A 51,543-nucleotide genomic window follows, 5' to 3' on the forward strand; every position below is an offset into this window, starting at 1 on the left:
TAGGTAGGGGAGATTCTACAACAACTCTCATCGCTCGCTCGGGGATTGGCTACGAGCTACATCATGCGTGAGACTTCCCTGAGAAAGCACATATTGGGGGGTATTAGGGGTGTTGATTTCGGATGAGGAAATTTGAAGCCTCACTGGACTACAATCTATCTGACGCCAACATCTACGCGTGAGATTTTCCATGAGAAAGCACATATTGGGGGGATTAGAAAAAATGTTTATAATATAAAAACTATATAGAAAATAAAATATGCCAAATGAAAAAAATCAGGAAGAAAGAAAAAAGAAGGAAAACCAAAGCCAAAATACGACACAGGAAAAAGAGGAAAAAACTCATCAGCAGCCAACGACCGAGAACAACACAGCGAACCCACGCGTACATATCCTAAAAAAAGACGCCGATAAGTGCCACACGTGTGGGCGTTAGGGGGGCTGCCCACACATTTTGTGTGGTGTATAAGAGGAACAGCCCACACACCCACGTGTGGGCAAAAAAAGTAATGCCCACACACCTCTTTTTTCCCTCCCGACCCCTCTCACACGCGTGCGTGTGGGCGAAATAGATAACGCCCACACGCCCCGTACGTCAGGCCTCGTACCTCGTGGTCCCGCATGCCCGCGTGACAGTCACCGCGCGTCCTGCAGTTGCCATGGTCCAGACCCTCGTCCATGTTCGTTTAACTGCAGTTGCCATGTCGCTGAACTTCGGTTGCCATGTCAGACAACTACAGTTGCCATGGTGCTCAACTGCAGTTGTCATGTATGATCTGATCTACTATAGTTGCCATGATTTCAAAACTTTAGGAGTTGCCACCCACTAAACACTAGCAGTTGCCATGTAGCACTACAAGAAGGCATGGCAAAAAAACATGTTCGGGTAAAAAAGAGAGTTGCCATGTGCTCACAAGCACGCTAGGGCAGTTGCCATGTAAAAGAAAGAGTTGCCATCTGCTTACGTGCACGCTACGGCAGTTGCCATGTACCATGCAAAAACACATGGCAACTCGGGTAAAAAAGAGTTGCCATCTGCTTACAAGCAAAGCTAGGGCAGTTGTCATATACCTGCAGAAACACATGGCAACTACCAGCTTTGGGTGTGGGCTAGGAGACGGGCGTGTGGGTGAAGTGATAAACGCCCACACACCAGCCCCCGTGTGGTGAAAAAAGGACGTGTGGGCGACCGGATGAATGCCCACACACCAGCTTAGTCCTACGTGGCACACAAAAACTGCTAAAACGCGCCAAGATTCGTGCAGAATTGGTTGGACGAGGATCCATGCGTGTGGGCGAGTTGCCAGACGCCCACACGTGTGGGCGTTAACATTTTCGTAAAAAAAAAAGAAGAACCCACGTGTACATGACCGGCCCACCTTCCTCCGCTGCGAGCGATGAGAGTTGTTGGGGCATAGACGCGACTGCTTGACGCCCGCCAATGCCCCCAACAACCCCAGCCGCAACCACGATTCCGCCGCCGCCGCCGAGCTCTTCACTTCGGGCACCGCTGCTGCTGCGAGGCGACACTATGAGGATTTTGACGATGTTGCCATGCCAGATGCCGCAAGCATGGTGCCGTGCAGTCGATGAGAGCGAGAGGGAGGCACGGCCGCACGGGTAGTGATGCGCGATGCGTGCGTGAGCATTGCCCAAGGTTGATAGAGGGTCACGCCTCACGCGGCTACTGATTATTTCATATCTACAGCCGGCTGGCGCCTAGCGCCGGCCAACGCGGCCGAACACCGAACGTCCGCGTTCTCCCACCTGCTCCCTTGTTTCTGCCAAGTCTCTTTCTCCTACCAAACTCCCACCATAGGTTGAGTCATAGCAGAGAGGAAAAGAAAGCAGACACAAATTCGCAGCGCGGCGCGGCTCCGGCTTCCTGTAAACGTAGCCAGGTGTCGCCGGCGCCGGTCCTTACCGCCGCCGCGCCAGGAGATGATGCTGCCCGGGCATGCCTTGTGCCGCGCTGAACAAGGTAAGCCAGACTCCCCTTATCTGAGCTCACTCCAAGGTTGCGTTGCAACACCGGGACCCGTGCTTGATGTCTTGTTTGCTTTGCTTCGTTAGAGAATCTCCAACAGATGCGCTAGATTAGCCGCGCGCTGAAAAAAACGACTATATTGCGTGATCGAAACTGGCGCTCGAGCAGACAAACCTGTTGGAAAGTCGGACTTTGCTTAGCGTTTCTGTGGGGGTGTGAGGTGACGGCAATTCAGTGTTCGCCGTGGTGGCTGTTCTAGGATCTTCGTTGCCCCGCTTGTTCACTGTCCAAATCGTTTGGAGCTCGGTTGGGAGTCGTGGGAATGGTGGAGGTGAGTAGCTCCTGCGCTGCCCTTGCTTTGCTGTGTAGCGGGAGCCTAATCAGGGAATGCTTCAAGAGCTTAGAATTGTCTCATGCCATGAACCCGTGTCTTTGATGGAACATTTGCACTATATTTTCTTGCCCGTTCTTATTAAATAGCCCTGCTTCAGTACTCCCGCCGTTAAAAAATACTTGTCGTGGTTTTAGTTAGCTCAAAAGATCCGTTGCTCATTGGTGGAACACTTCACTGTATTTTTTTAACCGTTCTTATCAAATAGTGCTGCTTCAGTAGGTAGATCTGTTTCTAGAGAGAACTAGTTAATTATTGGCTTAATAAGGAATGCTTTGGAGGCAATCGAGACGATAAGTATTCTGAGTGTCCTTAATTCACCATCGCTTTGAGATAAACATAAGTGTGTCTGTTCTGTACTAAAAAAAAAGTCTGTACTCTAGCCTCATTTCGCATCAACTCAGTTAAATTAAAAGTATGTACTCTAGCCTCATTTCGCATCAACTCAGTTAAATTGCATTAGTGGTAGATGGTCTTGAAAACATTTCGACCTGACTAGTTAGAAAGGCAGGTTGTGTATTACTCCCTCCGTCCCATAATATAAGAGCGCTTTTGACACTAATGGGCCATGCGGACCATGGGCTGTTCACACTAATTCTGTAGATATGTGAGTTCATATCAATTAGTTGCACTTCTCAGCATACCCCTATCTTAATTAAGATGATGCTGATTGGTTGGTTGTACTGTTTCTTGGCAGGACTGTTTGAAGATGCTCCAAGGAAACTTTTATTTAATTTCTTGGTCGTTATATTGGCTCTGGAATTTATCAATAAGGCTGATTTGATTGCCAAAACATCGGCTCTAAAGGCTGACACTCACACTCCTATTATGTCTGCTTCACAAGAATGGAGTTCAGTTCGGCCCATGGTATCCCAAACCAAAGTTGTCACAAGTATTGCAATGAGTCAGCATAGACAAAAGAAGCCATATTCATCACCATCAGCTCTATCATCTGTGCACTCTCCTATCTCTGCGCCGAGCTATAGCTCCATCTCGGGTGCTTCTGAACTCTCTTTTGATTCACTGGACCTGTTCGATCCTTCGATGCAGCACAACAGGCGCTCAGCAGAAGAGGTTCCTGCTCATGTGGATGCTGACCTCCCTGATGCAGCTTCGAATACTAGTACAGCTCCTTCTGGAGTGGTGCAGCCCCCACTATCTCCATACGATGGTAACTTTTCAAGTTTTCCTAGATCCTGAAATAATTTAATTCCAAATGATTTCATCATGTCAAACATGACTACAAATTACATAAAAGGTGATACTTGTGTATTTTAATCTAATCTGCATCTTCCTCATTTGGGAAAGTAGCACCATGTGACTGATCGTAATATCAATTGTCTTACCCATAGTTTTAAATAGCACGCTATGCCTCTTAGCGGCGGACCTTTTCTAAACGCTATAGCGCGCTATTTAAAATGTGTGTTCATGTATTTGGACCAAAGTGCCTTAGCACAGTACCTCTTCTAAACGCTATAGCGTGTTATAACAGAGCTATATCGCGCTATTTAAAACCACTCTTACCTGGCTGTAAATTATATAAGCTTGTTAGCTTTTATTAGTTCAAGCATAATGTTTTGATCCATCATTTTGGAATGGTGACTGATGAAATGGTTGGTAGCAGTTTCATAAATAATCAATGGTGATGGATAACATTTGACATCAATCATAGATACTTATGTATGTTAGTACACCCTGATATTTGCTCTAGATGCGCTGTCGTACAGTCAAATATGTTATATAATTCACTCTCTGTTTCACTAGGCTGTTGTGCTCCGAACATGGTACAGAGACGAGGTAGCGAGAACTGCCATTGTGTTTACCCGGTAAGAGTTGTGCTCTTTCTTCACAATGTTTCCTTGAATTCAAATTGGAGCAACGAATTTCTTGAGGAGCTTGCGTCACATCTCAACTTGCGGGTTACTCAGTTTGAGATTGTAAATTTCTATGTTGTTGGAACTTCTGGGCTAAATATGACAATGGACATAGCTCCCCACACTGGAAATAGCTTCTCATCCGAACAAGTTACTGCGATGAATTATTCTCTTAGCCTGCATACAATTCGGATCAATCCAGTACTGATTGGGGACTACAATCTTCTTGATCTAGTATGGTTCAGGCCATTGGCTCCAGCTCCTGGTAATCCTTTGACACCTTGACATTCTTCTATGTGTTACAAAGCTGTAGATCTTTTAGTGTCTAATTAAGGTAGAGAAACTGGAATTCCACTTCATTTAGTTCTCTTTTAATTATGTCCGATTGTCGACTGCTTGAACCTTGAACCACCAACTTGTCCATTCTATCTGTCAGATGCAAACTCAAACAATCCTCGATGACACATCTTACTACTCATCCGGTTTGAAGATCTTGCTACTCATTCGAGCATTTCTGATCGCTGTAAATCAAGCCTGTCAGATCTAACTATGAATCGTCAGTTCCCTCACGTTTCTTCAGGTGTGGCAATGCCTGTAATTTGAATAAAGTTGTTCAGGTTAGTGGTTAAACTGAAACCCATCTTGAACCAGGAACCTTGCCTCGGACTACTTGTTCTCGACTTAGTTGGCACTGGAAACTTGAACCAATTTATTTCTGGCGAACACCCACATAGATGGATTTAACTGATTTATTCACGGGACTGCTCGACAGGAACCACCTTATGGTTGTGGGCAAGACATATCCATATGAATGATGTGTGTTGAACTGCTTAGCATATTGACAGCAAACAAATCCATCCGTGGCTGATAATATCATCTGTTTAGCACCGTGACCTATTCAGAAGTAGATCATCAACATCTTCTCCTGTGAACACTAGTTAAGTTGTGTTCGTCACTTGACAGTATTCGCTTACACATTGGCATTGACTATTCTGACCTGAAATTGCCGATGACACCTGAACAATCACACCAATCTGATCTCAAAACGAATTCATCACCACTAATCCTAAAACTGACAAGAGGCTTCCCTATTGGTCACTATAAGATCAACTTCAAGTGATGATCTTTTCTTGAGAAAATAAGAACTGGCCCTTATTTTTCATGTATAAACTTATCTCTCTCAGAGGTTAATGGTTATGCATAGAAAACAACGGCCTTTCTTATTCTAGAGAAAACAACAGTGGTTGTTCCTGTAACAGAAATTACTAATGTGCTAGACTAGTAGATGAATAGCAAGTTAATTCTGTTCAAATGTGTACGATAAACAAAAGGAATATATTTGTCCGTCCTTTAACAAGCTCTGCTTCAATTGTATGTATTTAGTAGTTGTGTCCAGTTTATTTGAAAAGTGCACGAGTTCTTGACACACTGGTTAATTCTGGAGTTTATGACGCATATACAAATAGGTTTGCCAAAAGGGTCTTTAACTAGAATATTTCCACACATTTTGCAAGATGCAATCACTAACTAGAAGATTGTAGAAGTTACTTCCCCGTTTGATGCCTTTTCCCCTCCAAAATTTTGATGCAGATGCAATAGCAGGCAGCTCGAGCGTACTTATGCTTCTTTTTGCATTTTGGTTGGGCTACAGGAAGTACGGATCCAAAAGGAAATCAAAGGAGAGAGCAAAGATTGAGTCCATCCTACAAAAGAATGGAACTGTCCATTTGAAACGGTACACTTATGCCCAAGTGAAAAGAATAACGAGATCTTTTGCTGAAAAGCTAGGTCAAGGTGGATTTGGTGCTGTTTACAGAGGCGACCTCTTTGATGGTCGTCAGATAGCAGTCAAAATACTCAAGGACTACAAGACTGATGGGGAGGATTTCATCAATGAGGTAGCTAGCATTAGTAGAACTTCTCACGTTAACGTTCTTAATCTCTTAGGATTTTGCTTGGAAGGATCTAAAAGGGCATTAATTTATGACTATATGCCTAATGGTTCACTTGAAAAGTATGCCTTCAAGGATGGCTCTAAAGGTGGAAATACTTTAGGTTGGGAAAAATTATTTGATATAGCAGTGGGCATTGCTCGAGGACTTGAATATCTCCACAGAGGATGCAATACCCGCATGGTGCATTTTGATATCAAGCCCCACAACATTCTATTGGATCAAAATTTCTGTCCAAAGATTTCTGATTTTGGACTAGCCAAGCAGTGCCTCAATAAAGAAAGTGTTATTTCCATTGGTGGTGCAAGAGGAACAATAGGCTATATAGCCCCCGAGGTTTATTCGAAGCAATTTGGAACAGTAAGTACTAAGTCTGATGTTTACAGTTATGGAATGATGGTTCTTGAGATGGTTGGGGCAAGGGACAAGAATATCAGCCAAAATAGTGAATCTACCAGCCAATATTTCCCACAATGGATTTATGAACATTTAGATGAATATTGTCTTAGTGCTTCCGAGATAAATGGAGGGACCTCAGAGATTGTAAGGAAGATGATAGTGGTAGGGAGGTGCATACAGTTGAGTCCTACAGATCGTCCAACAATGACTAGAGTTGTCGAGATGCTTGAAGGGAGCACAACTAACATCGAATTGCCACCAACGGTGCTCTTGAGTTGATAGGTTTGTATTGTTCTCCGGCACTTGCTCAAGTATTGCATAATTTGTGAGAAAGATTGGAAATTTTTAATTCTTAAATGATGGACTGAAAATTTAAAGACTTCCGAGTGCCATTTGTGTGTATGCAGTGGGGATTCCACCAAATTATTGACCGAGTGTGACCATATTTGTGGAGACATATTCTAATTGGGCCTAGCAATTGGCAGCTCATGACGGGCGTGAGGGCGTGTGCACGCTTTTTTTCTTCTTTTTTCTCCTGGTTTTGTTGTTTTTCTATTTTTATTATAAATTTTCCTCTCGGTAGTGTTTTTTAGAAAATTTGATTACTTTTAAATACACAACTTTTTTAATTTATCATATATTTCTAATTCGTGAAAATTTCTTAAAATTTTGTGATTTTTAAAATTCGTAAACACTTTTGCAAATTCCTGAGTATTTTATTTTTTTGAACATTATTCCAAATCTGTCATAATTTTGAAAATTTATGAATCTTTTAAATCCGTGAATTTTTTATTTCACCAACTTTTTCAAAACTGAAAATGATAAAAGATAGCATTCTTTTCCAAGCCAGCAGGAGTGAACCAGAGGATTGTGGGCCGTGGCCCGTGCCCATTTTTGTGGCAACCTGGCCCTTAAAGCGCAAAATAGGAGCATTTTCTATTTACCGCGCATTGCGACTTAATATCGAGTCTTACATAGAGCCTACGAGCGAGTGGCTGGACTGGGCCATCTCAGTTTTGGTTTTTTTTAGAAAGCATGCTTGTATTCAAATCATCAAATCTCTACTTCTAATGGACGAGTTGGTTGAATAGTCCCCCCACTTTCGTCTGGTTTTTTTTCGACTGGTTTTTTTTCGTCCCACCTTCGTCTGGTTTTTTTTCGTCGTTTTTTTTTGGTCTGGTTTTTCTTTCGTATCTCACCCCGCACGTAAAACTAACCTCAATCTCGATCTGTTTCATCTCAGCCTCCAGCCCCGAGAGGAGCCGCCGCCGCCGCCGAGAGGAGACGCCCCAGCCCCGAGAGGAGCCACCGCCGCCGAGAGGAGACGCCCCAACCCCGAGAGGATCCGCCGCCGCCGGGGAACGAGGTCGCCGCCGCCTCCCTCGCCCGCGGCCATGATGACCGATCTGGCGTGGGCGCCGCAGATCACCCTCTGGTCCATGGCCTCGACCAGGTACGAATCCCTCCTCCACTTCTTCTGGTTTGGTTATTTCCGCATCTTGATCTGATTCGGGCGTGTGTGCAGTTTGCTATGATCTGGCGACGGGATGCAAGGAGAAGCTGCTGCGGTTTCAAGGGGCCGTGAGGATGCCCACCATGAAGGCGTGTCTGGGATGATGGAGGTGATATCCAGGCCCTGCTGATATCGGCCAGGTCCCCGATGCCGTCGACTGGCGGCGGCCACCGTGTCCTCTTCCATGGCGTCGGCGGGGCCTTCCCCTGCCAAGCGCAGCGGCTCCTTGGCTGGATCACCGTCGCACACCTCGCCGGCGTGGTCGGCAAGATCTGCATCTCGATCCTCGCCACTCTCCATCCTCTTGCAGGTAATAGGCTTTCCGCCCCCTCTTTTATCTCCCGCGTTCTCGTGTGCACGGATTGTGAGCGTGAAGGAATATTTCTCTTCTATTTCATGGTGCTGCTGTGCTCCTTCTGCCTTCACACTGCACATATATAGATTCTTCAAAGGAATTGGATGCTGATAATATCAACTTAGTTCCCTGAATGTGATATATATATATATTCTTCCCTCGCTTTGAATTGATTGCCCCAAACAATATATCTCTGGTTGACAGTCATGGCCTATTATTATTGTTGTTAATTTACAACACTCTGCGCTGTATTGTCCAATCATGGTCCAAACTTAAACCTTGGCTGTGGATTCATTGTATGTACCATATGCTGTTCATAGCTACAAAATTGCAATCTCTTGAAAATGTTCTTGAATACAGTAATTTTTTTGTCACATAACCCATATGCTGATGATAAAGTTTGTTGTATGAGCTTGTGGCATACTGATCCGACAGGTGGCAGGTATGCGTTCAGATGTTGCAGCTCTAAGGAAGGGTAGTATATGGCACATGGCTTTGTGGGTTGTTCGACAAGAAGTGTTTTGGGCATATTCGAAAGGCAATCTTGTCAAAATTGTACATCGATTTTCTTATTCCGCCATCAGCTTCTATTGATATGAGCGATACAAAAAGTTCAGCAATGAATTTTAGTATGTTAACTTGCAAGATTTCTCGTGACTATTTTTTTTGTTATAGGTTTATAAATTTCGAAATATAGTTGCAGCTTCACGGAATGGACGGCCCAAATTATGTTAGTGTCTATATGTTTACTTGGTGGTGGTCTAGCGTGAGTGACACCTGCATCTGTAACTTACCAATTGGATGTTGTTCGAAATCACCTGACAACACAGGTGATGCTTTTCTTCCTTTTGTGATTTGTGAATAACACTAAGCCAATCAATCAATCAATATAACTTCCAGTTAGAACTTAGAGCATCTTTACCTAACGCTTTCATGCAATGCAGCTTTACAGACCAAAGGAACAGGTTTTAGTAAGCTAAACTTTCATGTCTATAAAATTCTGCAGAAAACCACTAGGTATTACAAGGGCATCTTTCACACGTTGTCTACAATTTGTAGAGAAGAGAGTGGTAGAGGATTGTATAAAGGCCTTTGGTCCACCTTATTGGTAAGCCGTCTGCTTCTACTGAGAATTGTTTTTTAGTTGACTTCCCAGTAACTTTTATGAGTTACAGGGAGTTGGACCTGATATATCAATCAACGTTTATGTATATGAATCCCTGAGGTCTCATTGGCAAATGGAAAGTTGAATGTCAAACTGTGCGACCAATGATTTGCTATGGTACCTCCCTCTTCTCTCTTCTATGAACCCTATAACACACGTCTCAAATCTTAATTTCTTTTATCCTATTGCAGGTTAATTCCAGTTGGCTATGTTAACCTACAGTAATCAATCAAGTCAACAAATATAACAATGATACTTTGTCTTCTGTTTTTTGGTGGTGATTTTTTTTGTGACTGAACTAACAGGAGCTGAAGCATGTGTTCTTATTTTTTTATATGACTAGATGCATATGAACTGAAGCTCCATAATTTTCTTTTCAAGTCGACATTGGTGGCAACCAATACAATTAGCGTTATTTACAACCAATGAAGTCTTATAATTTTCTTTCTTAGAAATATACAGTGACACTGACTATCATTTAGTAGCTCTACCGGCACTAGCCAAAAACAATAATATTTATTTATTTAACCACCAAATAGAACAATAGGTTATTCTGCATTATGGGTACACAAATCACAACACTATATTTCAGCTGTAGAAATCTGTGTGGATGCCTGCTGATATTTTAAGCCTACATATTGCCGATTTGGTTTGAGGAATGCTTGAAGCATAATTTACTCCCTAATGTGCAAATAGCAGTATCATTTTTTGTCAAGAAACTGAGAAGACGGAAGAGAGTTGGTGTTGTCAGTGTGGTGAGCCTATGCGGCAACCACAAGGCTGAAGTCTGCTTTGATCGTTGTTCAAGATTTGAGCTTTGGCTCCGGTTTTGATAGCTCTATATCAGTGAGTTTAGTACAGTAACTATTTTAAGTATCTTTACTGTGCATAGTTGCATACATTTTATTCATGGATTAGTCTTGGTAATATTAACATTTGAAAAGCAATTTTTGTGTGACCATTTTTTCATCTTAGTATCTCCATCTACCAGCAAAAGGCAACGTGCACAAACCTGTATTTAGCATGCAACATGAGATAGTGTGCATCGAAACTATGCTTATGTTTGTGACATTCATGTGGCATCTCATGCAGATAGATTTTATTATCCATTTCTGTAGCATGCAATGTTTATTTTCTTCTTTTGGTCCATAATCCCTCCTCAAAGAAATATAAGAGTGTTTAGATCACTAAAGAAGTGATCTAAACGCTCTTATATTTCTTTACATAGGGAGTACATGTCATGATTGTTGGATACACATGCAGACTTTCAGCGAGTTTTTGTTCTCGGACTTGGGATCCACAGTCCAAAGTTGATTGGTGGATCAAGTGAACTTGGTGCATCTCCATTCAAGCTGGTGTACAATTACCAGCCTGCTTGTTTAGCGCAGTCTCCACAATCATACAAGCAAATGAGCATCTGTGGTGGCTTTGGGCGCGTGTTTGAGGCTGGTCCGGTATTTAGATCAGAAAAATCAAACACTCACAGGCATCTGTGTGAGTTTATTGGGTTGGATGCAGAAATGGAGATTAAGAAGCACTACTTTGAGGCAAGGAAGATTTGGAGGAAATAATTCTTTAGTTTGTCTATTGAAGCGATGCTGACCAAGTACTGATTTTTGTTTTCAGGTTTGTGATATCATAGATTGCTAATTGTAGCAATATTCAAACACCCAAATGAAAATTGTCAGAAGGAACTCGAGACAATAAATAGGCAGTATCCATTTGAACCTCTGAAGGTAAGACATTACTCCTTACTGTTTTGTGTTGTTATATGTGTGCTTTTGCTTAATTTACTGTCTCAACTTCTTCTAATTTATATACAGTACCTAGAGAAAACGTTGAAGCTAACGTACGAGGAAGGGATTAAAATGCTCAAGGTACTAACATGTACTTTTATGTATGTCTATGATATCATTATTGTGGCGTTGTATACAATATGCTCTTTTTTGTTGTTCTCACAGTATGATCGATACTAGAACTTAATAGCCCAATTATATTGCATGAAAGGCCTTTGTTGGAAATGATAAAACAGCTAGACAGTGAAATGCCGACCAGCCCCATGTCACTCCATCCCCATGGGCGACCCTAAGCCCGGCGACCCCCACCCTCCTCCCCTCACCGTCGCCGAGCGGGCGGCGGCGGGGACGGTTCCTTTTCTCCGCGGTTGTGTCCTCCATGAGTTGGGGAGCTCATGGGGCGGGCGGCAAGCGGAGGGCGACGGCCAGCGCGGTGTCGTGCCTCTTGCGTCGGCGGATGTGGTGAGGTGGGTGGCCTAGGAGGCGTGGGCGACTCGGTTGCTGGGGCAGCTGCCCGGGAGCGGGCTCGAAGGCTCAGATCATGGCGGTCCCGATCTGTCCGCTCCGGCCATGGGGCTGGCCGTTGGATACTGTGACATGGGCATGGTTGGGCTGCGTCCAGGCCGTGCTTACTGCGTGAGCTTTGGCTTTCGTGGTGTATCTGAGGCTCGGTTGTGTTGTGTTGTGCGTTGGTGTTGACTCGCCTCCATGTTGGTCGTGCGGATCGATCGAAGGGCTCTCGGAACTGGTGGTCATGGTTTGCTGCTGCCCGTATAGCGTGGTCTTGGCTTGCTCTCGATCTGCGGTGGCTGAGTTCCTTCCTCGGGGCTGGGTTAGGTCGAGGGGCTTAGGACGAAAGTCTTGGTTTGATGGGCGTTGAAGGATACCAGCGACCATGGCGTTGTAGCTCCCTCCTCTTTGGAGTTGTCATCGATGAGTTCCTCCTCTTCACTAGACCATGGCTTGCTGGTTTTAAGGGTTGCCGTGGGGGTTGTTGGTGTGGGCGGCCATCTCCTGAGGTCTGCCAGCTGTTGTGGGTCACTCTGGGCGAAATCTTAAGTCTTCGAAGGGGGTCGATGACCGCGACTTACTTTGTCCGTGTCAACAAACAATTCGAAATACCTCGACTTTTTCAGAACAGGTCCGAGTCAAATAGCAATGATTCGAAGCACTTCTTTTTCCATTACACTATTTCAGAAACCTAATGACTCGATTGTATGGATATGGAAAATACAGGATTTCCGATCCTAGCGGGAAAAGGAGGGAAACGGCGGCGCCCTTGGGCGTCGTTATCCTTCTTGAAGGCATCTCGGAAGAGTTCATCCACTCATCTCTGGGGTGTGGGCAAGTTGGTGGTATAGTTTCGAGTTGGCTGATGTCGGAATTGTTGTTTCTTTTTTGTTTCTCTTCTTTTTTCGGGGCTTTGCACAATTTTCCCTTTTAAATCGCGTGGTTTTCGGCCTTGTTTTCCTCATAAACAGGGCCATTCTGTAATTTTATTTTCCTCTCTTAATGAATTGGGCAAAGCTCCTGCCTTTCTCCTAAAAAAGGCCTTTGTTGGGTAGACAATACATCTACATATAACAACTGTGCAGACTACAAATGTTTTCCCCATTCCTTCCCAAATTAGAAAAGGTATAATTAAGTTCAATGACATGTGGGTTTACCAAGGTAACCAATCAAGCTAAACTGGATTAGCATTTTTTTTCTACTCCCTCCATCGTAAAATATAAGAGCGTTTTTGACACTATACTAGAGTCAAAAACACTTATATTATGGGATGGAGGGAGTAACTTCTATGAATGCCACACAAATTGTAATGGTAATTTCTATACATGTGTGTGATTTTGCAGCATACCAATGAAGCCTTAAAAATAACTTGGATTGGTAAAAAGTAAAATTAGACGGTGGGAGCTGTGTGAGTACGCAAGTTGTACCTTGTCGGTTTTGATGACAAGAAGTCTCTCTATGAGGGCATCCATAGCTTGATGATTTTGCACCTCTAAGATTGCCTTTAATGATTTTCTGTTTGCCTTTATATATTGCAGGTTTCATTCTGGAATCCTCTAGGCAGGGTGCTTGCAATCCCCTACATCTCGGCTGCAACAAAAAAGACCCAACGAGGCTGTTGTTTCAAGCTCAGACCCTCTTCATTGCACGCGGTGCTAGAAGGAGAACTGGGTTGTGGTGGTGTTGCTGGTCGTTTTCCTTTTTACTTTTGCACTTTGGCCATCATAAACGACACAGGCTTGCTCCCCGGATGGATCTCTTTCTCTCCCTGGATCTTTTAAACAGGTGTTGTGATTAAAATTGTGATAAATCAGTGTTCATCACTATTCTTTTTGGACTTGAATAGATCTATGTCTAAATTACACATAATGTGTAGGAGAAAATTACTATAGCTGGACTTTCATGTCTTTCTTGAATCCATGGCAAAGCATAGTCACCTTAGTACTATGTTGCTTTGCACATGTCTTCTCATGGCCTTATTAAAGATCTTGTTTCCATGGCTTTAAACACAAGATGATATTTTTGTAGCATATTTCATATAAGTTTTCCTCCTATAAGGCTATAATTTCAAATTCAAGCCCACCCAACACACAAAGTTTCTATCTTCTTATTTTCTATACAAGTAGTAGCTTGCGCAGCGGTGGTGTTGATGAATGACACCCAATGCAGAGGCGGCAGTTACCATAGGGAAGAGGTCAAGAACATCTAGCTCTTGTGGTGTTCCTCCTCATTGTTGTCATCGCCATCAACAGCAACAATGACGACCGGCTCATGGGACGGCTACTAGAGAGGGAGCGAGGAAGGGGGAGACAGATCTTTCAGGTACAATGGTACGACAACCATGTTTTGAAATATCAATGAGATTTGGTGCTAAGTTAGCATCGTGTTTTATCCAATCTATCAAACACCATAAGTTTCATGTCGAATGTGTTGTAGAAATATGTTCTTCCATAAATATGGTTTTAGTCCTTCATATTTTAGTATCGTTGTAAATTTATCCATTCACATATTACTCTGAGAAACATTTTTAATTGGGGGAAGGAAGAATGGAAGAAAAGAAGAGTGCTTTGACGTAAAAAAAAGAAGTCGTCAATATAGCCCGTTGCAACGCACGGGCGTTCTACTAGGAGATGCAAGTGAAGTGGAATAATGAAAATACATTGCATCAAGTACATTTTCCGATTGTTACTGTAATTTTTTTCTATACATGTGAAAATGGAAGTGCATTATGCTTATGTATGCAATCAAAAAAAAATTAAAAGGCCCGTGGCAACGCATGGGCATTGTACTAGGGAAATAAGACGAATAGACATGCAGACTAAGCTCCATATCCAAGGGATTTTGGTAGTACATGCCATGTTTATGCTCACTGTTGAATAGTCTGTATATAACTATTTATGCAATACTTGGACCATAGGAGCAATTCATTCTGTATATTTTGCTGGGGATTGTGCCTTGCAGTCAATTTATAGAAGGGTAAGATGTATCGCAATATCTTTGACTTGCATTCTCTGTGATGTCAAGTAAGAAAATAGAATATATACTCTTTGAATTATCTTTTCTTTTTTTCGATGTCTCTATCTTACTTCTATAATCCAATTGGCATTCGCTAGAGTTTCTGTTGATGAAACATTTGTTTTGTGATGTGAGGAGGTTCTGTTTGTGACTTTGCAATCAATATTCGTAGATACGGTTCGTAGATCATGATATCTGCACAATCTCAATCTACTCCTGTGACCATATATTGTATTAATGGGTTGTGTCAGGGTTATTTTATCAACTGCTGGGTTGTTGATCTACATTACGGTTTAATTCTTACACGAATTAATGTTGACTCGATTCTCTGTAGTAGGTTGAGAGGCTTCTCCTCTCATGATTTACTCTGATTAGTTTGCCTGGCTCCATGCTCCTCATGATTTCTTTGAATTTTTCTGTAGGAGCTCGGTCAAAAATCACCTAAGGAAAATCTGTCGTTCTTCTCTACAAGGGTTGCATGTGGAATTTGAGGAGAATCTGTGCACCAGCATCCGACTCCTTGATGTTGCTCTGATCATATTGTGTAAATATATTTCTAATAAAGCAATCGCCCGATGGTGTACATGTTGTAAATAACAAGATGTAATCATCAAGTGTGAGAGATGGCAACATCATGATGGGATGGTATGTACTGTTGTGCTCATCAATAGAGTTAGATCACTTTTCTGTCTGAGAGTCGATTTTTTTGTGTTAGATGGATTGACAAGTACCAAAGATTGATGCCAAGCAGAACTAAAACCTGTCCATGGATTACCTTCGGTCCCGCATTCCAATCAACAGCATTGGGCCGAGCGAGCGCGCGGGTGGCGCAAGAGGCAATGGGCAGCCGGTGGAGACTGAGTGGTGAGCGGCGGTGGCGAGGTCGAGCAATTGGCACCAGCGGCGAGTAGGCAATTACCGTGACGGGCGAGCGGACGAGGCGTGTAGGTGTCACGATTGCATCACAATTGGAATAAAGTAAACAATGCATACGTGTGGCTATTGACTGATTTTGTGTGTTGTGTGCTTGTGTTAACAGCCAGCCAAATCAATCAGCCAAGGGCCATTATGTACATGAGTGTGTTAACAGTGGGTATATCTGAAGATTATTTCTCAACTCGGCATGTGGGTAGAGACTAAAAAGACGATGCCATGGTAGCATGGCAGACCTGGCAAGTGCCACGAACATCATGATATTCTTCCTTTTCTTAATTCCTTGATTTGAAAATTAATTTGCTCTGCATGTATAGGAACATAGCAGTCGGGCAAACGACACTTTGGCATCTTGATCTATCAAGGGATTTTTTTTTACTTTAGAAAATGTGGGTTCGGATTGGTCTGTTGAGTTATGGCTGGCTGATCGGAATAATTTTTCTATTTAAAAAATGTAGCAAATAGCATTTCATTAGAGATTGGTCTGTTGAGTTATGGCTGGCTGATCATAATAATTTTCCTATTTAAAAATGTAGCAAATAGCATTTCATTAGAGATGGCTTTGCAGCAAATTGCAAATCACGCAAACCAAGCCATCGTCGCCTCGTTGCTCTCGCCGGGAGCGACAACAACCGCCGGTCTCTTCTTCGCCTTCTTAGCCGGCATCTCCTCCATCCGGATGCCCTGCGGCACGAGCCACTCCGCCACCGCATGGGACTCGACCTCCAGGAAGTTTAGATCCGTCTTCGGCCGTCCGGCACGCCACACCGCCACGTCGTAGGCACAAGCAGCCTCATCGGCGGTGGGATACGTGCCGAGCCACCAACGCTGCCCGGCATCGGAGAACTCCAGTCCGAAGGTCCCGGAGGGCTTCGCCCTCATGCCGAAGAAACCGGACTTTCCCTTCGGCGTCTTCTTCGGCGCCATCGGGGAGCGGGCGGCGGCCAAGCGGGGAGCGGGGCGGCGACGTGCGGCGCGGGGCGGACGCGGACGGAGCGGGGCGGCGGCGTGCGGCGCGGAGCAGAAGCGGACGGAGCGGGGCGGTGGACGGACCGGAGAGGAGGCGAACGGAGCAGGGCCGGAGAGGAGGCGGATGGAGCGGGGCCGGGAGGAGGATGGACCGGAGGCGGAGGCGGCCGGAGAGGAGGCGGGCGGGGTCGGGGCGACCGGAGCGGAGGCGAACGTGATGGGGCAGCGCAGCGGTAGGCGGCGGCCTAGGCGGGGTGGAATCAGTGGTGGGGATCTGGATCTACGACGGGGCGAGACCTTAGAATGTTAACATGTAACTCTTGCAAACTATTTCAAAAGCCCGTGGCAACGCACGGCCAGTCTACTAGTAATACATAGTCCTTGACACGTACAAGTAAGCACACCCTAACGCACACACAAAAAACTAGAAAAACAAAGAGCACTCTAACAAGTAGTAAAATACAAAGTGTTAGAGTTGTGTCGAATATTATTGTACAAAGTAGGTTATAGTTGCACTTGGTTTTTGAACTGTGTGTAGACAAGGTAGTAGTTGTGTCCTAATAGGACACTTCTATCCTAGGCCTTTCATATATATCGAGGGTTGACACACGATGTAACCTATGCCAACATAATAGCACATGCACGCAGGGGAGGCGGTGGCGCGTGTTGACGCCCGGGTGGCCGGTGTGCGGTATTGTAGCGGTGTCACGGGGAGTAGCGCCCGTAGTCAGGCCCCGGGGATGTAGTCATGATGGTGAACCTCGTTAACAAGTCTTGGTGATGTGCTTGTGTGATTGCTTGATCCTCGGTAGATCGATGGTGCGCTTCGGATTCATTCTAACCAGTAGTATCATGAGCAAGGTTTTGAAGAGGTTTTGGATCGTTGTTGATCAAGAGGAAAAGCTCCGATGGTCGGTCTTGAAGAGAGGCGTCGTGTTCTATTCCGATCTACTGACGGTACGCAGCAGATAAGGTCTGATGTGAAGGTCAGATGGTCGTGACACGGAGGCCAAAGCAGCAGGTTTGGAAGCAATCGGAAGCAACCAAGGCAGCGGCAGGTCGGATCTGAAGCAGCGGCGGCTAGGGCACGGAGCGCAGCGAGCGTCGCAGGAGGCAGTCACCAGGGCGGGCCAAGGCGTGGAATTTTCTGCGGGACGGCTGTATTTTGGTTTTCTGCGGGACGGCTGCAGGCCCAGGTGCTGGGTGGCCGAGAAGGTAGCGGTGCTGCTGATCCTGGACGTGTACGTCATGTATACGTGTGCCTTGCTTGGTGTTGTGCAGACACGTGGTTTGTTTTGAGAAAACAAAGTGTTGCTAGGTCCAACACGTGTGCACAAGAGTGGTTTGGCATGGATCGAAAGGATTTGATTCTTTTCTGCTAGGTGCGCGGAGAAGCTAATAAATCAAACACGAGCATAATAATTTGCAGACGAGGGACTTGTCAGATTCAAGTTTGCATGAAAGTTTTGCTAGGTTGGTTTGATCAGATGGCTTGGAGCGTGTGGAGAGGCAACGGAGGACGTGGACAAGCGTGTCATGTGGATCATGCATACACAGGGCGTCAAGCAATGCATGGAGAAGTGCGGGCGACACGACGCAGGGTGGAGCATGGTTGTAGTCGGATAATTTCGGCTGGGTTGGACTGGACAGTGACAGTCTGACGGATCGGCAGGGATGTTGGTCAAAGCAGAAGACGGCGGTGATTTCAGTGATGACGGCATAAGCGCGTGATGCTGATGGTGGTCGAATTCTGGGGCGTGGAAACATGTGGTGCATACCTGAGGGCTTGTGCGGCTTCGACAGACTATGTCGCGGGGTTGATTCAAGATGGTGCACACATGAGAGAGCTTGAAGTCGACGGGGCGCGGGGTAGCATGGCCAGCTACATGGAGTCATGTTGAAGGTGAAGCTGGAGTCTGATGGATGACTACACTCTGTGCTGATGGAGGGGCTATGACGTAAGAATTCGGACAGTCGAAGCCTATTTCAGCGGGATAGCGAGAGACACATGGTTCAGACTAGTTACCAGTGGTCTGATGGAGACGTGATACTCGACATCGGTTAGTGATGATCGATGGTTCTCTGCAGTGGGGGTTAAGTGGTGTGGGTTCGCGACCCTTGAGACTCGATCGGGACAGCAGAGGCTCGACGCGGTGATAGCGGCGAGGTATGCGGTAAGCACGGGACACAACGACAGGCCAAGGCACTAGTGGTCAGACATGTGGTCAGACAAAGTGTGCAGGGGTGCTGAAGCAGTGTTGGAGAGTACCGGATTCTAGTTGGTGACTGGGTCTATCGGTGCCGGTTGATGGACAGGAGTTGACCATGGAGAATCTGAGAAAGTCGCGGAAAGTCTGAAATTGTCAAAAGCTGAGAGAGTACATGGCCGTATATTCTGTGGTTTTCAGTGCACATGGCAAAGTGCGGATGACAAATACAGAAGGAGGCGGAGTGCTATAGTTGTGGGACATGCCAGAGACTATCCGGAATAAGGACGAGACAACTGTGAATTTGACTCATGATGACAAAGGGCGACGGTGAAATTTCTTCAAGTTTTAGACAAGGAATCAAGAAAGAGCAGTGACGTTGAGTTTAGGTAACTCCTATATGTAGCATCCAATATGTAAGTTGTTCACTTTCATGCAGACAGTGGTCGGTGTGTGATGGCGTTGAGTGGATACTCCAGAAATTGGGAGCCCAAAGTAGAGTAATGAAGAACTTAATTTTTGCTCGAGTGCTGACTGTGAAGAGGACGAGAAGGGACTACAGTTGCAGGTGGAGTCACATGGAGTCTAGGAGTAGCAGCAGTGCTCATGGTGTATCTCAAGTGCAATGTACATGGAAGTTCGATGCATGGATGAATTCAAGGTGCTGGAGAATATTCGCCAAGGTAGAGTTGTTAGAGTTGTGTCGAATATTATTGTAAAAGATAGGTTACAGTTGGACTTGGTTTTTTAAACTGTGTGTAGACATGGTAGGAGTTGTGTCCTAATAGGACACTTGTATCCTAGGCCTCTCATATATATCGAGAGTAGACACACGATGTAACCTATGCCAACATAATAACACAGGCACACAGGGGGAGCCGGCGGCGTCTGCCGGCGCCCGGATGGCTGGTGTGCGGTATTGTAGCGGTGTCACGGGGAGGAGCGCCCGTAGTCGGGCCCCGGGATGTAGCCATGATGGTGAACATCGTTAACAAATCTTGGTGACGTGCTTGTCTGATTGCTTGGTCCTCGGGATATCCCTCTAGTAGCAGCACAAAGAAAGAGGAAGAACGGCAACCGAAAATCATACCGACGAAAAAGGAAAAATCTTTGTCTTCACACAACCACCACCCATCCAAGGCCTAAACCGGTCAGTAGACCTCCAGACACCATAGCCCGCGACCTCAACGAAACCCGGGGATCTTCGACCCCGCTGGCTCCTAGACGAATGCAAGAGCCCCACCTAATCGCGAACGGAGCCCGAGGAAACTTATTCAGACGCGATGCCGCCGCAACAGCCTCGACATCATCTCCTTCAACACTAACCCTATTGAGAACCCATCCGATGCACAGCTCCGAGGTTCCCCCTCCCTCCCGCTATCGGAGTGGCCGGCGAAGGGAGAGGGAACCAGTGGCAGCGCCGACGGCACTCGAACGTGGTCGCCTCCTTTTGTCTGTGTACGAGTAGCAATGTGGACATGAGTCGTCCATCCTATTTTAGCTAGGTAGTGCGTCTACACGTTCCAGATTTTGGAAGCTTCTAATTCTTGGTTTTTAGTTTTCTTTTTTTTCATTTATCTGTTCATTTTCCTTGATTTTTTGAGGATTTTTTCTTTTAAAAAAAAGTTTAGAAAATTTCAGAAGTGGTCGTGCTTAAAAGAAAAAATCTTCCTTTTAGGGGAAAAATCAAGATCTCAAAAAATCAGAATTTTTAAAATTGTTCAAAAAACTTAAAAAAATTTGTTCACAAAACATTTTCTAGAAAATGCGCATGTTTTTCATAAAAATGTTGTAAAAGTGGCAAAAAATGTTTATTTTTCTTAAAATTAAATAGTTTTCGTGTTTGTTTTTGAAACCATAATAATTTTCCCGTTTTTATAGAAAAGAAAGTAAAAAAACATCCTTAAAACAAGTAAAATTAAAAAGATCTAGTTAAATCACTAAATACCAGCGGACGACAATGTCACTGCTAGCGGACGGAATGGTCCGACCCATAGCGGACGTTCTATGATTCATTCCGTCATTTTGACGCACAGAGTGTCTTATAGGAGCTCTCCTCGCGAAGAGCAGTGAATAGGGCCACTGACTCTGTACATTTTAAAACCAAGCTGATAGAAACCAAATCGAGCCTATTTTTCTTTGGTTAATACGATTTTTTATTTATGGTATGGTATAGAATCTAGATAAGGATGAAGAGGGACCTTGGGCGGCGCATGGACATCACACGAAACGTGTCACCAGGGAGTGTCAAAACCGTTGTTTGTTGGAAAAGTCCAAAATAAACCTTAATTTGTAGGCGAAAGCTAAATCGAGCCTGAACTTCTAATCCTCGAAATCAGCACACCAAACAATCTGATCCCCGTCTATTTTAAACCTAGAGCGTGTTTACAGGGATTGTCAACGTGGCATCAGATTTCAAAACATGTTCCACATTTTCTTGAAATTTTCAATCATTTTGAAATCAGAATATTCCTAAAAGCATAAGAATTCCAATTTTTTTTGCAAAAATGTGAACAACTTTTTGGAATTATGAACAGTTTTTGAAACCTGAATAAAATTTAAAGTGCAAAAAAACTTTCAAAATTTGTTCCAAGTTTTTAAAAAATTAGAAAGTGTTCGCATTTTAAAATTTTGCTCAGGTTTCAAAATTTATTCACATTTTTTAAAAAACTTTATGTTTAAAAATGTTCATGTTTTAAAAAATTGTTCTCAGTTAAATTTTTTGTTCATGTTTAAAAATTTGTTAGCGTTTAAACAATGGTTCATGTTTATAAAATGTCCGGGGATTTCAAAAATGCTTCATGTTTTCCAAATTTGTTGTTGCTTTTCAAAAAATGTTCATAATTCCAAAAGTTGTCCACAACTTTGCAAAAATGTTTCTAAATTGAAATATTGTTTTTTTGTTTCAAGAATATTTGGATTCAGTATTGTTGATAATTTTCAAGAAAATGTTTTTGAATTTCGACACTATGTTGTGTGCTTAAATATTTTCGCGCTTCTCATTTATCACCAACAGTCATCAGTTAGAGTGGTTAGCCGGAGTTGTTCAGCAGCGTTAGATCACAAGTGTGATTCCCTGTGAGTCTTACATTTTTCGGTATTTTTAAGCCGCGCACTACATAAAAGAAAAACTCAATTCGCCCTGGTGGGGCGGCCAAGTTGCCTCCTGCCGCACCCAATGATCTCTGCTGCCACCTCGACAATCCCTTCAAAAACCCACTCAGGGTTTAAACTAGGCCGGAATAAGAGTTCAGTGTGCTGATTTCAGGGATTAAAAGTTTGGGGTTCAATTTAGCAATCGTTTACAAGTTTAAGGTTTGTTTCTGATTTTTTTTCCTTAGATCTTTGCCTCAATCTAACAGCGCGCGAGCGACCTGCGGAGGGTTCGGCCGGTCGACCGGACCGAATCGTTTCCCTTATTCTTTTTTTTTGTGGTGTCTGCGACATCGTTTCCCTTAATCAAGTTGTGCGTTTTCGACGTCGACTGGTCGCTCATTTTTTGTTTCGATCCCAATCTTTCTTGGCAAGAAAAGTTGAACTCAGAAAAGGTTGAAAGTTGGCATGGTATCATAATTTCACCCACATAGCATGTGCAAAAAAGTACAGAGGGTTACCGCAAAAACTGGATGCACTTCGTGTACAAAATGGACAATCTCTTTCGAAGTATCAGGGTTTCGGACGAAAACTCATCTGTTACAAAGGCATTTCATTTTTTAAATAACCTAAGCATTAACAAATTGAATATAATGATAAAACACACTAATATTAAACATAAGAAAAAAGAATCACTGAAAAATCTATTTTCAAAGTTAAGTTATTCACAAACTAGTGATTCACACAAATTTCAAATATTTCAAAATTTAAACTATTCAAATTTGTAAACTACCGGCACTAACAGAAAGTTTGTAATTTTTTGTACCTAAAGCAAAAATATTCACAAAAAAACTCTAAATACAGCAAAAAAACAAATCAAAAATAAATAAAGCAAAAAAAATAAAGCAAAAAAAAAGAAAATTAAAAAGCCCACCTACTGGGCCAGAGCGGCCTGCATACGACTAGAAACCCAACCTGTAGTTGGGCCAGGATGCAGGCCCGCAAGCCCAGTAGGCCCACATGCAGAGTAGGAGAGGTAGGCCCAGAAGGCCTACTTTTGAGAGGAGCTCAAAGCAGTGCCCGCGCCGGGGCTTATAAACTGGTCTGGGCGCTCCTCAACTAGCGAGATGGGACTAAACTTCTGCGCCCCTCGCCTGGCAGCGCACACCCTTTAGTACCGGGTCGTGGCTCCAACCGGTACTAAAGGGGGGTCTTTAGTACCGGTTGGTGCCACCACCCGGTACTAAAGGGGGGCACTTCCCGCCGCTTGGCCTGGCCAAAACAGACCTTTAGTATCGGTTGGTGGCTTCAACCGGTACTAAAAGGTGTGTTCTATATAAGAAAACACTTCAAATTTTTTTTTCAGTTTCTCATCTCTCCCTCTGCTTCTTTCTCCTCTGCCCCGTCGCTGTCCGTGTCGCTGTCCGTCGCCGGCCCGGCCGTCCCCGTCCCCGTCGTCCTCGTCGCCGCGCCCCGCCCCGTCGTCCCGTCGTCCCCGCCCGGCCCGTCCCCGTCCCCGTCGTCGCCGCCCCGTCCCCATCCCCGTCGTCACCGCCCGTCTCCGTCCCCGTCGCTGCCCCCCGTTGCCGCGCCTCGCCGGTGAGCTCCTGCCCCGGCCGCCATGTCCACACACACATTTTATTTTTTTGACATTTCCATCATTTTCTTTTAGTTATTTTAAAACTGAAAAGGCGATCCAGGGGGTGCAAAGAAAGTTAGTAATGGCGCACCTTCATAAAGTGCGCCATTACTATGTGTATGACTTGGTCAAAGTTAGTAATGGCGCACTTTGTGTAGGTGCGCCATTACTAAGTTTGACATAGTAATGGCGCACCTATGCAAAGTGCGCCATTACTAAGTTTGACGCAGTCATACACATAGTAATGGCGCACTTTGTACATGTGCACCATTACTATGTCAATTAGTAATGGCACGCTATCATGTGGTGCGCCACTGCTAATAATTTTTTTTTTCAAAACTAGTAATGGCGCACCACACATCAGATGCGCCATTAGTAATATGTCAATAATGGCGCACCTGTATGTGGTGCGCCATTAATGTCCATATTAGCTATAGCCCTTTTCCTAGTAGTGACATGTATGACATCATAATCTCCGCACTGGTCCACCTCCTCCTTCGACATTGGCATAGTTTCAGACTCATACGTCTTTACTGTTGCCAACTTGTCGGTTTTTTATATTTATTTATTTTGTTAAATTATTCATTTGTGGTTGCGTGCATCTTAGCTATAGAGGCACATCCGACAATGCACAAGTCAGCTCAAGCTACATCTAGCAACACTATATCTCGTCAATAGATAATAGCATCTATAGCAGATTCCCTATCCTAAAATTTCAAAATGTATTCCTCATCCAAAAAAAACTATTTTCAGGGGATTATACTTTTCTTCATCTAGCAAGTTCCCTATAGCTTTATCTCTCAAAAAATTATTTTGCCAATCGATTCAAACCTTTGCTCAAATAATTGAAACAAATTCATCACATTTCAAAGCAACATAAACTATTCAATGCACCACAGCATAATTGAACTACGAGCATAGATAAAGTCCAACTGATCCATCAAACAACTAAACATAACCATAATTTGTGCTAAAAGGTACCGAATGAATGAGTTCGTTGAAAAAACCAAACACATGGTGGACAAAAAGATCATAGTTCACATACGAACATTCTTTTGTAAAAGTGAACAACTTTTGAAAATGCAAACAATCTATGAATATTTTCCGAAATCTTGAACAATTTTGAAATTAAAAACATTTTCTGAAAACATGGAGAATTGTTGATTTTTTTGGAATAGCGAATCATTTTAGAAATGTCAACCATTTTCTGAAAATCTGAACAATTTTTAAAATTATGAACATTTTTAGAAATTATGAGTATTTTTCTTAGAAAATGCAATTAAAAAAAATTAACATGTTTTGAGAATATGTGAGTTTTGGGGAAAATTATAAAAGAATAAGAAAATAAAAAAAACATAAACACAAGTAAAGTAAGCTAATGTGAAAAAAATGCTCAAGGAACCTTCTAGAAGGTTCTAAAACCGGTAAAAACCTAAGCCGGCCCATATCTTGATGTTCGCTCGGTCGCATGTACGTCTTGTCAACAGTTTGCAAGGTGGCGAATAGGGAATTCCGGCTAAGCAAGCGACGCTAAATCCTGCGCCCTCTGCACCCGCTATAGTACAATAGTGCTGCGATCCAAACGGGGGACGTCCTGCTTAATTGTACACTGCAGTAACCACCCCGCCATCCCCAACTGGACGTGCTAGCTTTCATCTTTTTATGTCTTTTCTTCGTTAATTTTTCTTTTGTTTTTATTTCGTTTTTTGTTTTTATTTTTCTTCTTCCTGGGTTTGACGAACGTTTTTTTTTCAAATTCGATGAACTTTTTCCAAATTTAAAGAACTTTTTTTCCAATCCGATGAACTTTTTTAAGATTGGTGAAATTTTTTCAAAATCGATGAACTGTTTTTCAAATCTATGGTATTTTTTAAAAAGTGATGAAGTTTTCCCAATTTCATGAACTTTTTTCCGAAATTTGATGCAAAAATCAATGAACTTCTCCAAATCGAGGAACTGTTTTTCAAATTTGATGATTTTTTTTTGAAAAGTTAACACAGTCAACTGCAAAGCGGTCAAACGTTTAATGGTCAACACAGTCAACTCAATTGAACGATCAAAGCGGTCAATTGAACTGAACGAGCGAGTTTCTTTTTGTGGAGCGATCGAAGGAAGGAGAGCTCCTCCTTGGCGCCTTCAGCGCCCGCTGGCGATTCCAGCGCCCACTGTGTCACTAGCATGGGCCTGGCCCAGCAGCGAACGCTGGCTGCTGCCGCTCGCTTGATCGCTGGCTATCGCTGCCCGCTCGATCGCTGGCTCCCGCTTGATCTTTTTTTCTTCATTCTAAAAATGCTACAGTACAGACTATTTTTCTTAGAAAAAACCGGTTTGCTACTGTATGTACACTTGTCTTAGAAAAAAGTTCATCAACTTTAAAAATAAGTTCATTGAATTTGAAAAAAAAAAATCATCGTGTTTCAAAAAAGTTCATCGAGTTTGAAAAAAGTTCATCGAGTTTCAAAAAAGTTCATCGAGTTTGAGAAAAAGTTCATCGAGCTTCAAAAAAGTTCATCGAGCTTCAAAAAAGTTCATCGAGTTTGAGAAAAAGTTCATCGAGCTCAAAAACTGTTCATCGAGTTTGAAAAAAGTTCACCGAGTTAGAAAAAAGTTCATCGAGATTTTAAAAAAGTTCATTGATTTTAAAAAAAGTTCATCGAATTTGAGAAAAAGTTCACCAAAATTTGAAATATAAATTTCATCGAATTTGAGAAAAAGTTCATAGATTTTGCATCAAACCCAGGAAGAAAGAGAAAAAAGAAAAACGGAAAATGGAAAAAGGAAAAAGGAAAAAGGAAAAAAGAAAAGACAAGGAAGAAAAGAACAAGAAAGATGCACGTAACCACATTACGCTTGCTAGCGTGGTGGTTAGTGATGTGTGCTGCTGAAGCAGGAGGTTGCTTGTTCGAATCCCGGTTCACCCGCTTTTCTTTTGCTTCGCGATTTTTGCGGGAAGCAAAACGGGCCGGCCCAAAAACGCGACGCGAGGAGAGGGGGGTATGCGCCCGATTGCGGGAACAACTAAAACGGGCGAGGCGCCAAATAGGATTTAGCTGAAGGAAGGGATCGATCCAGATAAGTGGGCCGGCCCAAGTGAGCTTGGACATAAGCGCCATGAGGCAAAAGCAGTGCATAAGGCACCAATGAAGAGGACTCGCAAGCGACACGCGTTCGGAGGCGAGAGTGGTTCATGGGCTGGCCCGACATGTTAGGCGAGCAATATTAACGCTCATCAGTACTACCTCTATATACCATTTTTTATTCAATTTGCATGGGATTCAGGTAGCACCGCGAGTGCCATCGATAAACCATCTTTTGTTCGTCGATGACAGCCTGTTGGTCTTCAAGGCAAACGATATGGGTGCTACAGAGGGAACCTAGTTCTGTACATATACTATCAAGCAACAGGGCAACGAATCAATTACTCGAGGTCTTCAATTTTCTTCAGTAAAGGGTTGTCGGATACCACACGCCAAGAAATAAAGTCTCTCCTCAACGTCCCAAATGAAACCTTGGGCGAGAACTAATTGGGCATGCCGTCCGACATTGGAAATTCCAAGAACGGGGCCTTCAAGTATCTAAAGGACCGATTATGGAGTAAGATTCAGGGCATGTCCAGTCCCAGAGGTGCAAGCCATGGAAGCAGCGTGAGGTCCAATCCTATGCCCGAGAGGTTCATATATCTCAGGCTCTCCCAAGATCACAATAAATTTGAAGGATGGCCATCACTTTGGATATCCAACAAATTCGAACAGAGATCAAGTGCTCCAGATGCTCCAAAGAAAATAGGGATAGACGCCTGTTAAATATGTTTTCCGGCCATGGTATTGCTGATCACAAATCGACTCATTATTTCCATGTTGGAGCTCCAGGACATGTCCAGTCCGGTTGCTGCACCGGACACCGCTCCACTAGCAGTAGTCGCTGCCTTTCCGCCACGAGACGCTGCTCTGGGCCATGGAGAGAACCGCTGCTACCGGACCTCTAGGTGCGTCAGATATGCATGAATGGGCAGGATCAATTGACCAATCTATTTCAATATACCCCCTTGAAACGTTTGCATCTAGCCCCTGAAAACATCATGTCTTTGCAACTTACTCTCCACGTCCAATGGATTAGCATATAGGCAGGCCAGCAAATTGACATATACCCCCTTGAAACGGTTGCATCTAGCCGCTGGAAACATCATGTCTTTGCATCGAGTAAAGTATATATAGCCAGCGTCATAGAACATTGTTCTGAATCAAAAGAGCCGGAGAGCATTTCACAGCCAATTGGCATATGTGTGAGATAAACCAAGAAAAGTAGCTTTCCTGACTGTGAAAAGATAAACAACAAACTCACTGAATACAACATGTGCGTGAATGGGTGTTGCAAAATCTCTTTTCACAAACTAGGTGCTTGACTAAAACAAACAAATATAGTCACTTTCAGTGCAATCAAGAAGCAATATTTAATTTCTCCGAAGTTCCGAAGTTCTAAATTTTAAGTTTCAAAGAAGAGCAGATTGCTTAACACTTCTTTGGAACTGAGTGGCCATTCTAGAGGAAGCTGTACACAATTGTATGAAATGTTTCAGAGAAACAAAAGTAAACTGCAAATCGATGTTTGGCCATCAACCTATTGTAAAATTGGGGATGCGTTGACAATACTGTCCATGGGTAGAAACAAAGGCAAACTGCTAACCGATGTTCGGCCTCTCCTTCTCTCTTATTCAGCATCAATATCTCTAAACCACAGTCGGCCATGTCCTAGAACCAAGTGACCGAGGTGAGAGGTAAAAACATAATCAAAATGATCAAAATGATATGCTCAGGACTATGATCAAAATATAAAACATGTCAACCCTTAAAATACCAAATCAATAGTATTAGATTTATCATGAAATATATTTTCATATGATATGTGTACTATTCCTACATGTTGTAGATATAGATAATTTTCTCTGTAGTTTCGGTTAAAATTTATGAAGTTTGATTTTTCCTGAAAGTCAATGCGCAATATATGACGGAAAAGGTAGCTTCCTCGATGGCTCCATGGTGCGATGTGATTATTGCCGTCCGATGTCATGCATGAATCGCAGAAATTTGCCAACGTGGCCTGACATGAGAGAATCATTCGCTCCCTTGTGTTTCATGCGCGACACGTTCATCACCGTCAGATTTGCTAGACTCCACCTTCTTGGATCTTCTAGTCACAAACAATTTTCAAAGAGAAACACGGATTGAAAGAAAGAATGGATGCTTGTATTTTGATAATTTGTTCAGGCTTATATACTGTCTGAACAGTCGTTTACAATGTCAGTTGTTACATGTTTCCATCCTACGGAAGAGGTAAACTGCCATACACAATGTTTGGACAAAGTAGGTCTTCCAACTGCTGGTAGTTTAGCCTAAAGATAACGCTAATTGTCTATTAGCCTAATGCTAACTACCCATGACAATTTTGACCAACAGATAGCCAACACCACGTCATCCCCTTTCCATCTCGTTCGGATTCGTCGCTATCTTGAAGCCTATGCTCTACAATATGTTTACCGTGGTAGGTAGGGGAGATTCTACAACAACTCTCATCGCTCGCTCGGGGATTGGCTACGAGCTACATCATGCGTGAGACTTCCCTGAGAAAGCACATATTGGGGGGTATTAGGGGTGTTGATTTCGGATGAGGAAATTTGAAGCCTCACTGGACTACAATCTATCTGACGCCAACATCTACGCGTGAGATTTTCCATGAGAAAGCACATATTGGGGGGATTAGAAAAAATGTTTATAATATAAAAACTATATAGAAAATAAAATATGCCAAATGAAAAAAATCAGGAAGAAAGAAAAAAGAAGGAAAACCAAAGCCAAAATACGACACAGGAAAAAGAGGAAAAAACTCATCAGCAGCCAACGACCGAGAACAACACAGCGAACCCACGCGTACATATCCTAAAAAAAGACGCCGATAAGTGCCACACGTGTGGGCGTTAGGGGGGCTGCCCACACATTTTGTGTGGTGTATAAAAGGAACAGCCCACACACCCACGTGTGGGCAAAAAAAGTAATGCCCACACACCTCTTTTTTCCCTCCCGACCCCTCTCACACGGGTGCGTGTGGGCGTATAGATAACGCCCACACGCCCCGTACGTCAGGCCTCGTACCTCGTGGTCCCGCATGCCCGCGTGACAGTCACCGCGCGTCCTGCAGTTGCCATGGTCCAGACCCTCGTCCATGTTCGTTTAACTGCAGTTGCCATGTCGCTGAACTTCGGTTGCCATGTCAGACAACTACAGTTGCCATGGTGCTCAACTGCAGTTGTCATGTATGATCTGTTCTACTGTAGTTGCCATGATTTCAAAACTTTAGGAGTTGCCACCCACTAAACACTAGCAGTTGCCATGTAGCACTACAAGAAGGCATGGCAAAAAAACATGTTCGGGTAAAAAAGAGAGTTGCCATGTGCTCACAAGCACGCTAGGGCAGTTGCCATGTAAAAGAAAGAGTTGCCATCTGCTTACGTGCACGCTACGGCAGTTGCCATGTACCATGCAAAAACACATGGCAACTCGGGTAAAAAAGAGTTGCCATCTGCTTACAAGCAAAGCTAGGGCAGTTGTCATATACCTGCAGAAACACATGGCAACTACCAGCTTTGGGTGTGGGCTAGGAGACGGGCGTGTGGGCGAAGTGATAAACGCCCACACACCAGCCCCCGTGTGGTGAAAAAAGGACGTGTGGGCGACCGGATGAATGCCCACACACCAGCTTAGTCCTACGTGGCACACAAAAACTGCTAAAACGCGCCAAGATTCGTGCAGAATTGGTTGGACGAGGATCCATGCGTGTGGGCGAGTTGCCAGACGCCCACACGTGTGGGCGTTAACATTTTCGTAAAAAAAAAGAAGAACCCACGTGTACATGACCGGCCCACCTTCCTCCGCTGCGAGCGATGAGAGTTGTTGGGGCATAGACGCGACTGCTTGACGCCCGCCAATGCCCCCAACAACCCCAGCCGCAACCACGATTCCGCCGCCGCCGCCGAGCTCTTCACTTCGGGCACCGCTGCTGCTGCGAGGCGACACTATGAGGATTTTGACGATGTTGCCATGCCAGATGCCGCAAGCATGGTGCCGTGCAGTCGATGAGAGCGAGAGGGAGGCACGGCCGCACGGGTAGTGATGCGCGATGCGTGCGTGAGCATTGCCCAAGGTTGATAGAGGGTCACGCCTCACGCGGCTACTGATTATTTCATATCTACAGCCGGCTGGCGCCTAGCGCCGGCCAACGCGGCCGAACACCGAACGTCCGCGTTCTCCCACCTGCTCCCTTGTTTCTACCAAGTCTCTTTCTCCTACCAAACTCCCACCATAGGTTGAGTCATAGCAGAGAGGAAAAGAAAGCAGACACAAATTCGCAGCGCGGCGCGGCTCCGGCTTCCTGTAAACGTAGCCAGGTGTCGCCGGCGCCGGTCCTTACCGCCGCCGCGCCAGGAGATGATGCTGCCCGGGCATGCCTTGTGCCGCGCTGAACAAGGTAAGCCAGACTCCCCTTATCTGAGCTCACTCCAAGGTTGCGTTGCAACACCGGGACCCGTGCTTGATGTCTTGTTTGCTTTGCTTCGTTAGAGAATCTCCAACAGATGCGCTAGATTAGCCGCGCGCTGAAAAAAACGACTATATTGCGTGATCGAAACTGGCGCTCGAGCAGACAAACCTGTTGGAAAGTCGGACTTTGCTTAGCGTTTCTGTGGGGGTGTGAGGTGACGGCAATTCAGTGTTCGCCGTGGTGGCTGTTCTAGGATCTTCGTTGCCCCGCTTGTTCACTGTCCAAATCGTTTGGAGCTCGGTTGGGAGTCGTGGGAATGGTGGAGGTGAGTAGCTCCTGCGCTGCCCTTGCTTTGCTGTGTAGCGGGAGCCTAATCAGGGAATGCTTCAAGAGCTTAGAATTGTCTCATGCCATGAACCCGTGTCTTTGATGGAACATTTGCACTATATTTTCTTGCCCGTTCTTATTAAATAGCCCTGCTTCAGTACTCCCGCCGTTAAAAAATACTTGTCGTGGTTTTAGTTAGCTCAAAAGATCCGTTGCTCATTGGTGGAACACTTCACTGTATTTTTTTAACCGTTCTTATCAAATAGTGCTGCTTCAGTAGGTAGATCTGTTTCTAGAGAGAACTAGTTAATTATTGGCTTAATAAGGAATGCTTTGGAGGCAATCGAGACGATAAGTATTCTGAGTGTCCTTAATTCACCATCGCTTTGAGATAAACATAAGTGTGTCTGTTCTGTACTTAAAAAAAAAGTCTGTACTCTAGCCTCATTTCGCATCAACTCAGTTAAATTAAAAGTATGTACTCTAGCCTCATTTCGCATCAACTCAGTTAAATTGCATTAGTGGTAGATGGTCTTGAAAACATTTCGACCTGACTAGTTAGAAAGGCAGGTTGTGTATTACTCCCTCCGTCCCATAATATAAGAGCGCTTTTGACACTAATGGGCCATGCGGACCATGGGCTGTTCACACTAATTCTGTAGATATGTGAGTTCATATCAATTAGTTGCACTTCTCAGCATACCCCTATCTTAATTAAGATGATGCTGATTGGTTGGTTGTACTGTTTCTTGGCAGGACTGTTTGAAGATGCTCCAAGGAAACTTTTATTTAATTTCTTGGTCGTTATATTGGCTCTGGAATTTATCAATAAGGCTGATTTGATTGCCAAAACATCGGCTCTAAAGGCTGACACTCACACTCCTATTATGTCTGCTTCACAAGAATGGAGTTCAGTTCGGCCCATGGTATCCCAAACCAAAGTTGTCACAAGTATTGCAATGAGTCAGCATAGACAAAAGAAGCCATATTCATCACCATCAGCTCTATCATCTGTGCACTCTCCTATCTCTGCGCCGAGCTATAGCTCCATCTCGGGTGCTTCTGAACTCTCTTTTGATTCACTGGACCTGTTCGATCCTTCGATGCAGCACAACAGGCGCTCAGCAGAAGAGGTTCCTGCTCATGTGGATGCTGACCTCCCTGATGCAGCTTCGAATACTAGTACAGCTCCTTCTGGAGTGGTGCAGCCCCCACTATCTCCATACGATGGTAACTTTTCAAGTTTTCCTAGATCCTGAAATAATTTAATTCCAAATGATTTCATCATGTCAAACATGACTACAAATTACATAAAAGGTGATACTTGTGTATTTTAATCTAATCTGCATCTTCCTCATTTGGGAAAGTAGCACCATGTGACTGATCGTAATATCAATTGTCTTACCCATAGTTTTAAATAGCACGCTATGCCTCTTAGCGGCGGACCTTTTCTAAACGCTATAGCGCGCTATTTAAAATGTGTGTTCATGTATTTGGAACAAAGTGCCTTAGCACAGTACCTCTTCTAAACGCTATAGCGTGTCATAACAGAGCTATATCGCGCTATTTAAAACCACTCTTACCTGGCTGTAAATTATATAAGCTTGTTAGCTTTTATTAGTTCAAGCATAATGTTTTGATCCATCATTTTGGAATGGTGACTGATGAAATGGTTGGTAGCAGTTTCATAAATAATCAATGGTGATGGATAACATTTGACATCAATCATAGATACTTATGTATGTTAGTACACCCTGATATTTGCTCTAGATGCGCTGTCGTACAGTCAAATATGTTATATAATTCACTCTCTGTTTCACTAGGCTGTTGTGCTCCGAACATGGTACAGAGACGAGGTAGCGAGAACTGCCATTGTGTTTACCCGGTAAGAGTTGTGCTCTTTCTTCACAATGTTTCCTTGAATTCAAATTGGAGCAACGAATTTCTTGAGGAGCTTGCGTCACATCTCAACTTGCGGGTTACTCAGTTTGAGATTGTAAATTTCTATGTTGTTGGAACTTCTGGGCTAAATATGACAATGGACATAGCTCCCCACACTGGAAATAGCTTCTCATCCGAACAAGTTACTGCGATGAATTATTCTCTTAGCCTGCATACAATTCGGATCAATCCAGTACTGATTGGGGACTACAATCTTCTTGATCTAGTGTGGTTCAGGCCATTGGCTCCAGCTCCTGGTAATCCTTTGACACCTTGACATTCTTCTATGTGTTACAAAGCTGTAGATCTTTTAGTGTCTAATTAAGGTAGAGAAACTGGAATTCCACTTCATTTAGTTCTCTTTTAATTATGTCCGATTGTCGACTGCTTGAACCTTGAACCACCAACTTGTCCATTCTATCTGTCAGATGCAAACTCAAACAATCCTCGATGACACATCTTACTACTCATCCGGTTTGAAGATCTTGCTACTCATTCGAGCATTTCTGATCGCTGTAAATCAAGCCTGTCAGATCTAACTATGAATCGTCAGTTCCCTCACGTTTCTTCAGGTGTGGCAATGCCTGTAATTTGAATAAAGTTGTTCAGGTTAGTGGTTAAACTGAAACCCATCTTGAACCAGGAACCTTGCCTCGGACTACTTGTTCTCGACTTAGTTGGCACTGGAAACTTGAACCAATTTATTTCTGGCGAACACCCACATAGATGGATTTAACTGATTTATTCACGGGACTGCTCGACAGGAACCACCTTATGGTTGTGGGCAAGACATATCCATATGAATGATGTGTGTTGAACTGCTTAGCATATTGACAGCAAACAAATCCATCCGTGGCTGATAATATCATCTGTTTAGCACCGTGACCTATTCAGAAGTAGATCATCAACATCTTCTCCTGTGAACACTAGTTAAGTTGTGTTCGTCACTTGACAGTATTCGCTTACACATTGGCATTGACTATTCTGACCTGAAATTGCCAATGACACCTGAACAATCACACCAATCTGATCTCAAAACGAATTCATCACCACTAATCCTAAAACTGACAAGAGGCTTCCCTATTGGTCACTATAAGATCAACTTCAAGTGATGATCTTTTCTTGAGAAAATAAGAACTGGCCCTTATTTTTCATGTATAAACTTATCTCTCTCAGAGGTTAATGGTTATGCATAGAAAACAACGGCCTTTCTTATTCTAGAGAAAACAACAGTGGTTGTTCCTGTAACAGAAATTACTAATGTGCTAGACTGGTAGATGAATAGCAAGTTAATTCTGTTCAAATGTGTACGATAAACAAAAGGAATATATTTGTCCGTCCTTTAACAAGCTCTGCTTCAATTGTATGTATTTAGTAGTTGTGTCCAGTTTATTTGAAAAGTGCACGAGTTCTTGACACACTGGTTAATTCTGGAGTTTATGACGCATATACAAATAGGTTTGCCAAAAGGGTCTTTAACTAGAATATTTCCACACATTTTGCAAGATGCAATCACTAACTAGAAGATTGTAGAAGTTACTTCCCCGTTTGATGCCTTTTCCCCTCCAAAATTTTGATGCAGATGCAATAGCAGGCAGCTCGAGCGTACTTATGCTTCTTTTTGCATTTTGGTTGGGCTACAGGAAGTACGGATCCAAAAGGAAATCAAAGGAGAGAGCAAAGATTGAGTCCATCCTACAAAAGAATGGAACTGTCCATTTGAAACGGTACACTTATGCCCAAGTGAAAAGAATAACGAGATCTTTTGCTGAAAAGCTAGGTCAAGGTGGATTTGGTGCTGTTTACAGAGGCGACCTCTTTGATGGTCGTCAGATAGCAGTCAAAATACTCAAGGACTACAAGACTGATGGGGAGGATTTCATCAATGAGGTAGCTAGCATTAGTAGAACTTCTCACGTTAACGTTCTTAATCTCTTAGGATTTTGCTTGGAAGGATCTAAAAGGGCATTAATTTATGACTATATGCCTAATGGTTCACTTGAAAAGTATGCCTTCAAGGATGGCTCTAAAGGTGGAAATACTTTAGGTTGGGAAAAATTATTTGATATAGCAGTGGGCATTGCTCGAGGACTTGAATATCTCCACAGAGGATGCAATACCCGCATGGTGCATTTTGATATCAAGCCCCACAACATTCTATTGGATCAAAATTTCTGTCCAAAGATTTCTGATTTTGGACTAGCCAAGCAGTGCCTCAATAAAGAAAGTGTTATTTCCATTGGTGGTGCAAGAGGAACAATAGGCTATATAGCCCCCGAGGTTTATTCGAAGCAATTTGGAACAGTAAGTACTAAGTCTGATGTTTACAGTTATGGAATGATGGTTCTTGAGATGGTTGGGGCAAGGGACAAGAATATCAGCCAAAATAGTGAATCTACCAGCCAATATTTCCCACAATGGATTTATGAACATTTAGATGAATATTGTCTTAGTGCTTCCGAGATAAATGGAGGGACCTCAGAGATTGTAAGGAAGATGATAGTGGTAGGGAGGTGCATACAGTTGAGTCCTACAGATCGTCCAACAATGACTAGAGTTGTCGAGATGCTTGAAGGGAGCACAACTAACATCGAATTGCCACCAACGGTGCTCTTGAGTTGATAGGTTTGTATTGTTCTCCGGCACTTGCTCAAGTATTGCATAATTTGTGAGAAAGATTGGAAATTTTTAATTCTTAAATGATGGACTGAAAATTTAAAGACTTCCGAGTGCCATTTGTGTGTATGCAGTGGGGATTCCACCAAATTATTGACCGAGTGTGACCATATTTGTGGAGACATATTCTAATTGGGCCTAGCAATTGGCAGCTCATGACGGGCGTGAGGGCGTGTGCACGTTTTTCTTCTTCTTTTTTCTCCTGGTTTTGTTGTTTTTCTATTTTTATTATAAATTTTCCTCTCGGTAGTGTTTTTTAGAAAATTTGATTACTTTTAAATATACAAACTTTTTTAATTTATCATATATTTCTAATTCGTGAAAATTTCTTAAAATTTTGTGATTTTTAAAATTCGTAAACACTTTTGCAAATTCCTGAGTATTTTATTTTTTTGAACATTATTCCAAATCTGTCATAATTTTGAAAATTTATGAATCTTTTAAATCCGTGAATTTTTTATTTCACCAACTTTTTCAAAACTGAAAATGATAAAAGATAGCATTCTTTTCCAAGCCAGCAGGAGTGAACCAGAGGATTGTGGGCCGTGGCCCGTGCCCATTTTTGTGGCAACCTGGCCCTTAAAGCGCAAAATAGGAGCATTTTCTATTTACCGCGCATTGCGACTTAATATCGAGTCTTACATAGAGCCTACGAGCGAGTGGCTGGACTGGGCCATCTCAGTTTTGGTTTTTTTAGAAAGCATGCTTGTATTCAAATCATCAAATCTCTACTTCTAATGGACGAGTTGGTTGAATAGTCCCCCCACTTTCGTCTGGTTTTTTTTCGACTGGTTTTTTTTCGTCGTTTTTTTTTCGTCTGGTTTTTCTTTCGTATCTCACCCCGCACGTAAAACTAACCTCAATCTCGATCTGTTTCATCTCAGCCTCCAGCCCCGAGAGGAGCCGCCGCCGCCGCCGAGAGGAGACGCCCCAGCCCCGAGAGGAGCCACCGCCGCCGAGAGGAGACGCCCCAACCCCGAGAGGATCCGCCGCCGCCGGGGAACGAGGTCGCCGCCGCCTCCCTCGCCCGCGGCCATGATGACCGATCTGGCGTGGGCGCCGCAGATCACCCTCTGGTCCATGGCCTCGACCAGGTACGAATCCCTCCTCCACTTCTTCTGGTTTGGTTATTTCCGCATCTTGATCTGATTCGGGCGTGTGTGCAGTTTGCTATGATCTGGCGACGGGATGCAAGGAGAAGCTGCTGCGGTTTCAAGGGGCCGTGAGGATGCCCACCATGAAGGCGTGTCTGGGATGATGGAGGTGATATCCAGGCCCTGCTGATATCGGCCAGGTCCCCGATGCCGTCGACTGGCGGCGGCCACCGTGTCCTCTTCCATGGCGTCGGCGGGGCCTTCCCCTGCCAAGCGCAGCGGCTCCTTGGCTGGATCACCGTCGCACACCTCGCCGGCGTGGTCGGCAAGATCTGCATCTCGATCCTCGCCACTCTCCATCCTCTTGCAGGTAATAGGCTTTCCGCCCCCTCTTTTATCTCCCGCGTTCTCGTGTGCACGGATTGTGAGCGTGAAGGAATATTTCTCTTCTATTTCATGGTGCTGCTGTGCTCCTTCTGCCTTCACACTGCACATATATAGATTCTTCAAAGGAATTGGATGCTGATTATATCAACTTAGTTCCCTGAATGTGATATATATATATATTCTTCCCTCGCTTTGAATTGATTGCCCCAAACAATATATCTCTGGTTGACAGTCATGGCCTATTATTATTGTTGTTAATTTACAACACTCTGCGCTGTATTGTCCAATCATGGTCCAAACTTAAACCTTGGCTGTGGATTCATTGTATGTACCATATGCTGTTCATAGCTACAAAATTGCAATCTCTTGAAAATGTTCTTGAATACAGTAATTTTTTTGTCACATAACCCATATGCTGATGATAAAGTTTGTTGTATGAGCTTGTGGCATACTGATCCGACAGGTGGCAGGTATGCGTTCAGATGTTGCAGCTCTAAGGAAGGGTAGTATATGGCACATGGCTTTGTGGGTTGTTCGACAAGAAGTGTTTTGGGCATATTCGAAAGGCAATCTTGTCAAAATTGTACATCGATTTTCTTATTCCACCATCAGCTTCTATTGATATGAGCGATACAAAAAGTTCAGCACTGAATTTTAGTATGTTAACTTGCAAGATTTCTCGTGACTATTTTTTTTGTTATAGGTTTATAAATTTCGAAATATAGTTGCAGCTTCACGGAATGGACGGCCCAAATTATGTTAGTGTCTATATGTTTACTTGGTGGTGGTCTAGCGTGAGTGACACCTGCATCTGTAACTTACCCATTGGATGTTGTTCGAAATCACCTGACAACACAGGTGATGCTTTTCTTCCTTTTGTGATTTGTGAATAACACTAAGCCAATCAATCAATCAATATAACTTCCAGTTAGAACTTAGAGCATCTTTACCTAACGCTTTCATGCAATGCAGCTTTACAGACCAAAGGAACAGGTTTTAGTAAGCTAAACTTTCATGTCTATAAAATTCTGCAGAAAACCACTAGGTATTACAAGGGCATCTTTCACACGTTGTCTACAATTTGTAGAGAAGAGAGTGGTAGAGGATTGTATAAAGGCCTTTGGTCCACCTTATTGGTAAGCCGTCTGCTTCTACTGAGAATTGTTTTTTAGTTGACTTCCCAGTAACTTTTATGAGTTACAGGGAGTTGGACCTGATATATCAATCAACGTTTATGTATATGAATCCCTGAGGTCTCATTGGCAAATGGAAAGTTGAATGTCAAACTGTGCGACCAATGATTTGCTATGGTACCTCCCTCTTCTCTCTTCTATGAACCCTATAACACACGTCTCAAATCTTAATTTCTTTTATCCTATTGCAGGTTAATTCCAGTTGGCTGTGTTAACCTACAGTAATCAATCAAGTCAACAAATATAACAATGATACTTTGTCTTCTGATTTTTGGTGGTGATTTTTTTTGTGACTGAACTAACAGGAGCTGAAGCATGTGTTCTTATTTTTTTATATGACTAGATGCATATGAACTGAAGCTCCATAATTTTCTTTTCAAGTCGACATTGGTGGCAACCAATACAATTAGCGTTATTTACAACCAATGAAGTCTTATAATTTTCTTTCTTAGAAATATACAGTGACACTGACTATCATTTAGTAGCTCTACCGGCACTAGCCAAAAACAATAATATTTATTTATTTAACCACCAAATAGAACAATAGGTTATTCTGCATTATGGGTACACAAATCACAACACTATATTTCAGCTGTAGAAATCTGTGTGGATGCCTGCTGATATTTTAAGCCTACATATTGCCGATTTGGTTTGAGGAATGCTTGAAGCATAATTTACTCCCTAATGTGCAAATAGCAGTATCATTTTTTGTCAAGAAACTGAGAAGACGGAAGAGAGTTGGTGTTGTCAGTGTGGTGAGCCTATGCGGCAACCACAAGGCTGAAGTCTGCTTTGATCGTTGTTCAAGATTTGAGCTTTGGCTCCGGTTTTGATAGCTCTATATCAGTGAGTTTAGTACAGTAACTATTTTAAGTATCTTTACTGTGCATAGTTGCATACATTTTATTCATGGATTAGTCTTGGTAATATTAACATTTGAAAAGCAATTTTTGTGTGACCATTTTTTCATCTTAGTATCTCCATCTACCAGCAAAAGGCAACGTGCACAAACCTGTATTTAACATGCAACATGAGATAGTGTGCATCGAAACTATGCTTATGTTTGTGACATTCATGTGGCATCTCATGCAGATAGATTTTATTATCCATTTCTGTAGCATGCAATGTTTATTTTCTTCTTTTGGTCCATAATCCCTCCTCAAAGAAATATAAGAGTGTTTAGATCACTAAAGAAGTGATCTAAACGCTCTTATATTTCTTTACATAGGGAGTACATGTCATGATTGTTGGATACACATGCAGACTTTCAGCGAGTTTTTGTTCTCGGACTTGGGATCCACAGTCCAAAGTTGATTGGTGGATCAAGTGAACTTGGTGCATCTCCATTCAAGCTGGTGTACAATTACCAGCCTGCTTGTTTAGCGCAGTCTCCACAATCATACAAGCAAATGAGCATCTGTGGTGGCTTTGGGCGCGTGTTTGAGGCTGGTCCGGTATTTAGATCAGAAAAATCAAACACTCACAGGCATCTGTGTGAGTTTATTGGGTTGGATGCAGAAATGGAGATTAAGAAGCACTACTTTGAGGCAAGGAAGATTTGGAGGAAATAATTCTTTAGTTTGTCTATTGAAGCGATGCTGACCAAGTACTGATTTTTGTTTTCAGGTTTGTGATATCATAGATTGCTAATTGTAGCAATATTCAAACACCCAAATGAAAATTGTCAGAAGGAACTCGAGACAATAAATAGGCAGTATCCATTTGAACCTCTGAAGGTAAGACATTACTCCTTACTGTTTTGTGTTGTTATATGTGTGCTTTTGCTTAATTTACTGTCTCAACTTCTTCTAATTTATATACAGTACCTAGAGAAAACGTTGAAGCTAACGTACGAGGAAGGGATTAAAATGCTCAAGGTACTAACATGTACTTTTATGTATGTCTATGATATCATTATTGTGGCGTTGTATACAATATGCTCTTTTTTGTTGTTCTCACAGTATGATCGATACTAGAACTTAATAGCCCAATTATATTGCATGAAAGGCCTTTGTTGGAAATGATAAAACAGCTAGACAGTGAAATGCCGACCAGCCCCATGTCACTCCATCCCCATGGGCGACCCTAAGCCCGGCGACCCCCACCCTCCTCCCCTCACCGTCGCCGAGCGGGCGGCGGCGGGGACGGTTCCTTTTCTCCGCGGTTGTGTCCTCCATGAGTTGGGGAGCTCATGGGGCGGGCGGCAAGCGGAGGGCGACGGCCAGCGCGGTGTCGTGCCTCTTGCGTCGGCGGATGTGGTGAGGTGGGTGGCCTAGGAGGCGTGGGCGACTCGGTTGCTGGGGCAGCTGCCCGGGAGCGGGCTCGAAGGCTCAGATCATGGCGGTCCCGATCTGTCCGCTCCGGCCATGGGGCTGGCCGTTGGATACTGTGACATGGGCATGGTTGGGCTGCGTCCAGGCCGTGCTTACTGCGTGAGCTTTGGCTTTCGTGGTGTATCTGAGGCTCGGTTGTGTTGTGTTGTGCGTTGGTGTTGACTCGCCTCCATGTTGGTCGTGCGGATCGATCGAAGGGCTCTCGGAACTGGTGGTCATGGTTTGCTGCTGCCCGTATAGCGTGGTCTTGGCTTGCTCTCGATCCGCGGTGGCTGAGTTCCTTCCTCGGGGCTGGGTTAGGTCGAGGGGCTTAGGACGAAAGTCTTGGTTTGATGGGCGTTGAAGGATACCAGCGACCATGGCGTTGTAGCTCCCTCCTCTTTGGAGTTGTCATCGATGAGTTCCTCCTCTTCACTAGACCATGGCTTGCTGGTTTTAAGGGTTGCCGTGGGGGTTGTTGGTGTGGGCGGCCATCTCCTGAGGTCTGCCAGCTGTTGTGGGTCACTCTGGGCGAAATCTTAAGTCTTCGAAGGGGGTCGATGACCGCGACTTACTTTGTCCGTGTCAACAAACAATTCGAAATACCTCGACTTTTTCAGAACAGGTCCGAGTCAAATAGCAATGATTCGAAGCACTTCTTTTTCCATTACACTATTTCAGAAACCTAATGACTCGATTGTATGGATATGGAAAATACAGGATTTCCGATCCTAGCGGGAAAAGGAGGGAAACGGCGGCGCCCTTGGGCGTCGTTATCCTTCTTGAAGGCATCTCGGAAGAGTTCATCCACTCATCTCTGGGGTGTGGGCAAGTTGGTGGTATAGTTTCGAGTTGGCTGATGTCGGAATTGTTGTTTCTTTTTTGTTTCTCTTCTTTTTTCGGGGCTTTGCACAATTTTCCCTTTTAAATCGCGTGGTTTTCGGCCTTGTTTTCCTCATAAACAGGGCCATTCTGTAATTTTATTTTCCTCTCTTAATGAATTGGGCAAAGCTCCTGCCTTTCTCCTAAAAAAGGCCTTTGTTGGGTAGACAATACATCTACATATAACAACTGTGCAGACTACAAATGTTTTCCCCATTCCTTCCCAAATTAGAAAAGGTATAATTAAGTTCAATGACATGTGGGTTTACCAAGGTAACCAATCAAGCTAAACTGGATTAGCATTTTTTTTCTACTCCCTCCGTCGTAAAATATAAGAGCGTTTTTGACACTATACTAGAGTCAAAAACACTCTTATATTATGGGACGGAGGGAGTAACTTCTATGAATGCCACACAAATTGTAATGGTAATTTCTATACATGTGTGTGATTTTGCAGCATACCAATGAAGCCTTAAAAATAACTTGGATTGGTAAAAAGTAAAATTAGACGGTGGGAGCTGTGTGAGTACGCAAGTTGTACCTTGTCGGTTTTGATGACAAGAAGTCTCTCTATGAGGGCATCCATAGCTTGATGATTTTGCACCTCTAAGATTGCCTTTAATGATTTTCTGTTTGCCTTTATATATTGCAAGTTTCATTCTGGAATCCTCTAGGCAGGGTGCTTGCAATCCCCTACATCTCGGCTGCAACAAAAAAGACCCAACGAGGCTGTTGTTTCAAGCTCAGACCCTCTTCATTGCACGCGGTGCTAGAAGGAGAACTGGGTTGTGGTGGTGTTGCTGGTCGTTTTCCTTTTTACTTTTGCACTTTGGCCATCATAAACGACACAGGCTTGCTCCCCGGATGGATCTCTTTCTCTCCCTGGATCTTTTAAACAGGTGTTGTGATTAAAATTGTGATAAATCAGTGTTCATCACTATTCTTTTTGGACTTGAATAGATCTATGTCTAAATTACACATAATGTGTAGGAGAAAATTACTATAGCTGGACTTTCATGTCTTTCTTGAATCCATGGCAAAGCATAGTCACCTTAGTACTATGTTGCTTTGCACATGTCTTCTCATGGCCTTATTAAAGATCTTGTTTCCATGGCTTTAAACACAAGATGATATTTTTGTAGCATATTTCATATAAGTTTTCCTCCTATAAGGCTATAATTTCAAATTCAAGCCCACCCAACACACAAAGTTTCTATCTTCTTATTTTCTATACAAGTAGTAGCTTGCGCAGCGGTGGTGTTGATGAACGACACCCAATGCAGAGGCGGCAGTTACCATAGGGAAGAGGTCAAGAACATCTAGCTCTTGTGGTGTTCCTCCTCATTGTTGTCATCGCCATCAACAGCAACAATGACGACCGGCTCATGGGACGGCTACTAGAGAGGGAGCGAGGAAGGGGGAGACAGATCTTTCAGGTACAATGGTACGACAACCATGTTTTGAAATATCAATGAGATTTGGTGCTAAGTTAGCATCATGTTTTATCCAATCTATCAAACACCATAAGTTTCATGTCGAATGTGTTGTAGAAATATGTTCTTCCATAAATATGGTTTTAGTCCTTCATATTTTAGTATCGTTGTAAATTTATCCATTCACATATCACTCTGAGAAACATTTTTAATTGGGGGAAGGAAGAATGGAAGAAAAGAAGAGTGCTTTGACGTAAAAAAAAGAAGTCGTCAATATAGCCCGTTGCAACGCACGGGCGTTCTACTAGGAGATGCAAGTGAAGTGGAATAATGAAAATACATTGCATCAAGTACATTTTCCGATTGTTACTGTAATTTTTTTCTATACATGTGAAAATGGAAGTGCATTATGCTTATGTATGCAATCAAAAAAAAAATTAAAAGGCCCGTGGCAACGCATGGGCATTGTACTAGGGAAATAAGACGAATAGACATGCAGACTAAGCTCCATATCCAAGGGATTTTGGTAGTACATGCCATGTTTATGCTCACTGTTGAATAGTCTGTATATAACTATTTATGCAATACTTGGACCATAGGAGCAATTCATTCTGTATATTTTGCTGGGGATTGTGCCTTGCAGTCAATTTATAGAAGGGTAAGATGTATCGCAATATCTTTGACTTGCATTCTCTGTGATGTCAAGTAAGAAAATAGAATATATACTCTTTGAATTATCTTTTCTTTTTTTCGATGTCTCTATCTTACTTCTATAATCCAATTGGCATTCGCTAGAGTTTCTGTTGATGAAACATTTGTTTTGTGATGTGAGGAGGTTCTGTTTGTGACTTTGCAATCAATATTCGTAGATACGGTTCGTAGATCATGATATCTGCACAATCTCAATCTACTCCTGTGACCATATATTGTATTAATGGGTTGTGTCAGGGTTATTTTATCAACTGCTGGGTTGTTGATCTACATTACGGTTTAATTCTTACACGAATTAATGTTGACTCGATTCTCTGTAGTAGGTTGAGAGGCTTCTCCTCTCATGATTTACTCTGATTAGTTTGCCTGGCTCCATGCTCCTCATGATTTCTTTGAATTTTTCTGTAGGAGCTCGGTCAAAAATCACCTAAGGAAAATCTGTCGTTCTTCTCTACAAGGGTTGCATGTGGAATTTGAGGAGAATCTGTGCACCAGCATCCGACTCCTTGATGTTGCTCTGATCATATTGTGTAAATATATTTCTAATAAAGCAATCGCCCGATGGTGTACATGTTGTAAATAACAAGATGTAATCATCAAGTGTGAGAGATGGCAACATCATGATGGGATGGTATGTACTGTTGTGCTCATCAATAGAGTTAGATCACTTTTCTGTCTGAGAGTCGATTTTTTTGTGTTAGATGGATTGACAAGTACCAAAGATTGATGCCAAGCAGAACTAAAACCTGTCCATGGATTACCTTCGGTCCCGCATTCCAATCAACAGCATTGGGCCGAGCGAGCGCGCGGGTGGCGCAAGAGGCAATGGGCAGCCGGTGGAGACTGAGTGGTGAGCGGCGGTGGCGAGGTCGAGCAATTGGCACCAGCGGCGAGTAGGCAATTACCGTGACGGGCGAGCGGACGAGGCGTGTAGGTGTCACGATTGCATCACAATTGGAATAAAGTAAACAATGCATACGTGTGGCTATTGACTGATTTTGTGTGTTGTGTGCTTGTGTTAACAGCCAGCCAAATCAATCAGCCAAGGGCCATTATGTACGTGAGTGTGTTAACAGTGGGTATATCTGAAGATTATTTCTCAACTCGGCATGTGGGTAGAGACTAAAAAGACGATGCCATGGTAGCATGGCAGACCTGGCAAGTGCCACGAACATCATGATATTCTTCCTTTTCTTAATTCCTTGATTTGAAAATTAATTTGCTCTGCATGTATAGGAACATAGCAGTCGGGCAAACGACACTTTGGCATCTTGATCTATCAAGGGATTTTTTTTTACTTTAGAAAATGTGGGTTCGGATTGGTCTGTTGAGTTATGGCTGGCTGATCGGAATAATTTTTCTATTTAAAAAATGTAGCAAATAGCATTTCATTAGAGATTGGTCTGTTGAGTTATGGCTGGCTGATCATAATAATTTTCCTATTTAAAAATGTAGCAAATAGCATTTCATTAGAGATGGCTTTGCAGCAAATTGCAAATCACGCAAACCAAGCCATCGTCGCCTCGTTGCTCTCGCCGGGAGCGACAACAACCACCGGTCTCTTGTTCGCCTTCTTAGCCGGCATCTCCTCCATCCGGATGCCCTGCGGCACGAGCCACTCCGCCACCGCATGGGACTCGACCTCCAGGAAGTTTAGATCCGTCTTCGGCCGTCCGGCACGCCACACCGCCACGTCGTAGGCACAAGCAGCCTCATCGGCGGTGGGATACGTGCCGAGCCACCAACGCTGCCCGGCATCGGAGAACTCCAGTCCGAAGGTCCCGGAGGGCTTCGCCCTCATGCCGAAGAAACCGGACTTTCCCTTCGGCGTCTTCTTCGGCGCCATCGGGGAGCGGGCGGCGGCCAAGCGGGGAGCGGGGCGGCGACGTGCGGCGCGGGGCGGACGCGGACGGAGCGGGGCGGCGGCGTGCGGCGCGGAGCAGAAGCGGACGGAGCGGGGCGGTGGACGGACCGGAGAGGAGGCGAACGGAGCAGGGCCGGAGAGGAGGCGGACGGAGCGGGGCCGGGCGGAGGATGGACCGGAGGCGGAGGCGGCCGGAGAGGAGGCGGGCGGGGTCGGGGCGGCCGGAGCGGAGGCGAACGTGATGGGGCAGCGCAGCGGTAGGCGGCGGCCTAGGCGGGGTGGAATCAGTGGTGGGGATCTGGATCTACGACGGGGCGAGACCTTAGAATGTTAACATGTAACTCTTGCAAACTATTTCAAAAGCCCGTGGCAACGCACGGCCAGTCTACTAGTAATACATAGTCCTTGACACGTACAAGTAAGCACACCCTAACGCACACACAAAAAACTAGAAAAACAAAGAGCACTCTAACAAGTAGTAAAATACAAAGTGTTAGAGTTGTGTCGAATATTATTGTACAAAGTAGGTTATAGTTGCACTTGGTTTTTGAACTGTGTGTAGACAAGGTAGTAGTTGTGTCCTAATAGGACACTTCTATCCTAGGCCTTTCATATATATCGAGGGTTGACACACGATGTAACCTATGCCAACATAATAGCACATGCACGCAGGGGAGGCGGTGGCGCGTGTTGACGCCCGGGTGGCCGGTGTGCGGTATTGTAGCGGTGTCACGGGGAGTAGCGCCCGTAGTCAGGCCCCGGGGATGTAGTCATGATGGTGAACCTCGTTAACAAGTCTTGGTGATGTGCTTGTGTGATTGCTTGATCCTCGGTAGATCGATGGTGCGCTTCGGATTCATTCTAACCAGTAGTATCATGAGCAAGGTTTTGAAGAGGTTTTGGATCGTTGTTGATCAAGAGGAAAAGCTCCGATGGTCGGTCTTGAAGAGAGGCGTCGTGTTCTATTCCGATCTACTGACGGTACGCAGCAGATAAGGTCTGATGTGAAGGTCAGATGGTCGTGACACGGAGGCCAAAGCAGCAGGTTTGGAAGCAATCGGAAGCAACCAAGGCAGCGGCAGGTCGGATCTGAAGCAGCGGCGGCTAGGGCACGGAGCGCAGCGAGCGTCGCAGGAGGCAGTCACCAGGGCGGGCCAAGGCGTGGAATTTTCTGCGGGACGGCTGTATTTTGGTTTTCTGCGGGACGGCTGCAGGCCCAGGTGCTGGGTGGCCGAGAAGGTAGCGGTGCTGCTGATCCTGGACGTGTACGTCATGTATACGTGTGCCTTGCTTGGTGTTGTGCAGACACGTGGTTTGTTTTGAGAAAACAAAGTGTTGCTAGGTCCAACACGTGTGCACAAGAGTGGTTTGGCATGGATCGAAAGGATTTGATTCTTTTCTGCTAGGTGCGCGGAGAAGCTAATAAATCAAACACGAGCATAATAATTTGCAGACGAGGGACTTGTCAGATTCAAGTTTGCATGAAAGTTTTGCTAGGTTGGTTTGATCAGATGGCTTGGAGCGTGTGGAGAGGCAACGGAGGACGTGGACAAGCGTGTCATGTGGATCATGCATACACAGGGCGTCAAGCAATGCATGGAGAAGTGCGGGCGACACGACGCAGGGTGGAGCATGGTTGTAGTCGGATAATTTCGGCTGGGTTGGACTGGACAGTGACAGTCTGACGGATCGGCAGGGATGTTGGTCAAAGCAGAAGACGGCGGTGATTTCAGTGATGACGGCATAAGCGCGTGATGCTGATGGTGGTCGAATTCTGGGGCGTGGAAACACGTGGTGCATACCTGAGGGCTTGTGCGGCTTCGACAGACTATGTCGCGGGGTTGATTCAAGATGGTGCACACATGAGAGAGCTTGAAGTCGACGGGGCGCGGGGTAGCATGGCCAGCTACATGGAGTCATGTTGAAGGTGAAGCTGGAGTCTGATGGATGACTACACTCTGTGCTGATGGAGGGGCTATGACGTAAGAATTCGGACAGTCGAAGCCTATTTCAGCGGGATAGCGAGAGACACATGGTTCAGACTAGTTACCAGTGGTCTGATGGAGACGTGATACTCGACATCGGTTAGTGATGATCGATGGTTCTCTGCAGTGGGGGTTAAGTGGTGTGGGTTCGCGACCCTTGAGACTCGATCGGGACAGCAGAGGCTCGACGCGGTGATAGCGGCGAGGTATGCGGTAAGCACGGGACACAACGACAGGCCAAGGCACTAGTGGTCAGACATGTGGTCAGACAAAGTGTGCAGGGGTGCTGAAGCAGTGTTGGAGAGTACCGGATTCTAGTTGGTGACTGGGTCTATCGGTGCCGGTTGATGGACAGGAGTTGACCATGGAGAATCTGAGAAAGTCGCGGAAAGTCTGAAATTGTCAAAAGCTGAGAGAGTACATGGCCGTATATTCTGTGGTTTTCAGTGCACATGGCAAAGTGCGGATGACAAATACAGAAGGAGGCGGAGTGCTATAGTTGTGGGACATGCCAGAGACTATCCGGAATAAGGACGAGACAACTGTGAATTTGACTCATGATGACAAAGGGCGACGGTGAAATTTCTTCAAGTTTTAGACAAGGAATCAAGAAAGAGCAGTGACGTTGAGTTTAGGTAACTCCTATATGTAGCATCCAATATGTAAGTTGTTCACTTTCATGCAGACAGTGGTCGGTGTGTGATGGCGTTGAGTGGATACTCCAGAAATTGGGAGCCCAAAGTAGAGTAATGAAGAACTTAATTTTTGCTCGAGTGCTGACTGTGAAGAGGACGAGAAGGGACTACAGTTGCAGGTGGAGTCACATGGAGTCTAGGAGTAGCAGCAGTGCTCATGGTGTATCTCAAGTGCAATGTACATGGAAGTTCGATGCATGGATGAATTCAAGGTGCTGGAGAATATTCGCCAAGGTAGAGTTGTTAGAGTTGTGTCGAATATTATTGTAAAAGATAGGTTACAGTTGGACTTGGTTTTTTAAACTGTGTGTAGACATGGTAGGAGTTGTGTCCTAATAGGACACTTGTATCCTAGGCCTCTCATATATATCGAGAGTAGACACACGATGTAACCTATGCCAACATAATAACACAGGCACACAGGGGGAGCCGGCGGCGTCTGCCGGCGCCCGGATGGCTGGTGTGCGGTATTGTAGCGGTGTCACGGGGAGGAGCGCCCGTAGTCGGGCCCCGGGATGTAGCCATGATGGTGAACATCGTTAACAAATCTTGGTGACGTGCTTGTCTGATTGCTTGGTCCTCGGGATATCCCTCTAGTAGCAGCACAAAGAAAGAGGAAGAACGGCAACCGAAAATCATACCGACGAAAAAGAAAAAATCTTTGTCTTCACACAACCACCACCCATCCAAGGCCTAAACCGGTCAGTAGACCTCCAGACACCATAGCCCGCGACCTCAACGAAACCCGGGGATCTTCGACCCCGCTGGCTCCTAGACGAATGCAAGAGCCCCACCTAATCGCGAACGGAGCCCGAGGAAACTTATTCAGACGCGATGCCGCCGCAACAGCCTCGACATCATCTCCTTCAACACTAACCCTATTGAGAACCCATCCGATGCACAGCTCCGAGGTTCCCCCTCCCTCCCGCTATCGGAGTGGCCGGCGAAGGGAGAGGGAACCAGTGGCAGCGCCGACGGCACTCGAACGTGGTCGCCTCCTTTTGTCTGTGTACGAGTAGCAATGTGGACATGAGTCGTCCATCCTATTTTAGCTAGGTAGTGCGTCTACACGTTCCAGATTTTGGAAGCTTCTAATTCTTGGTTTTTAGTTTTCTTTTTTTTCATTTATCTGTTCATTTTCCTTGATTTTTTGAGGATTTTTTCTTTTAAAAAAAAGTTTAGAAAATTTCAGAAGTGGTCGTGCTTAAAAGAAAAAATCTTCCTTTTAGGGGAAAAATCAAGATCTCAAAAAATCAGAATTTTTAAAATTGTTCAAAAAACTTAAAAAAATTTGTTCACAAAACATTTTCTAGAAAATGCGCATGTTTTTCATAAAAATGTTGTAAAAGTGGCAAAAAATGTTTATTTTTCTTAAAATTAAATAGTTTTCGTGTTTGTTTTTGAAACCATAATAATTTTCCCGTTTTTATAGAAAAGAAAGTAAAAAAACATCCTTAAAACAAGTAAAATTAAAAAGATCTAGTTAAATCACTAAATACCAGCGGACGACAATGTCACTGCTAGCGGACGGAATGGTCCGACCCATAGCGGACGTTCTATGATTCATTCCGTCATTTTGACGTACAGAGTGTCTTATAGGAGCTCTCCTCGCGAAGAGCAGTGAATAGGGCCACTGACTCTGTACATTTTAAAACCAAGCTGATAGAAACCAAATCGAGCCTATTTTTCTTTGGTTAATACGATTTTTTATTTATGGTATGGTATAGAATCTAGATAAGGATGAAGAGGGACCTTGGGCGGCGCATGGACATCACACGAAACGTGTCACCAGGGAGTGTCAAAACCGTTGTTTGTTGGAAAAGTCCAAAATAAACCTTAATTTGTAGGCGAAAGCTAAATCGAGCCTGAACTTCTAATCCTCGAAATCAGCACACCAAACAATCTGATCCCCGTCTATTTTAAACCTAGAGCGTGTTTACAGGGATTGTCAACGTGGCATCAGATTTCAAAACATGTTCCACATTTTCTTGAAATTTTCAATCATTTTGAAATCAGAATATTCCTAAAAGCATAAGAATTCCAATTTTTTTTGCAAAAATGTGAACAACTTTTTGGAATTATGAACAGTTTTTGAAACCTGAATAAAATTTAAAGTGCAAAAAAACTTTCAAAATTTGTTCCAAGTTTTTAAAAAATTAGAAAGTGTTCGCATTTTAAAATTTTGCTCAGGTTTCAAAATTTATTCACATTTTTTAAAAAACTTTATGTTTAAAAATGTTCATGTTTTAAAAAATTGTTCTCAGTTAAATTTTTTGTTCATGTTTAAAAATTTGTTAGCGTTTAAACAATGGTTCATGTTTATAAAATGTCCGGGGATTTCAAAAATGCTTCATGTTTTCCAAATTTGTTGTTGCTTTTCAAAAAATGTTCATAATTCCAAAAGTTGTCCACAACTTTGCAAAAATGTTTCTAAATTGAAATATTGTTTTTTTGTTTCAAGAATATTTGGATTCAGTATTGTTGATAATTTTCAAGAAAATGTTTTTGAATTTCGACACCATGTTGTGTGCTTAAATATTTTCGCGCTTCTCATTTATCACCAACAGTCATCAGTTAGAGTGGTTAGCCGGAGTTGTTCAGCAGCGTTAGATCACAAGTGTGATTCCCTGTGAGTCTTACATTTTTCGGTATTTTCAAGCCGCGCACTACATAAAAGAAAAACTCAATTCGCCCTGGTGGGGCGGCCAAGTTGCC

General features: G+C 43.9%; 2 protein-coding genes across 2 annotated transcripts; both read left to right on the forward strand.

Annotated features, from left to right (window-relative positions):
* Positions 1-1,348: 1,348 nt before the first annotated feature.
* Positions 1,349-15,621, forward strand: LOC141033033 (LEAF RUST 10 DISEASE-RESISTANCE LOCUS RECEPTOR-LIKE PROTEIN KINASE-like 2.3). The gene is made up of 5 exons (XM_073506261.1): positions 1,349-1,981; positions 3,076-3,549; positions 4,143-4,517; positions 5,843-8,056; positions 8,129-15,621. The coding sequence occupies exons 1-4, from the start codon at positions 1,942-1,944 to the stop codon at positions 6,880-6,882; spliced, it is 1,929 nt and encodes a 642-aa protein (XP_073362362.1). The 5' UTR covers positions 1,349-1,941; the 3' UTR covers positions 6,883-8,056; positions 8,129-15,621.
* Positions 15,622-31,124: 15,503 nt separating this feature from the next.
* Positions 31,125-39,300, forward strand: LOC109747100 (LEAF RUST 10 DISEASE-RESISTANCE LOCUS RECEPTOR-LIKE PROTEIN KINASE-like 2.3). Its single transcript, XM_073506260.1, has 10 exons — positions 31,125-31,316; positions 32,412-32,885; positions 33,479-33,853; positions 35,179-36,221; positions 37,157-37,366; positions 37,439-37,736; positions 38,457-38,611; positions 38,788-38,889; positions 38,957-39,063; positions 39,138-39,300. Exons 1-4 carry the CDS (start codon positions 31,277-31,279, stop codon positions 36,216-36,218), a joined length of 1,929 nt encoding a protein of 642 aa, XP_073362361.1. The 5' UTR covers positions 31,125-31,276; the 3' UTR covers positions 36,219-36,221; positions 37,157-37,366; positions 37,439-37,736; positions 38,457-38,611; positions 38,788-38,889; positions 38,957-39,063; positions 39,138-39,300.
* The last annotated feature ends 12,243 nt before the right edge of the window (positions 39,301-51,543 follow it).

This window comes from Aegilops tauschii, unplaced genomic scaffold, assembly GCF_002575655.3.
Source record: "Aegilops tauschii subsp. strangulata cultivar AL8/78 unplaced genomic scaffold, Aet v6.0 ptg000641l_obj, whole genome shotgun sequence".
Lineage (NCBI taxonomy): Eukaryota > Viridiplantae > Streptophyta > Magnoliopsida > Poales > Poaceae > Aegilops > Aegilops tauschii.

Coding starts and splice junctions, on each gene's coding strand:
- LOC141033033 (XM_073506261.1), top strand. CDS start 1,942: ATGATGCTGCCCGGGCATGCCTTGTGCCGCGCTGAACAAG. Junction 3,550..4,142: donor CCCACTATCTCCATACGATG/GTAACTTTTCAA, acceptor CTGTTTCACTAG/GCTGTTGTGCTCCGAACATG. Junction 4,518..5,842: donor GCCATTGGCTCCAGCTCCTG/GTAATCCTTTGA, acceptor ATTTTGATGCAG/ATGCAATAGCAGGCAGCTCG.
- LOC109747100 (XM_073506260.1), top strand. CDS start 31,277: ATGATGCTGCCCGGGCATGCCTTGTGCCGCGCTGAACAAG. Junction 31,317..32,411: donor CTTGTGCCGCGCTGAACAAG/GTAAGCCAGACT, acceptor GTTTCTTGGCAG/GACTGTTTGAAGATGCTCCA. Junction 33,854..35,178: donor GCCATTGGCTCCAGCTCCTG/GTAATCCTTTGA, acceptor ATTTTGATGCAG/ATGCAATAGCAGGCAGCTCG.